The sequence below is a fragment of the Tyto alba genome, unplaced genomic scaffold (genome assembly GCF_018691265.1).
Source record: "Tyto alba isolate M040663 unplaced genomic scaffold, T.alba_DEE_v4.0 Super-Scaffold_13, whole genome shotgun sequence".
Classification (NCBI taxonomy): domain Eukaryota; kingdom Metazoa; phylum Chordata; class Aves; order Strigiformes; family Tytonidae; genus Tyto; species Tyto alba.
The window spans coordinates 39,212,659-39,284,747 of record NW_024881275.1 but is presented as its reverse complement, the minus strand read 5'-3'; the positions used below and the strand labels follow the sequence as shown (position 1 = coordinate 39,284,747).

Here is a 72,089-nt window from a genome sequence, read left to right as displayed (position 1 = left end):
TGTTTTGTTTTGATTTTTATATTGATTTCAACAAGTTTCATCTTTCAATGGATACCAAGCTGAATGTTTTACATTGTCTTCCTGACACCAAGATTTAACATTTGGTGCTTTGGAGCAACAGATATGTTTAAGTACATTTATGGAGAATTTTGCTAAGCTTTTCTTGCTAAGTGAGGCTGTATTACTCTTTTATGTTATTGCTTACAGATATCTAACTGTTGCATACTTTTTACTGAGTAAACATTGTGGATTTTCATATAGGTATATAGTTTAAAGAATGCATATGCCATTTTAGTATAATGATCCCTTATACTGCTTTTGAAAATGCCAGCTAGAATACCTGATATGATTTCTGTCTAAAGCATCTATCTCTAACATAATGACACACTAATAGAAATATATATGTGGAGGGCAAAAAACCAGGCAGTTACTTTGACAACAGAAAGTCTGAGAGTCATCTCACATGTCTTTTCTATATCCAATACTGAAGTCTAAAGTCTATTCAGAAAGTGGAAATCTTAAAGACTACTGCTACAGGCCAAATGGGACACTGGTATAGTGATTACATGGTTTATAAATATGTGCTTCAGAAACAGATGATTTCAAAATACAGTGATGTCAGCTGTCTTCCTGATAGTCCTTCCATATGTCTCTCATGGTCAAGGACTCCTGCCATGCAACTGTTTGGCTCTCATTATTTTCATTTTTTTTCTGGCTACACATCATGAAATCAATTCCAAGCAACAAAATAAAATATTTTTGAAGGCAGAAAACAGTCATGAGTTTTATGTACTTACTACAATTCTTCTATTTATGAGAATACATATTGCAATGACAAATAAATGCAGAGTCCAGAGGGGAGTGCTGAGAATCAAGGCTCCAAGATTCTGGGCCTTATCTAACACTAAACTTGCAAAAACACTAAACCAGTTGTTTTTCACTCTCTTCGTCTTTTAAAAGGAAGTAATACTAAGTGACTTCATAGGAATGCTGCAACATTTGGATACCTGATACTCTAAAGAGTTGTAGGATTCTTAGAACTTGCAAAATGTTCTTATATCTTTTAAGATTAAAAATTCCATTTTTCTTTAAGAACGTATGTCTCTGTAGTAGACTAATTAGGTCCATATGGGAAAAGCCTGTGCAAGAGGCAGTGAAGATAATGGCATAAATCAAGGGTAATGTTAAGGAACCTTACAAATGATTCAAAAATTGTTAACACATGTGATCTTTTGCTGTCGGATGTTTTCTGTGGTGTGTTTCCACTTAGCACTCATATTGTTTACTGTACTTAGGCATATGCAGTTCTGTTGACATGCATTTCCTGAGAAGCCTGACGTTGAAAGCAGAGCTTTGTCTAGCTTAGAGATTGTTGCATCAGCAAATGCTCTGCTCACCTCGGTGCAGTGTATTGCACTAGAAAATTGCTCAGGAATACATCAACGTAATTATTCAAGAACAACTGTCTCTAACTTATTTGCAGCTGGAAACATCACATCACATAATCTAATTTTGATTCCCTTATACCAGTGTTCTTCAACATTTTTAACTGATAGATCACCTAACCTTTTGAAAATATACATATACAACTGCATACTTTTACTGTCAAGCAGCAGGCAAGAGAGCTGAGCACTGCTGTATGTCTTGTATGTAAATAAAAATTTATTACCATATAACGTTGTTTTTCTCAAAATTAGAAACAATTAAGTGCAGAATACTGAAAAAAGAATGTGACACTTGGGCTGGGATGCCCGAAGATACCCACAGTGATCATGAATTAACTCCCAACTTTCCTTCAGGGCACTTGCTATTTCTCTGATTGCAATATTTTTATCAATTATCTTCTCCTGCTTTATGACTAACTTGTGATGCATGGACTTGTGATGGGCTAAATAACACTGCAGATGTACTAATGAGCTCCCACCAAGAGAAAGAAAATACAGTTACCATCTAGAATTAGGTGGGAGTGGGGAGAGGGATTTAAGCCTGCTGGAACGAGGAGGGCAAGAAAGACAATTACAAATGACACACAGATGCTTAGAGGCCCATGCTGGCATTCCCATACAGTCAATGAGATGTTCAGATAACCACACTTAAAGTTATGCCTCTATAGTTTTCAGGACATGTTGGCTTACACTTCCAGCAAGTGGAAAAATCAGAATCTCCAGAGGAAGTCCTGAGGGTGTAGCCCTTAAACCATATTGGTTTGTACAAAATACTGAGTTCAGTTCTCTGGATCCTCAGGGGCCTTCAAGGCAAGCCAGGTCTACTGTGATATAAAATATACATGTACCATGCTAGCAGAGAGAACACAAGATTGAAATCTCTACAGGAAAAGGGAATCCTTTGCAAACATGTTTTGTGCACCAAATGGGGCATAAGACTCCCTGCTTGTATTCATAAAAGCTGCTACTTCACTTGGAAAAGGAAATAAACAACAAGCCTTTTTAATTGTTCCCTCTTTGCTCAAGAAGGAAAGCAACCATAAGTGCTGCCGCTTTGGCAACAGAGTACTTTATTTGTTTGAAAAGGATTTGTCTTGTCCCACTCGGTGGGTTATGAGGGAGGGTGGGGGGGTGAATCTTTTGCACTCCCCAAGGGCCTTCGAACTGGGGAACAATCCAGTACCAGGGGACAATCTGGTCTCTTCTTGGCAGAGTTGCAAGGTGGGGTCGAGTCATGACGACAATGACTCAGAGGAACAATTTAGCTGTTACCTTTATTATCTGACAGTTTTAGTGAGTGAAAGGAGACCATTTGGCAATGATCAATCTTTGGCAAAGACACTATTGTCCTAACAACCCACTGCAATTTGTACAAAACTTACATACCTGAATATATGCAAGAAGAAGGAGAGACAGAGAGAAAGAGAAAGCGGAAAAAGAAAAGATAAGAAGGGGGAATAGGAAGAGGGGAATCACCACCCTTTGGATCCCACATTGTCGTAGAGTAGCAAGCTTGATCTCTACGTGGTGGGTCGGCAAAAACACAGGCAGGGGTGTCGTCTTCATATAGTCTTTTTTAACACCTGCGTAATAGGGTGTTCCAGAAGGTTCTCATTTTCTTTGGCTTGCCCTAGTGCAGCTGGGCAAGTTCTGTCTCTGGGCTGCAACAGGGGGGAGAGAGAAACAGCCCACCGCCCCACCTCCACAGAGCTCACCCTGCTTCTCCCCCCGCCACAGGGCTCCCACTCGAGTTGTTTGAAACATCCTCTTTACGAATAGTTTTTGACAGGGTTACACATACAATTGTCTGGTTTTGTTTGCTCCCTTCCATTTCTTGCCATGAGAGGCTGTGAAGAGGAATACTTCTAACTGGACCCTCGAAACAGCAGTTTTAGTCCTGGGAAAAAGCATTACCATTATTCATCTGCTTCTTGAAAAGGAAGCAACACAGCAGAGCTGATGATGTTGCAGTATTTATTATATGACTATATGTGAACTACAAGTAGGAAAGGGGAACATGCTGTGCAAAATGTCTGCTTTTCCTTTCTCTCCTGTCATATCTGTGGAAAATTGTTGAGAACTCCAACCCTGTGTGGAAGGAAAAAAGACTTCTAAACTGACTCTAAAATACAAATATTCTTTAGCAGTTCTAGGACTGCTTTGCTCTTTTAATCTTCTGAAACTCTGAAGGTGAAGTCCAAGGCTGCATATTCAAAATAAACAAAACAATGTAAACAAACCAAGAAGGAGAACCAAATAATCACCCAAGGGGAAATTCTGAAATATGATGCAGGTGTAAACACAGCTGCAAGGGAAATAACTGATTCTGATAAAGCTTAACATGCTCTGTACTGGAGGCACGTGTTCTTAACTTCTAAGTTACTAGAAGGAAGTTATAATAGGCTGTGTTGGGTTTCTGTGGCATGTTTTTTGGTAGCAGGGGAGGGGTCTACAGCTGTGGCCCCCTGTGAGAAGCTTCTTGAAATCTCCCCTGACTCCAAGTCAGACCCACCTCTGGCCAAGGACAAGCCAATTAGCAATGGTGGCTGTGCCTCTGCAATAACATATTTAAGAACGGGAACCTGAGAGAGGGTTGGGACTTGTGAGAAGTTGTGAGAAGGACAAACACTGAGGTCAGTGAAAGGAAGTAGGGGTGGTGCGCTGGAGCAGAGACCCCGTGTGTCCCATGGTGAGACATCAGGGCTGCCAACCCTGCCATCCATGGAGGTCCACGGTAGATCAGAGGCCAACCTGAAGCCTGTGGAGGAGCTGTCACCAGGACAGGCGTCTGAACTTAAAGTAAGCCAGGACTCTGAGGGGAGAAACAGCTCCCACTGCTGTGGTTTGGTGCTGGGAGGACTGCAACACATGGGGGTGACCCACACCACATCAGCTCAGGAACAGCTGCATCCTGTGGGGAGGACTCATGCCAGAGAAGGTTCATGGAGGACTGTCTGCAGTGAGAGGGGAGCCACATGGAGCAGGGGAGGAATGTGGAGCATTCATCCCCCCTCCCAAGAAGGAAGGAGCAACGAGCTGACTGCAACCCCCATCCTCTGCCCGCTGTGCTACTGGTGGAGGAGGTAGAGAGATGGGGAGTAGAGCTGAGCCCAGGAAGAAGGGAGGGGTGGGGGAAGGTGTTTTAGGATGTGGTAATGCTTCTGACTGTCCCACCTTGTCTGTTAAGTGTTGTTTTTGTTAGCGTTAGAATTAAAGTGATGTTTTCTTCTCTTCCCCTAACAAGTCTGTCTTTTGTCCAGGCCTGTAATGGTTGAGTACCCCTGAGCCATTGCGCTTCATTTTCTCCTTCCCATTCCTGGCAGGGGCAGAGGGTGAGTGAATGGCTGTGTGGTGCACGACATAGGCTATACCACCAGAACTCACAATTTCTCTCTACCTGTAACTTATATGGATATATTTATGAAGTATGTTGTGAGTTTACACATTCATTTTAATTAATTAGGTTTGCTCTTTAAATGCTACTTTGTTAAGCACTACCTACTAGTGATAGTTTTTGTCTGGCAAATTTTTTGAGAGGCCTTTTTTTCAAACTGAAAGGAGGTATCCAAAATAATGAGCAATTTATAGAATGGTATTAACATTCTAGTAAGAAAGCTGAAGATACACTATTGCAAGGTATTTATATGATTATGCACCAGAAATTGAAAACTGGAGCTAGTTATTTTCTGAACGGGCTACCCCCATGGGAAATCTGAGTCAAAGGGTGAGCAGTGGTAGCAGCTATGACCATCTCTGTTGCAGGAAACTAACAAACACTACTCTACAATGCCTGGCAATATATGAATCCGCCATTCAAAAGTGAAGTGTTGTGAATGCTCCAACCTCTAGGTCCTTTCACACAGATTAAATTACTGTTATAGCTCATATTCTATTATTTTAGTGAAAGTAGAAAAAAGTGAAAACCAAATTCTTAGGGATATAGACAAGTTAATACAATAAGGATGGCTTTTCTACTACCCTGGTGGTAAGCCTGAGGCCAAGCTACGGCTCAATAAACTTTTGCTCCACACCAGAGAAGCAGAGAAACAGTGGCTCCAGCAACATATATATTTAACTGGATAAGCTGAAATTCCAATAGAGAAAGCAGCTATATACATTGGGATTTTTGATATTCACATTTTCCGTTTCTTGAGAAAATCCAGGTTTAATTACGTATGTTCTGCCGCCTTGGACTTTTTCTTTGCTTCAGACTGACTCTTTTATATTCTTCAGTTCATCTATCAAATTATACAAGCTGCTGCAAACTGCTGAATTGCAGCTATTTGTGGTTGAATGATTGTTGTACTGTAAAGTGTAAGTAGTGGCCACAACAGTTAAGGCTGAGTTTTGATTTCAACCCTTTGCATGCAGCCAGTAAATGAATCTGGGGCTCAGCTTAAATGAAGTAGTCTCTGTGTTGATAAAGGCCAAACACCATCTTCCTTTTCTCTGTTTAAATCTGAACTTTTGCATTTCAGTTTCTAGTGCTGGCACCGGTAACCAGTTCTGTCCAACAAGGATTCTTCATCATTTTAACCTGTTTTTTTTTTTTTTTTTTTCTACTGCTAAATTCCATAGAGAACACAGGAGAAATGCATGTATAGTAGAGAAAATTTTCAAACACAGAACAACAATAATTAAGTGTCCCTTATTTGTCAGAACCTGGATCTCACTTGATGAAGCCATACTTTGATAACGTGGTAATTTCAAAACAGTGTTTATTTTCCTTTGATTATCATCTGGTCCCAATATGTAAACACATGCAAAGGCCTAGCACAGTGACAGACATGTGAGTGCCTTGGAAATATGGCATCAATATCAACTTTGCTGCATGCCTGAAGCATTGTTGAACATGTTATTTTCTTACAGAGTAACTGAAGACACAAGAACCTAGTGAAACTTTCTTCTGACTCATTTCCCATCAGAAATCAGCTAAATGAGTTTCTGGACCTCTAAATGGTGGTCCAGTTTTTTTAAGCACTGCTGTGATCCAGCAAGATTTCCCATGTTGCCTATGTATGCATTCTCCTTGATGCTAACTGCCCTCTTCAGATTGAAAGCATATACCATTTTGACTTACGAATAGGTGTCCTGGTTCTCTAAATCCTCCTAATGGATCACTCCAAGACCATAATAATGGGCTTACTTTCAATATTATCCCACAGACTTGGCAGACTGTATATTATGGTCTGAATAATACATTCCTTAATAATGGGAATATTCAGCTAAATCCTGTGTCTTATGCTTAATGAAATACGTGACTATGTAGAAAGTAATGACTATTTTAATTAAATCAATAAAAAGGATGGTTAGGATTCTAGGCCTTTAAAGACAGGCTGTGGATTTTTAACTGTATATGCCTAAAATTAGGTTTTATCTACCACCAATACCCTTGTCTCAGTGGGTCCTGAGCATGGGTGGTACTCACTGGAGTTTAATATGATGGAAGGCACTGACTTGCCTTTTCTGCTGGTGATATCAAAGGAAGCCGCAGTTGCCCAACACAGTTGATAATCTGGCCATTCACTTTAAGGTGACCACTTTTAGATAATCATACTAGAATTTTGGCTTGCATGTTTGCTAATGCATGTCTTATTACACAGTGCATAAGCAGCCCTTATTACACAAGCCCTCTGTCTTGCCAAACATATCAGTATCATAATTTCTGATATTCTTAAATCCCTGTAATTTTCAAGTAGGAATGTAGATATATACTGTATGATTTTTGTAAATCAGTTAAGCAGTAGAATTTCCTGCTACAGGGTTCCCTTAGATGAAAATTACCCCAAAGCTGTTAGAAGTAATTTCAAAGAGACATAACAAGGAATTGTCAGTTTTAAGGGAGAGTGCTAAAGGCCTTGAAACTCCTACAGTGACTGAGGAAAACAATTGTCTTAATTTGTTCTTTTGACACATCACTGAATATACATATTTTACATGCCTTCTGAAGTAACTGGTGTAAGAGATGGTCAGGTGCTGGACCTCATTATCCTTAAAAAATAAGTAAATAAATTTAAATAATAACTAAATTAAAAATGTAAAGGATAAAATAACTGGGTACAGTTTTAACAGGTCTCATTTGTCTCTTATTGACTTCCCATGATACCAGTATTCCCAACTGGAGTGTAATTTGTGACTAAATTAAAAAGGAGGCATTTTTCATTACCATATTTATATTTTGAGGTAAAAAAAGGCTAGGCTGGGCAGGAAACAGAATTTTCTATTTAAAAGAGACATATCAACAAATAGAGCACCCCAGTCTGACAGATACATGTTGAATGTCATATGCATTACTGTAATGCATATGTATGTAAAGATATATGTCATTCCACTGTCTGTGGTTTTTGTGAAGTCTATTCACAATTGCTTTATTTCCTCTAGAATATGAGTTTGTGGAGATATGTCTGCATGGAAAAGGTAAGACAATAAAACATGAAATGGTCACTTTTCCACAGTACAGTGTATTTTCACTCAGATATACAAAGCATTCCTGAATTCTGTGGCTCTCTCTGATCCCAGCTATAAGGTTCTCTACTCTTCTTGCACTGGTGGAGTTTGCAGTCCTGAGGGATATGGGTCAGGCAAAGAGTAAAGTTAGGATCCAGAATTTTAGGAAATCATACTTCCAGCTCTTCAAGGATTTAGTCAATAGGTCTCCCTGGGAAACTGACCTCAGGGACAAGAGAGCAGAACAGAACTGGCAGGTCTTTAAGGATGCTTTCTATAGTGCGCAAGAGCTCTCGATCTGCAGGTGTAAGGAACCAGGAAAGGCAGGCAAGAGACCAGCATGGCTGACTCGAGACCTGCTGGTCAAACTAAAGGGTAAGAAGGAAAACCACAGGCAGTGGAAGAAGGGACAGCTATCCTGGGAAGAGTATAGGGAAGATGCCTGCTTGTGCAGGGATGGAGTCAGGAAGGCCAAGGCACAGATGGAGTTGAACTTGGCAAGGGATGCAAACAATAAGAAGAAAGGCTTCTACAGGTATGTCAGCCAGAAAAGAAAGGTCAGAGAAAGCTTAACCCTCTGTTGAACACAACTGGCAAACTGGTAATGACAGACAAGGAGAAGGCTGAAGTACTCAACAACTCTTGCCTCAGTGTTCACTGGCAACCTCTCTTCCCACACCTTTTGAGTGGATGGACCTCAAGGCAGGGACTGGGAGACCAAAGTCCCTCTCACTGTAAGAGAAGATGATGTTTGTGACCACCTGAGGAACCTGAGCATACATAAGACTATGGGACCTGACAAGATGCATCCCAGAGTCCTGAGGGAATTGGCTGATGTAGTTGCCAAGCTACTCTCCATGATATTTGAAAAGTCATGGCAGTCAGATTAAGACCCTAGTGACTGGAAGAAGGGAAACATTGCACTAATTTTTAAAAAGGAGGAGCCTGGGAACTATCGACAAGTCACCTCTGTGTCTGGGAAGATCATGGAACAGATCTTTCTAGAAGTTATGCTAAGGCACATGGAGGACAGGGAGGTGATTCAAGACAGCCAGCATGGCTTCACTGAGGGCAAGACCTGCCTGACTGACCTAGTGGCCTCCTATGATGGAGTGACTACACCAGTGGACAAGAGAAGAGCTACAGGTGTCATCTATCTGGACTTCTGCATGGCCTCTGACATGGTCCCCCACAACATCTTTCTCCCTAAATTGGTGAGATATGGATTTGATGGGTGGACTGTTCAGTGGATGAGAAATTGGTTGGATGGTTGCATCCAGAGGGTAGCAGTCAATGGCTCAATGTCCAGATGAAGATCACTAACAAAAGGTGTCCTACAGGAGTCTGTACTGGGAGCCGTACTGTTTAATATCTTCATCAGTGACACAGACAGCAGGATTGAGTGCAATCTCAGCAAGTTTGCAGATGACACCAAGCTGTGTGGTGCAGTTAACACACCTGAGAGATGGATTGCCATACAGAGGGACCTTGACTAACTCAAGAAGTGGTCCCATGTGAAGCTCATGAGGTCCAACAAGGCCAAGTGCAAGATCCTGCACCTGGATCAGCACAATCCCTGTGATCAACACAGTCTGGGGGATGAAGGGATTAAGAGTAGCCCTCAGAAGGACTTGGGGATACTGGTGGATGAAAAGCTGGACATGACCCTGCAATCTGCACTTGCAGCCCAGAAAGCCAACCATGTCCTGGGCTGCATCAAGAGAAGTGTGGCCAGCAGGTCAAGGGAGGTGATTTTGCCCCTCTACTCTGCTCTTGTGAGACTCCACATAGAGTACTGTGTCCAGCTCTGGAGTCCTCAGCACAGCAAAGACATGGACCTGCTGGGGCAGGTCCAGAGGAGGGCCACAAAAATGATCAAAGGAATGGAACACCTCTCCTGTGAGGAAAGGCCGAGAGAGTTGTTGTTCAGCCTGGAGAAGAGAAGGCTCCATGGTGACCTTATTGCAGCCTTTCAGTACTTAAAGAGGGCTTATAAGAAAGACGGAGACAAACTTTTCAACAGGGCCTGTTGTAACAGGACAAGGGATGATGGTTTTAAACTAAAAAGGCTAGATTCAGACTAGAGATAAGGAAAACAATTTTTACGATGAGGGTGGTTAAACACTGGAACAGGTTGCCCAGAGAGGTTATAGATGCTCCATCCCTGGAAACATTCAAGGTCAGGTTACACAGGGCTCTAAGCACCCTGATGTAGTTGAAAATGTCCCTGGTCATTGCAGGGAGGATTGGAATAGATGACCTTTAAAGGTCCCTTCCAACCCAAACTGTTGTGCGATTCTTGCATTTTGAATGAGTTACAGAGATTACTTTAGTAGCTCTGTCAAGTTGATGTCCAGACAATTATGTGTCTCTAATCAGCGTTAAATGGAGCTATTGTGCATCCTAGATTTTGCAATACAGAGCTGCTATGTTGAGCAACTGCTTTATAATTGATACAGAAATTGCAATGGGCAATACCACAGAGGAAAATGCTAATGCTCAGCTGACTTTTTCCTCGTCCTTTCCCCTGCTATAAGGTAATTACACATCAAGCAGTAGAGAAAAACATTCAAGCCAACTAGTTATTACAATTCATCAGGAATACGATTCTTGAAGATATCTGAATGCTAATCTTTTAACAGTTTTTAAAAGGACATTTACCTAAGTTTGCTTAAATTAGCTATAATATTTTCATGTACTTAACAGTAAAGCACCTTGTAAAGAAGTACCCCAGGACTGCTTTGAGCAGAAAACCTAAATTGACATGTATCCTTGGATGTATTCCTATGAAAAACAAATGTAAAATGTACATAGCATCTTCTTTAGTTCACAGTGAATGACACTTTGTTCCTGAATGATAACATCATCTTTGCATATAATATACTTGACAGCTATTAATAGAAATTATGGAAACCCCATCTTCCTTATTGCACAGATAAATCTGAAGCAAATTCATTACAAATGTTTTGAATACTCATGCATATCAATCACTTTTATGGCTGTACACAAATTAAAGACAAATCGAATTGAAATTTGCTTACAGAACTGCTGGTAAAAAGTAAAAAATTACCCATATCCTGCAGCTATGGATCACAGAACTACATAAAATTTCCTCTTAAGCGTGTTAGCCTGAACAGTAGCAAGTTACCACTCATAGGGTTTTACAGAACACAGGCAGCTGTAAGTGATCTCATGGACTAATGTTTCAATTTTTGTCAGTAATTTTTGCTGTATGGTTTTAGGTATTACACAGCTCACCCATAACAATTGTCTGTACTGCTTCCTGTAATACCTAATTTTGACCTTTGTTACCCGTATGGTTTAAACAACATGTATATCTTTCTCTGACACAACCAATATGTCCTTCCTGTGATATCCTCCCCCAAAGTCATATCAGTGTGATACCACTGCCCAGAGAGCTAGTAGACTCTCTGTCCTTGAAGACACACAGAAGCCCCCTGGACAGGGTCCTGTGCGATCTGCTCTACAATGAACATGCTTGAGTGGGGATGTTGGACATGGTGACCTCCAGAGGCCCCTTCTAACCTCAACCATTCTGTTATCTCAGGGGTTTTCCCTTCCTGAGACAAGGGGCGGGTTTTTCTCCCCAGAGAGAAGCTGAGTCAGGGTGCTTTGTTAGCATCAAGGAGCTCACCAGGACTCCCTCCCTGCATTGCTAGGCTGCCCATTACCAAGTGCCTGGGGCACAAGCCTCTCACCACAGGACCCAACAAACCTGAAGTAAGGCACACCTCCTTCCCCCAGTTTTTCTTCCACTGACCTCCTTGCTTGCATAGGTGCCTTGCTCACAACTCCCAACCCTCCTCCCAGGTTCGCCTTCTTAAATAGTTATCAGAGAGGCATGGCCATCATCACTAACTGGCTCAGCCTTGGCCAGAGACAGGTCTGATATAGAGCGGATGGAGCTTCGAGAAGCTTCTTACAGGGGCTACAAGTGTAGCTTCTTACCCTGCTATTAAGCCCTTCTGTCACAGATACACAAACCCAGCACAGGATTCTTTGGAGCTCCTCTGTCTTCTTAGACCATCTTCTGGAGGTGCTCTATGCTAACCTGGTGGTATGTTGTGGTCTTAGGGCTTGTGCACTATAGCTTGTCCCCCAGGACACCTCGCCAGAGCCTGCACCAGGTGGCTTGAGCACTGGGGAGGTGCCAAGGAGGTCCTGGTGGATCTTCCCTCCTGCTCTCCCTCCCTCCCTCCCTGCAGCCCACGTCCACGGGGGCGCAGAGGCAAGGGCACATCTCGTCCCCACGTCTCTCTGCCCTGCCCCAGCTCCTGCCGAGCCCCAGCTGGAGCCTCTCCCCGCCAGAGCCACCCGCGCTCCGCCTGCCCAGGGCCCTTTGCCCAAGCCTGCCTTCCCCCCGTGCCTGGGCAGGAGGTTTCCCCGGCACCTCTCCGTCCGGCGCGGGCAGCCTGCCTGGGGGAGCCCACGCGGGAAGGCAGGGGTGCAGGGCAGCCCCTGGGGCTGGCTGGCCGGCTGGCCCACGGGGCTGCGGCTGCTGCTTTCCAGCTGGCAAGGAGAGCCCTCGGGAGGCCCTTGCCTCCCTCTCCCACAGCCTTCTGGGGCTTGCTTGGCTTTTGCCCTCCTAGCACCAGATGAGGTCCAGCACTTTGCACGTCTCTCTTGAAAAGACAATGGAGTCAGGTGTTGAGGAAGACACAGGGAAGATATCTCCAAGTGATGGACTGTGATGTCCCCAAGTGATGGATTGTGACCAGGCGTCCCTTGGTGCTTATAACCAGGAGCCAAGTCTCACCCAGATGGGCTGTGCCCTCACTCTGGCTGAGCGAGGTCACAAAGTTGGAGTGTTGAGTAAGGCCTTTGGTGCTGGTATTGTGCTTGGAGAGCTGTCCCTTGCAGATCTCTGTGTCCGACCCCAGAGCCATTGAAGGATTTTTCCCAGCCCTGATAGGTTTAGGCAACTGAGGCACCCAGGACATGCGTGCGCAGCAGCAGAGGTGAGCTGGGCAGGGACACCTCACCCTCAGCAGCTAGAAGGGTTTCATCCTGAGGGACCTGGGCATTTCTTCCACCCCTGCTTCGGCTAACCACTGACCGTGGCCTCTCTTCCTCTTCTTGCACAAAATTGGCTGCTGCAGCACTGGTGAGAGGGAACAGCTCTACATCCACAGCTCCCCAATCCCACCGCAGAGAGCGGTGAGCATGGCCACGGAGCTGGAGGACCACTGTCCCATCTGCCCGGACAGCTGGGAGGAGGCCAGCTACGTGATGCCATGCCTCCACCAGTTCTGCTACCCATGCATCCTGTGGTGGGCTGACAGCAAGCCCGAGTGCCCCCTCTGCATGAGGAGGATTACCTCCATCCTGCACTCGGTGCTGGCAGACGATGACTACATGGAGCATGCTGTCACACCATCCATGACATCATCAGTTGTCATCCGCCAGGCTGGAGCTGTGTCCAGTCACCGAGCTGCCCACAACCTCCATCACCCTGGAACACCCCAACCATGGGCTGAGGAAGGGGTGCCCAGGCCTCCTGTGGGTGGCTTCCAGTCTGAGGAATGGGCGAACCCTTTCCAGGACCACCTCTCCCTCCTTGAGACACTGCTGCCCTGGGTCCAACCATGGCTGAGGCAGATCTTTAGGAAAAAGCAGGTGAAGGCAGCCATGGTGGAGGACACCATCATGGCCATCCTGACCAACCACGGGATGGATGAAGAGCTGCTGGTCTGAACGCTGGGGGTCTCCCTCCAAAACCACACAGTGACATTCATGCAACAGCTCATCCATGTTGCTGTGTGACCGTGCAGCCGGGAGGCCCGTTGTCTCCTGAGCCACCAGGATGGTCTCCTGGCCTTGGCCTCGCCCCCTCTGGCAGCCCTGGAAGATCCAGTGTGGAGCTGCTCCCCAGCACCTCATTGGCTGCTGTTGGTGGGGGCCCCAGCAGTCACCCCTCTGCTCCTGCTGCCATCCCCATGGAGCAAGAAGAGCCCCAGGAAGAGCCAGGGGAGGCAGTGCCCAGGCCCTCCACTTCCAGCTCGGGCAGCGAACGCTACCCTGAGGGGCCATGGTGACCCCAAAGAGGAGAACAAGCAGCTCTGAGGCCTCTCCAGCCAACAAGAGGCCAGCACCACATCAGTGACCCTGAAGGGTGATGGCTAAGGCAGCAGAATGCTCCCAGTGCCCCATCTGCCTGGGAGACAGTGAGGATGTGGCCTACGTGGCTGTCTGACCCGACCGATCCTACTTTACCAGCATTGAGGACTGGGCCAGAAGGAGAGCTAGGTGTCTGCTCTGCAGACAATATTTTGACCTGCTTCTGCACTCAGTGCAAGAGCACGATGACTACAAGAAGTACGTTATCCCCTAGTCCAACTGCCTCCGGAGGGACATGGTCAGAGAGAGGGTCCAGAGCAGCATGACAACTTGCACAGGTCGGCCACTGATGACAACCCTCCCACCGGCAGAAAGGGGCCTGTGGGAGCCACGGAGTGCAGCATCAGAGCACAGCACTGGGGCCCTCCTCCCAGAAAGCTCCAGCACCCAGCGCTTCTGGGGAGCAAACCCCGCTGAGAACAGTGGAGCACCCGCCTGGCCCTGCAGCTGCAGCCTCCAAGCACATCAGCAGAACAGTGCGGTGAGCTCAGCTTTTTGCCTGCTGTTGCATCCAATAAACATTAAGATGCTTTCCAGGGGCTGTTTTTTTCCCCAAAGAGTTACCCACTGTAGGGAATGCTTTCCAATACTGTCTCAGCAGTGCAGGAAAGCCAGAGGAGACTTTATTGGGGTGTATGATGAGTTTTTTTAATGTACGTTTAAGATCTTTGATTAACTTGTTGCTTTGCTACAACCAGAGCAGCAGCATTTGTTGGTTTGCTGCAAGAGAGGCTCTCCCAGCCTCTCACTTCCAAGCGCCAGCGCAGGGCTGTCCAAGCCCTTTGAGCAGCCGCCAGGCTGCAGGTCCCAATGACCTGTGCATCTCCCACCTGGCATGGATGCAGGCCATGCTGACAGGCCCATCCCTGATGGGTCCTCCTTGAAGAGGGTCCCAATACGGAGAGTGGCCCGAGTAACGACATTCACACCGATGTGGCTACATGTCATCTCCCTTTATTGCCTGAATCGCTTGGTTATATACTTTGCAAAGCAAGCACCCGCTGTTCACGCGCCCCATACCCCTTGATTGTTGGTCATAAGCAACTTATCATGCACCCAAAGGGAAACTGTGATAGGCAAGCATCTTGCGGTTTGCTGCATACTTGTGCTTAGCTTAGCCAAGATACATAGCTGAGAAAATTCCTCATTAACAGATACAGTTCCTCACAACACAGCCCTTCAAGGTCATTTTCATAACACAGGTGTTGTTAGCAGTCTGATCTCAGGCCTGGATTGTCCAAACCTTGCAACAAAATATCGTGGCCATTCTCTGTCAGAAATTCTACTACACCTCCTGCTGGTGCCTCTGCACCCAGACTCTCTGGTCGCTCCCCAGTCACACCAGTCTTAGACTTTCCCTCTCACTCCTCTACAACAGCAGCCTGACTCCTCCAGTCAAGACACCTCGTGGCTGTACCTGGCAGGCAGGCAGGGCTTACTCTGCTCTTCTGGGGACGCACTGGCTGGGTAGCAATACCCATCCCAGAGAAATGAGGCCCTCTTGCCGATGCACACGCCTTGGCTTGATCTCTATCAGGGCAGCAAAGTTCTGGCCTCCAAGCCTCCCAGGTTTCCAGGGACAGCCCAGAAGCAGGCTGCCATGAAAGCACAGCAAAGTTTGGCCACTGGTGGAAGCACTGGAGGAAGTGATGTATGAATGAAGAAGCATTAACCAGATGGTTTCTCAAGAAAACATTAACTAGATAACTCCCTCGCGAATGAATGAGAGAAAAACAGGATGAGCGCACCATTGTCCTTGAGATAAGGAAGGAACTACTGAGCCACCAAGATAAAGGAGCTGCAAGTTAGCAACAAACCACATCCCACAAGGCCTGAAGGATGAGATGTGCGTTAACTACAGAACTGAGTCTGCGCGAAAGCAAGGGTCAACTAGCAAACACAGTGAAGAAGACTACGAGCCTTCATCAGAAGACCCCTGTCCACGACCACCAAGATACATTGCGCAGGTGCGATGGGGAGGGACTTGGGGCGGGGGATATGTTAATGATTTCTCGGAATTAATTGTAATATTTCCTCCCTATTCCTGGAATTATAATGCATATGTATTAAGACTGATGAATATGTAACTTTGGCATCATAAAAGGGGGCCGCTTTTGGCTCCAGGGCACGCACGCTGTGGAGGAGTGATCCCCCATGTGTCCAGTGCTGAATAAACATACCTACTGTATAACCTCACTGGTTGTAAAGTCGACTTTCCACACGGCAGAAGGAGTGTTTAGGAGCAGTGCCTGAAGAGCCTGTGTTGAAGGGGAAGCCCGGGCAGCTTCTTTCCAAAAAGGTGCCACTGGCAACCCCACAGTCAATAGTTTTGGCCAGTCACACCCACACCAGAAGTCACAAACACATGTGGAGTCACCACATAGCTCTCAGCAAAAATGTTTCCGTTGATCTAAAAAAGAATGGATCTGAAAACTCCAAACCTCCTTGCTGATGCTGCCTTGAGCAAGAGGTTGCACGGGGGACTTCCTGGCATGCTTTCCAACCTGGATTTTCCTACAGGCCCACCTTTTTTCACCTCTTGTTCCATGCCACTTACTTCTGTGCTGGGCAGGGACAGGAGGGCATGAGGGCAGGGGCTGCCCATGGTGATGGAGGATGGCTGCTTTCTACTGCAGCTGGACATCCGGACAGGGAAGCCAGCAGGCCACAGCACCCTCCTGTCCTTTCCCTCCTCTGCAAGTAAGCTGCACATGTTCCAACAGTCTACAGGACAGGTAAGGCAGCACCAACCCCTACCGCACGGTGGCCTTTGAGGGAGCTGGAAGCTACCTAAAGCCATGGGCAAAGGGAGTTTTGTGCCCTTTTTCACAGGGTACCCTGGGGCTGAGCTGCTGGCACTAGCCCTAGTGAGGTACTGCCCATGCCAGAGTGGGTAGAATGCTGGTGGTGGCCCCAGCACTGGTGTCTTGTGGCCATCAGGGAGGCATGTAATGGACAGCTTTGGTATGAGGCTGGGAGAGCCCTGGGCAGGGAGGCAAGGGGCATCAGAGGGTGGCTGCTTCAGTTGGTGCTTCTCCTGTCTTTGACAGCTGCAGCCCCTAGACAGAGACATGAGCAGACCTTGGCATGCTTCTGTCCTCTTCTTCCTCTTCCACTCGGCCAAGAAGCCTTGCAACTTTCTACAAGAATATTGACCTAACCATAATAAAACACCTTATCTTGTGCCTCTTACACCTTATCTGGTATCCTGTGGTAGACAGTGTCATGGCAGCTGGAAGGTTCCCAGGTCTGTGGATACAAGCAGCTCTGCAGCATCCACATTTTCTGTGAAATTTATCAGAATGAAAACAATTTATAAATAACAAATTTTCTGACTCAGTAACCTATTTTCCTGAATTCTCCTGAAGGCTAGTAAAGCTATGCTGCTGCAACCAATAAAGTAAAATAGCATGTGGCTATGCGATTCTTCATTCAGAAAGGACACAAACTACTATGCAAACAGTTTATACATTTAAGACTATTAGAGGCATGTACATATACATTATTTCACTCTGTAAGTGCTCCTGAGTCATGGTAAGAGCTGGTAAATTTTTGGAAACATAACCAGATTTTGATCAAATGATGATACTAAAATCCTTAATTGTGCAATAACTGTACTAATGCATGATCTAAAAAATAACTACGAAAGATCAAAATCCCAACATATTACACTATATGAGGGCCAAGTATTTTTTAATTAATGCTCAGCTTCAATCACAGAGAGCCAGTAAAAATGGCAGGTATAAGTAAAACCTGAACTTATTCATGGGTCAAGCAAATGTATCAACACAAAAGTCTCATCAAAGCTAAATTATAGTGTAATGTGGACATGCAATTGAAAGACATTGGGCAAGCAACAGGTAAATTAACATAACATACCTTGGGATTGGCTGATCTACAATGATCTCCTCTGTAACTCAGCTTCCACTTGTTAATGCCTCCTTTGAACAATGGGGGAAAAAAAAACCATATTAAGAAGTTCAACAAGCATGTTTGGAAATGTATTAATAAACTCAATTATTTCACTTAAAGAATTTGGAAGAAAACAAATTGCTGTTGTATATATATTATACTTGTTGTCATTGTTTCATACAGTAAATGACAGTAGTTCTGACAGCTTCCCACTTAGAAATTTCTTTTGTTGAAAAAAAGAATTTTAAATATTGAGAATCAGTGAGCCGAAAGTGAAGTTAAAAACACTTGTGTTATTTTTCTTTTTTTCTTCATCTCATATTCTACTCACCTGTTGTACCTGTAGATTTTACTTGTAGTCTAATGATTATCTGTAGGTTCAATGTATTGTCAGAAATCCAATCTCAAAATCTGAACTAAAGTAAAATTTATACTATGGCTAGGGGAGATATTAAATCACTTTTGAAAACAAAGTTTTGATAAGTTTTAGGTAATTTTTTAAAAGCTGCTTATTGATTTCCCAGTACCTCTTACTGGAAGTCAGAACATTTGATATTATCACTTGACTACTTTTAATTCCCCTGTGACCCCATCCTTGTGCATAACTCTTTTTTTTTTTTTTTTTTTTTCCCCTCCAGAGATTTTAGAAGCTAAATTCTGCTTGTTATACTTTATATTAAAAATCATAGATTTATGTGATTTAGTGCTAATCAAATTCAATTAACTTCATTAGAATGGGAATGACGGTTGACATTTCCATCTTCATTCTTATAGTGTAAAATGCAGAGGCATTACTATAATTATTAATTAAATTGATGGAGAAATGAAAGTGTGCTAAGCATAACAACAAATATGGTACCAGAATATTAATATGTTTCAAATAATTACAAACGAGGCAATGTCGAAAAAGAATTTTGCCTATTGATCTCAATTTGGTCTCACTGTATTTGTGTGTATGTGTTCTTCCTTTCAGTTCTTACTACATCCGATTAATTATAATTTGAGAAACCTCTTTTAAAACTGAGCAGTAACAAGGATCTAAGAAGATACTTATTACTTACATTCAATGTAATTCTTTAGTATTTGCTTCCAGGAGAATTTGAACCCAGTTATAGGGCACCTCTGAGCTAACCAGTCTTCCTCCATAAAAATTAATAAACAAAGAAAATCTCTGTTCCAAATGGTTCATAGACTGTGGCACCAAAGATGTTACTAATTCTAAATCAAGATGATTTACGCCAGAGTTTTCTTCTGTAACAGCTATAAGGTAGCATATAAAATGGTACTGCAGTAATACTAGGGACAAAGAAGAAAAAAACAAACAAAAATGTAAGATTTACAGCCACTGAAATCTGTGAACAGCTTGTGCTGAACATAAGAATGGTCAAAAAAATTCACTGATGAGCTGAAGACCTAAAGAGAATATATTCTAACTGCATAAAATTATGTAGGTAACTTAAACAAAATACAAAGCAAACAAATGCTTGTCTTCAAAACATATTAGAAAACACTCTTCCTTTGAAACTATAACCCCATCTAGTGGGACTCCTTTTTAATAGCTCGTAAGATTTGATCTCTTCCTTCCTCTGACTTGGAGTACTTTTTGTTACTAAAGATCAGCAAACAAAAGCCGGAGATTCACAGGTTTTGCCTACACCAGGTTTCTGCCTAAAGCATACTATCTTTGCTACCATTCTGATTAGTAACGAAGGATTGATGCATGCAGGGAACCATCCACTGTATAATCTGGATAAAGTCTGAAAAAGCTTAGAGTAACACTGTGGGAAAAAAGATAAGTATCCAATTTTATGAGATGTAAGAGGTTATAGGTAGAAAAGTACAACGTAGAAATAATGTTGGTCAATTGTCCTCGGAGAAGCCTGACTGCATGGATTTCCTTCAAAGTTGTCTGTGGTCAAAGGAAATCAATAAATTACAAGTGGGCCCAAGAGCATAAAAGAAAGTAATCTTACTATGGTGAATGTTGGGGACTAGGCTATAATGAATTTGAGCAAAGCAGTAATGAATTCCGGTAGTGTACACAACTAAATGGCAGCATGAGCACATTCCACTGGTTCTATTCCTCTTGCCTTTAATAAAACAAAGAAATTGAAGAGGAAAGATGGCTCATGAGTTCTAAACTCTTCTCACCAGGAGCTGTGATGTATGGAGTAAGGAGGAGGTGGAGGGTGTTTCTCGTCCATCATACCTATAGATCACATTATTGTAACACATAGCTCAGACGGAAGGCAGAAAATATGGCAAATGTCTGCCCTGCAGAATCAGCTAGCCCACCACTCGCACACACTATTGCTTCATTTATAGGAGCCTTCAAGCCATTTTTACTGACAGCTCACTGAGTAAGAGGATCTTCATCAGCACCCTGCCAAGACAGAGCACTTGCACAAACTGCAGGGATCGCTTCCTCAAGCTCTGCCTAGCTGGGCCCAACCAAGGACATCACCTTCTGTGTTCAAATGATTCTGTAATCTTAGGTATTTCTTTGATCAGTAACAATGTTATCAGTGGTGACAAAAATTATCATTAATTTTCTAGAGTATGCACCAAATAACACACATGTGGCAGTTATACTTCTGTCAGACCAGATGCTGGATACATGCGAAGTTGGTCAGACAGCACTATTGTGGTTTCTGTTTCAAAGACTCTGAGTCTGTAAGATTGCCAAAACTTCAGCCTTAAAATAAAAGAGCAGATATGCAGAGCTGCACCAAACTTCCACCTGTCCTGGCTGTGAGACATTAGTGTATGCTTACAGAAAGGGTGGAAAATATGAGCAACAGCAGAGGATCTTCCAACCAACTCACCCAGCTTCGTAAAGCTTGGGGACTTTGTATTGCTTAATAGCCCTCAATGGAATTTTTATTTCACAGATTTGCGTAATTGCCTATTAAACCACTTGTACTTTTGAACCAAAATATCCTGTGGAAATGAGTTCCATGATTTAATGACAATTTGCCTGGGAAAACACTCGCTTCTGTTTGTTTTAAACTTGTTAGTTGATTATGCCATTTAGAGACTCCTCTTCCTGAATTATAAGAGAATATCAAGGAATGAGAACATAATTTCTCCCTACCAGTCAGGACTTTATAACTGCTGTTGTCTTGTTCCCTTTCCTCAGCTATCTCTCATACACTGAAGTCATTCCATGAGTCTGCTCATCCTGGTCTCCATGTTCTACTTTTTTTGTTTGGTTTGGTTTTGTTTTGTTGTTTTTTTTTTTTTTTTTTTTTTGTTTTGTTAATTACTTTATTTTTGACAGAGGGATAAGAACAGCATAGATCCTTCAGGGATTCACAATGTGTTGACACAGTATTTTCAACTTTTTTCTTGCGTAGATATTTTGTAATATTTTCAGAATTTCTGTTTTCTTTTTTAACCATTTCTGAGCCTTCAGAAGAGTTTCCAGTATCTTTCCTCAGTAGAAACAGCTAATTCAGAGATCTATAAACACAATGATTAATTAGAACTATTTTTCCCCTTGATGACCTATCTTTATGCATCAACACTTTCAGCTGACGTTTTAGCATTTGCTCGATTTTGTTATATTCTTTTACAAATATTTATTGTTTTGATCATGCTGAATAGCATTCTGTAATAAGCTTTATATCTTCATTATTAATCCCCACTCCAGATAGCTTAAACATATTACTTAGGAATATTTGAAAAACTATAGAGCACAGAATTGAAAGGAACTGTACTAGCAACATCTATTTGTAAACTGAGTATTTATTCCTTCTTTTTGTTTCCAGTTATTTGGTTAACAAGCTCTTAATAAACACTATATACCTAGCTCAGCAAGTGAACAAAACCCTTCCAACTTCAAATTCTGTATGGGACAAGGACATAATGACATAAAATTACCAGTAGCTATCTATTGAGCCTGAATCATCAGCCATAAAAGCTGACAGAAGACTTTCTATTGATTTGTGTAAGAATTGGATTAAATACCTAAGTGGTATATGTAAACATTTTAATGCTGATCTTTTCAAAATACAACAATGATTTATTTCAAGCAGTACTTTTTACATGAACCTGATGTCGTAGCCAGAAACCTGTCTACTGACAAAAGCTAATACATTAGGCTTATAAACTCATACCTTTCTAACTGAAGAAGCACTGTGAAGCCTGTTAATTAAAGAAACCTCCCAAACACCTAAAATGCTAAGGGATGAAGTGTCTTGGTTTTCAAGTCAACAGAGAAATGGTCAAGTCTTCAAAGGAGCAAAATTATTACTGTACTTCATAGTGGTGACTACTTTTGAAGAAATTAAAGGTTTTGTAGGAGCTTCTAGGCTACCAGAATGAAAAAAGTGGAAAGCAAGCATGAAATTCTGCACACAATTACCTTGGGCTGGCTAGGAAAAGCAATTTTAAATAATATGTAATACTAATCCCCATATAATAAGAAAAATAATCTTGCATATCTATTTAGTTCGCAGTATCCAACATTTCTCTTAAAATGCAGATTTCTACTTTAAACAAAACAGAGCTTCAGAAAAAGTTCATGTAGAGAAATGCTTTCAAGTTAACAGGCACTACTTTTCTAAAAGAGAATGCTTGTTAAATTGCTGTGCAATGTACCATAGAAGTTTCACAATGTGCCACATTTAGCAAATACGTAGCTTGTTATACACTGACAAAATAGATACACAGCATATAGAAAACGGCATTTTAGGTTAAACAGTTATTATTCTAGCAAAGCTCTCATCTTGTGAACAGCCTGGTACTGAGCACAAAGCACCTGAGATATCAGGGAAAACAATGGCTCGACCCCAGTAACGTATCAAACACAGAGGGCAGTGTCTGCAGGATGAAAGCCTCGCGGCGCTGGCCACCTGCAGGCGTCCTGAGCTCTCTGGTGAGCAGCTTATTCTGGATGGGCGAGTGGCCTGCTGTATTGATTCTTCACGGTCTGTTAGTAGCCCATCACCTTTACTGCACTACAGTACCTCAGACGGCTCGGTTTGCGCCCGTGCAGCGAACTGGGAGTAGTCAGCTCTGCTTACGATAACCGGCTGGCCTCGCAGTGCTTCAGTGAGGGCAAAGCGAGCTTGCAGGTCCACCTGCCGGCTGAGGGCCGGGGGGCCCGGCACGGCAGAGCGGAGCCGCACAAGCCGCGAGTCTGGTAGAGATTCACAGTCTCAGAGGGAAGCTGGGAGCCGTCCTCGGCCGCGCTCCCGCGGGGCCGCGGCCTCTCAGCCGTTAACGGCCCAGCCGCGGGTGCCTCCGCGCAAAGCCACCGGAGAGGCTGGCACGCGGCCTCCCGGCGCCTCGCAGCAGCTCCGCGGGGCCGAGCGGTGACGTGTGCCCGGCGGCGGCGGCTGAGCCCCGCCTCGCCCAGGCGGCGCGGCGGGGGAGGCGGCTGCGGGCGTGGGGCGCTACCCCAAGCCCGGTCCGCAGCCGCTGCTCCTCCGGCCCGGCCTCGCCGGCAGGATGGTGGGAGCGAGATGAGCCCCGAATCGAAGCCGCCACCAGCCCCGGCCCGCGGGGGGGAAGAGGAGGAAGAAGAGGAGAAGGCGGTGGCGGCGCCGTCGCCGTGGAGGGGGGGCGGCTGCATCATGCTGGTGAAGAGGGTCGGCCTGAAGGCGGGCGGCGGCGGCGCGGTGAGTGGGGAGCTGCGCTTGGCTCGGCGGCGAGTGGTGGCGCGCGGGCCCCGCCGGCGCAGGGGGCACCGCCGCCGTGGGGGCCGGGCCGGGCCGGGCCGGGCCGGGCCGGAGGATTCCGTGGCGCCCGGCGCCCGCTCCGCCCCGTCTCTCATCCCTGGAGCTTTCTGGAAGTTGGGGTGCGGCGGGGTGCCGGTCCCCCTCGGGCTGGGAGCTGGCGGCACCTGGGGCCGGCTCGGCTCTGGCCGTCCCGGCTCTGCCCGTCCCGCCGGCCGCGCGGCCCCGTCTCTGCCTCCGGGGCATTCCTTACTCGTTCATCCCGGGCAGAGGCGACGCCTGCAAGCAGGTGGTTGTAAATAAGTTTTTGTTTCAAAATATATAAATTCGAAGTGCCCGGACGCAAACTTACTTTTCATTTGGAGTTCTAGGAGGTGCTTCTTGGTGAACCGGAACCGTAGAGTTGCAATGCTGTTTTAATAGCTCATCGCTCTTTCGTTTATTCTCGCTACGTTAAGCATTAAGACGTCTTTGTGGGAAGGAAAGGAGTGGTCCGTGCGCTCACTTGAAAGGATCGCTAGGAAAGGTGTGTTTGTAACTGCAGCTGTGGTGCATAATTACTTCCCAGCAGAAACGTCTTTTGAGTGGCTTAAGCCTTTCCGGTTGCACGTGCGTGCTCACCAGGTGCCTTAAAAACAGATCTGAGATGACACGTCCTGAGCTAGCTGCACTAGGCGGGGACGGGTGACTTGTTTCAGGCAGGGTGGTCGCGGCTGAGATGATACAACCGTCCAGTTTTATTGGTGGCGAGCTGGGGCTTAAGCTAGGAGTAGAGGAACTGAGGAGAACACACAAAGTAACTGATGATCCTGTCATTGTTTTTAAAGGGCTACAGGTACAAAGCAAGTGAAGTCTTGCCATGATAAATGTCTTTGGGCAAGTTGAAATCACATCAATTTTATTTGCAACCTGACTTACTAGCAATTCATACCTTCTTAGACTATATTCATGTTAGGGTGTTCCTGAGTAATGTATTTATTATTAGTTTACTCACAAAATTAGATATGCTGAAAGCAGTACTTATGCCAGAAGTTTTACAACATCAGGTTTGTGCCATCTGCTAGATGTGTCACCTGCCCACCCGCAGATAAGAATCTGTACTGTTGGAGAGAGGGCAGTTTAATTGTTTTATGTTAATGTGAAGCAAATGAACTTGTCATATTTTTAGATGAGCATTAATCATGTAGCATTAATGTAATATCATGGCTAGAGCTCAAGAATGTAAAAAACCATTAATAGTGAAACCATCTGGTTGATATCAGTAGGTTCTTTGTCCCTTACTCATATTTGGTGCTGGTGTTAAGGTACTTTTAGTATGTGATTAACCCAGAGAAGATGTAAAAAAATGTTCTTCTATAGAATTCTTTAGTCAAATAAGTTATTTTATGTAAGTTAATTCTGAAGTGACTGCTTTACATTTCTTGTAACCGATCACTTCTCTATTCAAGTCTTTCAGTTCTCTTTTTAGAAATGGTTATGTTTTTCAAAAAGCCGGTTGAACTCCTTCAAGAAGTGCAACTGATGTCTGCTGTATAGTATATGTACTGTTCTAGGTTTGTGTACAGCAGCTCCCATTTAGGACACCAGGTATATATGATGAAGTAGCCCAATTAGAAGTCAGAACGGGAAAGTAACTCTAGAAGTGGTCTGTTAACTCTTTAGTTGAGAAATGTAAGCTTTCAGTTTTATCAGCACAGATGATGTGGTACAAGAAATAAAGGGCGATGTCATTATATAGAAGAAACCCAGATGAATGTATTTAAATATGAAGAGAGGGTAGGAAATGGATGGTAACAGGTAGAGAAGCTTAAAAAAAATAATCAAAGAACACCGATTTCTTTCTCTACCTTTGAAGAAGAGTAAGACTCAAATGGAAATTAAATCTGTAACTGATGAAGGTGCTAACCTGTTTTTTATTAATGGATGGAATGTTTATTAAAGTTGGATTAAGGGTTAAAATAGTGATTTTTGAGTGCTTAGAAAATGCTGTTTTATCAGTTTGAAAATTTATCTTCCAAAGGACATAAATTCTTAATTTATAAAATGATCTCAGGTTTTGCTGCTTGGGTGTTTTTTCTGTCCCCTCCCTCATATTTGTGCCCTTAGGGGACTTGGTGTTCATGTAATGCACCTCCTACAAGAGAGCAAGCCATGGGGCTCTAGCCTTAACTTCTGTACATTGGTATAGCAGTAGTACAAATAACATCAGCTTCGGGTCTGCTTCACAATTCCTGACTTGACGGGCTGTTTCCTACTTTGTTACTGCAGTTCCTGCACCTCCCTGTGATTCTCATGTGGCTGTCATATTGCCAGAACTCTCTCTGCCTAGACTTTATTGAAAGAGCTTATTCAGAGTAAAATATGAGGGGCCAAATCATGGCTTTAGATGTAGTTGTGGAGATCTCTTTGATATCAGTGGGGGTGAATCCCTGGCATTTGAAAGTGGAAGCTTGCCCTTTGGACTACTGCTGAAGAAGTAAATACAGAAATGAAATTTTGATGAGCTGCTGCTTTGGTCTGTAAAGGATGCTTTAATTTTGATTTCTGTTCTGATTCTTTTGTTGTATCAGATCGGTAGGACAAAGCAGAAGAGTATGACCAAGTCTGTGAGGTTGCTCAAGGCTTTCTGCCTTTACCCCTCCAATTTGGGAGTAACAAGCTTCTGTTTTTTGATTTACCCGTAACTAACTTCACCCTGTTGAATGCATTGGCTTCACTGAATTGAAGAACTAAAATACAAGTGCTGAAACAAATGACTCTCTATGGATTGAGTTAATGGCTCAAAACAAGTCAGAACAATAGTATGTTTAAGTAAATTCCACTGAAATTAAACCAGCTTCTGTGGGCTGTATCACCCCTATTTCAGTGATCTTCAGCAATTGAAGTAAATGATGCCATGGACATTTTGTTACCAGTTGTGCAATCTTGTTCCATCTGAGTTATGAACACTGGTAGTATAAAACTTAGTGTGACATTCAGAATATTCATACGATGTGTTTAATTTCTGTGCAATTTATTGTCAGTAAAATAGTGCCACACTAAGGAAGCTTTTTAGCAAAATACAGTACTGTACTGTCTAAATAAAGTGCTCTTATGGGAGAAGTCCCCAAATGGGGTATCTAAGGAGGAAACACACCTATGTACCTCTTTGAGAATCAATCATATATTAGTTTCGTGTTCTTGGACACTATAAAGTGCCTCAGCTATTGTGAAGCCAAAGACCTCTGTGTTTTTTAGAAACTTAATGAAAGCATTCTGAAGGTTAAAATTGTACACCTTGGAAATTTGTCCATATTTATCATTAAACTGTTTTACACAGCAAAGCACAACTTGTATATATCCAAAGAATGACAGGTTTTTACCCTTACTGCTAACATCTTTCTTTTTAATACTTCACAAAAAATGCAGCATGGTAGAGCTGAGGCAGCATGATTAAATGTTATGAAACTTTACTGAAACAGCTTTCAGTCCAGTAAGCTGGTTTCTTAAATTTCTTGCTTGTAGGTTTTAAATTGAATTGCTAGTAGTAAGCACATTGTTCAAATTGCCATTTTGGGTATCTGGTCCTTTGTGGAGCACTATTTTCTCCCACACAAAAACTATTTTTCCTGTTAAATCGGAATAATTAGAGATGAACAGTATTGCCTTCTCAGAGTTGCCAATATAATTCTGAATGTTCCCACCATGTTAAATTAACACTGAGTCTGAACTCTGAACCGTTACCACGAGTGATTAGCTGCTGTCTTTAAGAACCAGTCACTCTTGCTTATATTCATGCTGAGAGGTCACTTTTGCTGTTCTGAGTTTGCTGTTACTTATCCTCCAGGTTCTATCAATCTGGAAGGTTTTGTGTCCAGAGAGAAGTATGCTAGGCTAGAGCAATAGAAACTTAATTATATAAATAAGACCTGTTACTTTAGTAATGACATTCCAAACTTAACCACTGGGCAATGAGCTTCATCTGTCCGATGGAGAAGCATGTGAATTAACTAAGCAGTCTGTGCTTTTTAGAGTAATTTCTCAGCGCCGTACATCTTTCTATGTTTCAGGAAGAAAACTTCAGCAATGGGTAAATCAGCTTGCAATTTGGTGTAGTGTAATATGCTGGTTGTGTGTTATTTCTGTAGGAAGTAGTTTAACTAAACAATGCAGTACTGTCTAAAGCTGAGCTTTCAAAATTTGGCAGGGTGTGTGGCGATTGTTCTCTTGGATGCCCTTCCTACCCTTGATGGCCTCAGCCTCAAAGGCTGAACCAGAAATGATGCTGTCATGGTTTATGCTCCTCATGAGATTCCTGCTTTGTAAGCCTGTCCAGTCTAAACGTAAACAGTATCGTATTCCCAGCAGAAAAAATGATGTGCCAAGATATTTTAGACCCTGGGAGTAAACGATATGAAGTGCTATGCCATTTATGCATGCTGCCTTGGGTCCTGCTTTACTTGTTTTACTGTATTTTAGTATATGGCAGCAGTGACAATCGTTTTATCTTCACATGCTTCATGTCATTCCCAGTTCAATAAATCCCAGTTGTATCTTTCTGCAGATGTTTTGACTGCAGCCTGGAGGAACTTACTTCAGCATTCCTCCACACCTTTGGCACTGTTCTTTGTCCTTCTGTGGGCCTCTTTCACTTGTGCTTCTGTAAAATAGACTGTTCAACAGTGTGTATTGCTTGAAGCTTCCGAACAAGCAGTCATGAGATAAGAGGGAGGATCCTTACGTAGATCTACTAAAAATGGTTGGAACACCAGAAGCAGAGGGTTAGCAAGGCAGGCACATCATGTGTTTTTGCAGTAATATAATGATAATCATAATCTTAACAGGGTGTATCTTTGCATACACTTTTGGAAAGCACTGCTGAATGTTAAACGATTGTTCATGGAGCTGTTTTCTCCAGAATCAAATTCCTAAGTAGTAGTCATCCTATATGTTGAATGAAAATTGTTTTTTCATGTTTGCTTTGGTTAAATTTATCTACGTTAATTGTAATGTGAAATTTAATTTGTTTTACTGATTCCGTCAACTTCTCATGCTCTTTACCATTGCCCTCTAACTTTTCTAATGTGAATTCTGTTTTGTCATTAGTGAACTTTCACTTTGGTTTCACCCTGTTTTCAGCTTAATTATGAATGTGTTGAACTACATAGGCCCTAGGACAGAGCACTGGGACTCATCTGGTAACTTCCCTCTGCTGTGAAAATGGATTGTTGATTGTTGGTTTGTGTGTGTTTGTTAGGTTTTTGTTTTTTTTTTTTTTTTTTGTTATTAAACTTTTTAATTCCTGTGAAGAGTTTGCACCCTTTTCTGCTTTAAGAGCTGTTGGTGAGAGTCTTTGAGTATGTTTACTTGAATTTTCAGAAGACTTATGTGATCTCCTTTATACATGTTCTTTTGAGAGCTCCAGGAATTTCTTTAGGGCACAGTTTCTCTTTACAAAATCTGTATAGGCTTTTATGTTTTGAACCAGTTGTGGTTCTGATACTCTAGACCCGTGAAATAAGGTTTAGCCTAGCTGTTTCTTGGGAGACCACATCACAATCTTACTGTCCAGATACAGATCTGGTGAAGGTATTTCTTTCACAACTGAAATACAAGTTTGGACAATTTATAAGCTGAATTAGTTGTGATTTATATTCCAGCTCACAAGGCACATCTAAAATGCTTAAAGTCTGTGCTGGACTGGAAAGTACTTTCACTTGTGTTCGGTGTATTTTTGCACTGTATACGAGTTACATGTCTTAGACTGGGGTCTGTAGACAACCACTTGGTGATAGCTTCATGTGACAGAGGCAGCTAAGATCTTCAGGGTGCTTTTTGCACTTGAGTGAATTCTTGACAGTTCCAGCAAATGGAGTGTTCGTGGAGAACAGTTGGAATTAAGGTGGTTCCTAAATACTTCTGTATGAAAATAAAAGACAACAGAAGGTAAACATGCAGTATGCCTAGAGAGGTACCTGGGTAATATGTGTGGAGAAAAGAGGTTCCATAACATAGTGAGGTATATTGGTAGCATAATATTTGTGGTAGAATAAGCTTAAAATGATTAAATAATGATGTAGTGAACCATACCTGGAAAATTTTGCATTTGAAATTGTTGAATTTGGGGAGAAAATAAGAAAATAGCAGTGAAGATAAATACATAAAGGGAATCAAGGTCTGAGTGATTGATGCATGAAAGCATGTTTCTCAAAATGTTTTACTGATTGTTAGTTCAGTTCATTGTTTTCTTGAAATCATGAGAGTTTAAATAGTGGACTGCAGTGCAGGTGATTGTGTAAAAAAGTGTACTTGTAGCAGTTAATTTTTGTAGGGGGAGAATGTTTCTGCAGCTACTTTTTAAAAAAGGAAAGAAAACTCTTCATACTAAGGAACTCGAATGTTGGTTTACGTGCTATAGGTGGACAGCGAGTACTGTTTGTAAAGTCGTCTCTGTACTAGGAGTAGAACAAGCAACTGTGAGGCTCTCCTGAGAGTTCCTACTGCTTGGTGGGAAAAAATTTCCCAGAGGAGGGTGGGAGAGTAGAAAGGCAAGTTCCTGTGAGTTCAGCTTGAGTTTGGTTGTTATCTATCTGAGAGATAAGAGGATTATTCGACTGGAAAGGTACTTCAGGGAGATCTCTTCCTCTTCAGGGCAGGATCAGCAGTGAGGCCTGAGCAGGTTGCTTAGGGCTTTTGGAGTTGGATACTGAAACCCATCAAGGACACAGAATGAGTGTCCAGCTTGGTGGGTGATGGGCTTTGCTGCTTCGTCCTCTTGGGAGGAGAAAAGCATGCTGTATTTATCCAATTGAGTCTTTTTCTTAATCTTCCTAGCAGCACTATGTGGCCCTCATCAAAATGTGAAAAGTTTGAAAAGGTGCTCTGAAGGACTTAAGGATTTGAACAGTGAAAAGTGGTTCTGTTTTGAAATAAGCACATTTCGTAAGAGAAACAGTTAAACATGTTTGTAATTGGATGTTAGGGTGCTCTTGCAGCTATGAGAACTATTTTAATTGTTAAATTACAGATTTGAATTAACAGATAAATAATTACCTAAAAGTTGCATGAATAAATGAATACTGTCAATTCTATCTTTGCTCTGAACATCTGGCAGTAGCTCTAAAATTGCATTTTGCTGTGAAGTATTTTAGGGTGAGTTGTACTAGCTGTCCTCCAAAATGTCTAAGATAAGGTATTCTTACAGATATTATATTGCATTTTTTTTTCCCTTTTCTGTGAGCACTTCCTTGCCAGATGGATTTATGATTTTGACATCTTCTCATGGGTTTATTAATGTTCAACAGCTGTGTTCTGCTTTTAAAAAAAAAGTTTGTGTTGCATCCCAATAGTTCTCCCTGTTGCCTACAAATTAACTTTTAGGTTTATTCTGTCTTCAATAAAGGCAGAAATAAAAATGTTTTTTAGAATTAGGTAAGGGCGAAAAGAAGCACAGAAGGAGCAGAAGTGTAAAACTGGAAAAATAGCAGACATTTTGTTAGAACTTGTAGGACTTAAGATTTTATAATTGTGGCCTTAAACTTTTATTGTTAAGCATATGAGATTATGTAATGTTTTGCTCATTACTGATTATGCAAGTATAGTAGCTTGACCAGCAGCTGCATCTGAAAGCAATCGTAAAGTTCATACGTAGTTTCCCAGCCCCCACAGTGGGCTGTCATGTGAAGATCATCTATGTGGATAGAAAATAAGCCCATAACAGATTTTAAGACTTTCCTCAGGGCACTTGATTTTCAACATTAACACTTTAAAATTTGGGGGCAGGGGATGATGAAAGCAACTTGTGTGTTGATCATATCTGTTCTATTTCTGAAATTCTATTTAAATCTTTTTAATCATAAAAAATTTGGTAGGTAGTCCCCATATTGTCTAGTTCAGGAAGCCTAAAGCTCTTTGTGCTTCAAGTTTATAACCACTTTTTGCATTTCTGTCTCACGTTAATTTTTTAATGTAAACTGCACACAGTGGTGGTCTGTATACAATATGAAGTATTTTCTCAATATATAAATGAGCTATACCCATTACTAATGGGGTGTCTTAAGCTTCATCTTATAAGCAAGCGTGAAGTGTTTTTACAAAGCTCTTTGATTTCAAAATGAGTAAAGAGATACTGTTGCTTTCTTATCAGTGGTCCAGGCTGTGTACATGATCAATCATAAGCTGTATTCCTTTCTTGAAAATAACTTGAAACGTGATTAAAAATTTAAAGCTCTTGTGATAAAAACTTTCAGGATCCACAGAAAAGATGTGCATCCAGAAGTAACTATCTGCATCGGTCCATTTGACAATGTGGGTGAATTTTCCTGTTTGCATGATTTTAGTTTACTGATACAGCCATTTGCACACGTATGCAATTACTCTGAAAGAATTAATCTAGACATTTATGAGTCTGTAAAGAAAGCTGAAAATCATCAACTACAGTCTATGTGGATCATAGATTGGTAGCTATTAGTATATCTGATGTGGAATGTTTGACTTCATTTTGACAGATGCATGTTCCTTTCAGAATTTAATTCTACTTTTCCACATTATGTCTTAAATCCAAAAGGCTATAGGGATTTCAGGTTTTTTAGTAGTTCAGTACAACCATCTGCAAGATGCATGATAATGCCACAAATAATTTGCAGACTATTTTGATCTCCAAGAAATATTAATTTAGGCTAAGTACAGAAAAAATACTTTTCTTTCACAGAAGTTTTAAAATGACTTCTGAGGAGAAAGACATGCATGTCTTTTTGAATATGTATGTACATCATCTTTCTGGTAAACCGTGTAAATCTCAGATGAAATTTACATGTAATAAAACCATTATTAAAACACCCAAACAAACACTCCAGAACTTCATTTTTAGTGGCATTAGAACTGTTTGCTGAACGCAAACCAGAGGTTTTTCATCCAGCAGCATGTTTAGTAATATAAAGGTATTGGGGAGGTAAAGTGGAGGCAGGAGGGGAGTCCCTTACGCTCTAATGTAAAATTTGCTTTTTCCAGAGGGAAACCACTGTGGAAGGGATCTTCAGACTCCAGTGTAATCTGTGTTAAGTGCTAGTCCGACTGACATACATCTTGGCAGAAAACTATTCTTGAAATTGTTATCCTCTTACGTTATGTGGAAGTACTTGCAGGCTTCTTAGATGAGGAAGATCTTTTTTTTTTTTTTTCTCTAATCTCTGGAGTCTTTGCTATTTAGAGATTAAAATTTATATGGTAGTCTGTGGAGAAATGCTAATAATACTTGAAAGTTACCAGCCTCCCAGAGATAATCTTTGATCTACGATACTACCATATTATTTCTCAGGAGAAAGAGAACTGTTTTCTTTAAATCCTCAAGATTTGAAGCAAACTGCAATGTAGAAAATATTTTGAATCTTACTAGCTAGAAAAAACACTCTCTGGGTTACTTCTCATTTGCTGCTACAGATTTTGATAAACTCTGATAGATTACAAAATTATTAGAGATCTGGGCACTTAGACTGTCCAGCCAGTAGGGATTTCTTTAGAAACCTTTACTATAGGCAGCTAGCTTAAATTAATATTTAATAACAAGTGTTTTCTAAACCTATAATTACTACCAATCTAGATCAGGGGTACTGAGCAGGAGAGAAGCATCAAATCTGTCTCTGTTCTACCTTCGTCATAGACTGTCTGGACTTTTTTGGGGGGTTTAGTGGGAAACCCTGAGTTTCATGTTCTGCCTACTCTTCACCTGCTGAAATGACACAAACTGTTCGATACATGTCACTAGACGATGTCTCTTAACTGAATCCTGTGTTACTAGTATGCAATGTGCAAGAGAAGTGTCCTTTTATGTTTGGGTAAACTTCAGGTATGTATGGGAGTACCAGATGAGAACGCTCTACTGCTCCTTTCTAAGAATTGCCAGTCCTGTGGGAGTCATCTTTGGATTGGCTGGAAACATTGAAAACAATCTTCTACAAGAGAAGAGGTAGTGGAAAGGGAAAGAGTAATGTTAGAATCCCAAAACTTTGTAAAACAGTTACTGTGGCAAGAGGCACACAGAAATGAAAGAAAAGCAGCAGTTCTGGTTAAATCTGCTTTACCCAAGGATTCTGCCTGGTTCGTCTAAATAAAAAGATGCCAGCTCTCTCATCTGGGATCCAGTCCTTGGGTCTTCAATAGCAGCAGTTTCACAGCATCATGAGCACTTCCATCATTTGCTAATTCTTCCTGGGATTACTTGTTGACCAGTAGAATAGCTCCTGGGTCTCCAGTCTATGGGTGCACACAACCATGAAATCAGCAGTCAACAGAAAGCAATTGTACAAATAACATAAGCTGCCCCTTCCTTTCTCATACATTCAAATATAAAAATTGGTGCTCTTCTGATTATGTATGTTGTCATAGTTTTGTCGTAATGGTGATACGAGCTTCATAAAGTAGATCTGTCATTGTCACTAGTGAAGGTAGCTGGGAGAGTTACACGGTTTGTCACACTGCTGCGGAAGGGTTGTCAGTAGTGCTCAAGAGGAGCAAGCCTAAGGGTGTGCTGGAGGTGAGAGCAATACAGGGCAACATGAGGAATGAGGAAAATAGTTCTTCTCAGTCAGCAAGAGTTTGAGGGAACAAAATTTTTCAAGTTCCCTGGAGATCTTTAGTTGTTTTGTAATGATTTTTTCCCCACCCTTGTTTGGCTTATTATTGTTCCCTAGGGCTTGGCAGTAGGTCATCCTGAAAGATGGTTATGCTCAAAATATGTCTGTAAGAGATCTTTGCACATGTAATGAACTGAATGTGTACAACCACTGCATGTGTTTTTCTTTCTTAGCAACAAGGTATTGGTCGGCCAAGTGTATACCATGCAGTGGTGGTCATATTTCTAGAATTCTTTGCCTGGGGGCTCTTGACGACTCCAATGCTAACGGTAAGTATCACTGATCAGCAGTTCTCTTGGCAGTAATGACAAAAGTTAATTTGCTAATTCCTGGGGATTGGGGTTTTAATTTGTTTTACACTTCTGCTTACCTCATTAACTGAGTTCCAGGAGTCTTAACATTCAACACTATGCAATAGTAGTATACTGCAGCTGAGATCTGGACTGCTGAAAGACCAAAAGAGTGAAAAATAAATAAACCATAACGCTCTACTACTACTTAGCTTTTATTTGCCTTTTTAGAGTAACATCAGTTTAGTGTATCGATGAAAGTCTCTCAGGGAATTTTGGCTTTTTTTAACGCTTCATAGTTCAGTTCATCTCCCAGTCATAACAATTGAATAAACTGTGTCTCACAGTAAATGTTGTATGCAATTGTGGGCTGGCTGTTCTACCCCCATGTGGCTTAAAGTAAAGTGTGAAGGCTTTCATGTAAAAAATGGATTTTATAAATATGTAATCTGTTCTGGAATGCTGTTATGTTCCAGATTCATAGATAATTTGAGTATTTGATAATAGAATATGAAGCTTTTAATCTGAAGATATGGGTCTTATTCACTGAAATCAGGCCTGCCTAAGAGGAATCATCAAAAGTGTGTTTTTTCTTCAGATAGTACCTGAGAGCTCTTTGAATACATGATGAACAAGGTTTTGTGGGATTGATAATTTACCCTCCCCAAATTCCAAATAAAATAATCTACATAACTCTTGAAAGGTGTTTGTTTAGCCTTCCTAAAGACAATCACCGATCTTTTTAATGTAGTGCAATAAAAATGTCCATATAAACAGTCAACAGGTTTCCATAAAGTAAATGTATTATTAAATGACCATCCTGTCATGCTTTCTTGACAGTGTCAAAATATGGGGAAGCGTACTAGGTGATCTTTCTTGTTTATTTTTTTTCCTTTTTTCCTTAACCAAAATTCAAGTTGCCCAACCTTGACAGTTCTCATTTAAAAGGATAATGTGCAAATAGCGATTCTTACAGAGTCTTCAAAAAAAAAACCCCACTTTAAGAAAACTACATGTTAGGTGTGTTCTTCAGTAGTTCCTCTGTAGTGTACACCAATTGAAATAGTTCTTTATGATTTTTTACTTAGACACATGCAGCTGAAATGTTAATTACTGTAATTAGCATTTATCATTGTACTGTGTCTAATAGGAGTGTTACAAAATGCTTCTAATGTAAAGCTAAATTCTTTAACTGAAGTATGTGAATTCAGTACAATCATGGTCTTGAATGTCTTGTATTTTGAATATTGTGTTCTTACGTGGTCTTGAATACTTAGGAGGCTGTTGAATTGGACTGAAAATTTAAAGCACTGAGTTACATACCTATAATGGTGTAACTTACCCTACATAGGTGTGAATGACGTGTCTGTTCTTGGGGGTGTTAATCTTTATTTGTAATCGACTTTGCATACACTGAAAGGCTGCTGTTTGTTTTAAATCATCCCAGATCTGGTTTGATACCTTGCACCCTTCTGTCTTGTAACATACTTGTGATAACTTACCTTGGCCTGCTGATCAGCCAGCAGTACTAGAAGTCATGTAGAGATTTCTTACGAGTTTTTGAACTGCTAGCTGCCCACTTTTGCACAAGCAGGTTTATCTGCTAAAAAGGGCAGAAATGAAAATGTCTGGCCTGTTGATCTCAAAGCTCATGATCACTCAAATTTTCTGTGGTTGTGTTGTGATTACCCAGGTTATTGTCAACATTCAGTCAGATTAAAATGTGTTGTTTATTATCAAAATAAATTGTATGTGTTCTATGATAGCTGAGATTATTTAATTTTTTAGATTGTCTTTTCACTTCTTTTGACATCAGTCCGCAAAGCTATAGTATTTTTTACATGACACCACACTTAGAGAAGAAAAGGTTTGGTCTTTGTAAAGTGCACAAAGGCTATTTTGCTCACAGATGGCCCAAAACTTATGCTCATTACTCGACCAGTATTAGTAAATCGCCATAAGCAATATTAGCCACTTAATGGTATATTCTGTCTTAAATATAATCTTTTTTTGAATATGGAAATAGTTATATCGGTAGAACTTGAAGAAGGCAGTTGCATCTTCTAACTTGTAAACTTGCATTTCTCTTGTCTATAAAGTAACAGAAATTAATCTCAAAAGATTGAACCAGTATCAGCAGTGGTTGCCTCCCAGGAACGTACTGGAAAACACTTTACAGAGAGATAATTAGATTTGTCTTTGTGAGCTTCATGCTTGGTGTTTTTTTTTGTTTTTGTTTTTTTTTTTTTTTTTGTTTGGTGTTTTTTTTTTTTTTTTTTTTTTTTTTTGACTTGGAAGACATCTGCTCTTAGATCTCTGATTTGACCTCTTGTTCTTTTTTCTCCATTTAGGTCTTAAAATCAGTGGTCAAACAGGTGTAAAATTGTTTTAAATACCTAAACAGAAGATGAAACCAGAAGCAAAAAGGGTTGTAAATAAGTAGAGTTTCTGACCAGTAGTTAACATGGGAACAATTGCCTTTATTAAACACATGATTTGAGAATCTCAGTCATCCTTGAAAATTATGCTGATACGTTTCAGTGACTCTAAAGTATCATGTTTCTTCAGGCTAGTGGCTTTCTCAATATGCATATAAATAATTTTTGTAGTTGTTGGCACTTACAGATAAAAACAGCAAATTAATTTGAAGTATGTGTGCATACATGCTTTGATCATTGCAGTAATTTTTTAAACTGACACAGTAGCACCTGAGAGGCATATTTATGGTAAACCTATTTAGTATAGATTAACATGCTTGCCCTTGAATTAAGACTACTGGTAAAGCACCTTAATGAATTCATAGCTGTACTTAAAGGATACATGAAACACTCAGAAATATTGCTAGTATTTATAAGCATCTACTTGTTCATCATAAGTGTTTTCTAAGTGTATGACTACTGAATATCTGCAATTGTTCAGAAACAGTTTGCACAGTGCCTTTTTGGGCAGTTGTGAATATAGTGCTGTGTTTTTCTTGACAGTAAGTTAGCTGAATCTCATTTTCACTCCTAATGAGAACAATGATTGAATCAACCTTTTGAAGGAATTATCTACCTCAAAAATTTTGTGATTTGTACCACCTGGAGTTGCTTTTTTCTTAGGCTGATCCCCTTTCTGAGCAAAGTACCCTAAACTCAACCGTCTGCGGTACAGTGTGGTCTGTGCCAGCAAAGGAATTTATTTCAATAAATTGATATTAAACCTTGTCAATATTGTCTTATGAAGACAAATAAAAGTATAATTCTGGGATATTTTTTTCACAAGTCCCAGTAGAGCTATCCTCTTTTACAAATCAAATTAAAACTTTGAATCAGCGTTTTCCTGTCTTAAGTCAACTTTCTCCTGCCTCTCCTTCAAATAATGCATTTTTTTTCCCATCAGGTCTTACATGAAACATTTTCCCATCATACATTTTTAATGAATGGTCTTATTCAAGGTGTTAAGGTAAGATTTTTTTGAAATCTCTGACCTAAGTATTCTGTGTGTTCCTTTTCTGTAATCTGTCTCTCATGCATTCTCTGGGAAAACATGCAAAACACTGAGAATATAGTTAGTTCTTAAACCATTTTTCCATTGTAGTAGTTGTGTTCTTGGGCTCATCTCAAGTTTTACTGCTAAATAGTAGCATCTTGAAACAAGTGAAATATTTCTCAGAAGTTTAACTTCCTCTCATTTGAGTAGGTAGCAGTTGTAGATGTAGTAATCTTAAAAATGATCTTTCTGAAAATGGAGCTAGACTTTTAATGTCTACTTCCTAGTGCTAGATGATCTATGTCAAAAGCAGATTAATGCAGCTGTGATGATAGCATTGAGATAAAAAATCAAGCACTTAAACACTCTGATTTTGTTCAAGATGTGATAGAAAAGATAATTTTCAGCAAGGTGATTTTTTTTTTTTGTTTTTTTCCTGGCCTTTTTTGTAATCCATTTTTGAACATTCTATGATGGTCACGATATTCAGGGAAGTTTATAGCTTGCTTACAGCACTGCATTCAGACAGTGGTCATGCTGGATTGTTGCCACAGAAAAAGTTTGCAAAATTTCTCTGGCATAACTAAAACCTGAAAACCTGTTTGCTAACTGTATTACTGAGAGGCTTCAAAGCACTTAGTGTAACTTATGTCTAACTCAATTTATAGTACCCAGAAATCATTTATTTTTTGTAACAAATCTAAAAAGTTGTTTATAGCTGTAAGAATGTGACCTCTTTAGGATGGACTTGCCGTATTGACATCTTTCATGCTGGATTTGCAGAACACCATACACTGTAGAAGTTGGGATGTCTCAGACTGAAAAAGGAAGTTAACTTCGCATTGTTCTTGTAAAAAAACCACCATTTTCTTCCTCTTGGTGTTTTCTTTTAACTCTGTTAATACATAGTGCAGTGTAGCTATGAGTATTACTTAAAAGTAGTGAATGGAGAGTTGCCTGTGTATTTTCTACAGACCGTATCTGTAGAAAAGCACATTAAAAAAGTCATATCATGGTCTACATGTCCATATTGCTCTAATAGGTGTAATAAACAGGGAAGCATAGACCAGACCAAGCTTGCACTTTAGTGTCTAACCTGTGAAAGGTGCTGATTATTGTAATTCTTCTCTGTAATACAGAGCAGATTTGAGGCCTAGACTCTATGAAATACTGAAAAATCTAGTATTTGATCCTTAGTCAATTTTTTCCATAACAACTGTACCTGAAAGTCGTGACTTTTGCCACTGGAATATCATTATGGTGTTCCACTGTCTGAAGTTGTCAAGCTTGCTCAAATGGTCCTCATAGTTCTTTCAGTGTACAAATATCCTGTACATGAAAATATGTAGTATAAAGCAATAAGTGTTCTGTTTAATTTGTTTCAGAGAACAGTTACCTAAAACTCTCCTTTAGGACAGTCCAAATTAGAGGGAAATTTGGGTTTGGCATCTAGTACAAAGTCTTGTGATAAAGTCAAAGATGTTCTTTGTTAAAGTAGACTGTATATTTTGGAGATTTTTAAGAAGCTTTTGCAGTCTGTGGTACTTATATATTGAATCAAATTGATCATGAAAAAAGTATGCCTTTTTTTTTTTTTAGTGCTATCAGGTTTAAAAGCTTTGAAACATAAAATGTCTGAATCGCAGAAAATTAGACTGTAGAAGAAATTGTGTACAATTTCAGTTATCTGAAGTTTTGTGTTTAATTTAAAATCAAATTACAATTTTAGTCCTTTTCTATATTGTGGTTAAAGTGGAACTTGGAAATGTAAATATAGACATATTAATTGTTTTTATTCTGTCGCAGGGTTTTTTGTCTTTTCTCAGTGCTCCGCTAATAGGTGCTCTATCAGATGCGTGGGGAAGAAGATCATTTCTCCTTCTTACTGTTTTCTTCACCTGTGCCCCAATTCCATTAATGAGAATAAGTCCATGGTAAGTGGTAAAGACTGCAGTAGTGAGCTTGTCACTACAGCAGAAATTGAATTACAGGAGTAGTTTGGGGAAGTGGGAGAGGGACAGTAAGATGAGAGGAAAGCCACTTTCCTTTAAAGATGTGATTTCATTATTCTGGAGCTTTTCTGTTTAATAGGTGTTAAAACTGTGTATCTTAAAAGCAGAAATTACCGAGTATTATTTATTTACTGTATTCACACAAGTGTAACAGTAATTGAAATGGTTTGATAGCCCTGTCTAACTCAGTTTTAAGCTCAGCTGTTATTTTTTTTTTTTTCCCCAGAGGACTGACATTGCTGTAATAAATGTTTTTAAAGCGGGATGAACCTTAGAGTTTACTGACCACTGAAAAGTATAATTTCTGCAAATGAGATCTTTTAACTCTTTGATCAGGCAACTTTGAAGGCTTAACTGAGTAGAATTGACTTAGTTTCAGTTTCATTTACTTTTGTTATGAAATTTAGGAAGATTACAGAACTACTTTGTGTACACTGAGTGCATTCAGAGTTTACCTTCTGAAGCATTATATATGATAGTGGATTCTTTGACTGCTTGAGAAACTGAGTTCTAAGATAGCTTAATTTTCATAACCTACATTTTCACACTGTTAAAACTGAAGCAAGTTTATAGGTACAATGTCCTGCAGGGGCAGCTGCTTCTTTTAGACTGATGTAAAGTAAACAGTAGAATATAAAAAAATTAAAATGTTGGTTTTAATATTTAAGAGAGACTGCACAATCAATCATTTCCAGTGAAGTTCTGTGTTAGTTCTTGAGGAACACTTCTCGTGGCTTAAATACGGACTTGCTTGATTAGCAAGAGAAGAGCAAGAGATCTTAGCTTAAACTTTCTAATTGTTGCTTTTAAATCATTAGGTGGTACTTCGCTATGATATCCGTATCTGGAATATTTTCTGTTACCTTTTCTGTAATATTTGCATACGTAGCTGATGTAACACAAGAACATGAAAGAATAACAGCCTATGGACTGGTAAGATACGCTAAACTTGAAAAAAAGGTCAGATTACAACCTTTGTATTGAATTTCTGTTTTGATGCAAGATTGTTTCCTGATTAATGCAATGATGTTGATAAGGGAATGAACATCAAGTCACTGTGATAGAGTTTGTGAAATCTAATTGATGCTTTTTACTGCTGCATAGACTATTCAGTGCTCATAGGAATAGAGTAAGAATTGGACCTTACCTGCATGGAGGGCACGTGTAACAAAATGTGTTTTAGCTTTCGCAGGCAGAACAAGAAATATTATTAAAGGCAATGCAGGTTATTTAAAACTTCATCTGGCAATATCTTTTCATGATCTATAAATTGCACTTTTAGCATATGTAATTTCTTGTTAATACAGAATGACTTTTTCTGTAGTTAAAACAGGCAGGAAGGGCAAAAATGCATAAAGCAGTATTTTTAGTAACTTAGTCATGACCTTTCTGAATTAACAAGAGAAGAGGAAAATAGTTCAGTTAGTATAAACTAGCCTTTCCAGTAATAATTCCTGCTTAGTTTTCTTTCCTGAGTATCTATATTGGTTTAGGTTTTGGAGGCCCATTGGTAGATCCTGTTAGACTTCGAACATAATTTATCCCTTCATCCTTTGTGCATCTGTTTTCACTGTACAAGTATTCATGGACTTGATTTTTGGTTAACTGTACTGTACTTTGAGCTGTTAAGCTTTCCCTTTATTTCTAGCCTTAGGAATGAATGATTACTCAGATGTTGATTTAACAGTTAAGAAAATAAAGGACTTGGTTCTCTCAAACCAAACCTTGTATGTATTGTTTTATCGGAGCACAAAACAGGTTTAAAAGTTCTAAAATTCTCACTTTATTTCTCCTGCCCATAAGGAGGACCATAAGTATATTTGGAACATAAATTTGCTTGCCTTCAAACAGTTTTTAGTTAAGAGAAACACCTTGATCTAAAATTCTGTTAAGTGGTAGACAGAAGTGCAGTTATTTTGATAAGGTCTGCATCTCTTCCCATAATCAGTTTGTTACACCTTTTCCTGGGGATTCTTTTTTCTAGCTTGTTATAAAACTAAATTTCTAGTTTGTCTTCTTGTTCTATAAAATAGTTATGCAGTGTTTTTATTTTGGGGACTAGGAAAAGAGTAATAATTAAAAAATTAAAACAAACTAGCTTTATTCTAACCTTTTCTGATTATTTTATAGTAAAATTTAACTACAGCACTAGATTTTTCATCCTGTTCTGCTCTTTGTGATATAGTAAGGCAGGCATTTAAATGTGCTGACAACTTTTTCAGTGAAATGTAAACAGATTGGAAAACAAAAAATTTTTGCCTTTGAGCCAGACTTACTTTTCTGCAAATCCTGTCATATGGTGGGTTTTGGAGGAGGTTGGAGAAACTTTATTTGGTCCCATACTTAGTGTCGTGATTTTTTTTTTTTTTAATTTTTATTTTTTTCTTAAATTTTGACTGATTTTTTTTTTTTTTTTTTTTTTTTTAAACCACATTTCTGGGGACGGATGGTTATGTTGAGCAAGTTACTTAATTTTTCTGCAATGGCAAAGTAACCTTTTTGACAAGTTTGTAAACTGTTGTGCATAGGTATCTGCCACCTTTGCAGCAAGTTTGGTAACTAGTCCTGCCATTGGAGCATACCTGTCTGCCAGCTATGGAGATAACCTTGTTGTACTAGTGGCCACACTGGTGGCAGTTGTGGACATCTGCTTCATCCTGCTAGCTGTACCAGAATCTCTACCAGAAAAAATGAGACCAGCTTCATGGGGAGCTTCTATATCATGGGAGCAAGCAGACCCTTTTGCAGTAAGATGCACTTCAATAAGGAATTAATAAATAATGGCTGATTAATTAATATTAATAATTAATTGAATTTTGTAATCGTGAGAAATCTTTAGTCTTATTGGTAGCTTGACTGTTCAGTGTATCTTAATCTCTGTTCTCTGCTTTTGCAAAAAAAGATCTAGCTACATTTAAAAACCAAAACCAAACCAAACTTCGTAGATTCAATGATTCTTGAATTGGAAAAAATGTTTGGTGTGAAATCCAAAGAGAAAATGCTTTACTTTTCTAACTTACTGTATTATATTGGAAGAGAAATGCTCTTGCATTTGTAAGAGAAATTAATTCTGACACTGCTGCGGAACCTAAAACATTGATACTGTAAGACTTTTTCATATTCATTTTATTCTTTGTACTTTCGGTTGGCAATAGCTCTCCCAACTCTTGCGTTCCACTTTTGATAATGTAGGATATCTTTTTAATAGAGAATGGATTTATAAAGCCTGATTTCTCTACAGTCATATATGGGAAGGGTTAAAACATACCATGCAGTTTTTCTAGGAATTTGTTCATTTATTAACATGCAGCTAATCTGTGTTGTGTTGCACCTTGATATCTTATGAAAGAGTGATTGTTCTGCATGAGATACATGCTGCTGGGAAGTGGTTGTGACTGTTGAGATATGAGTGATGGCAGTTAAAAAACTTGTTTTCCACAATTTATTTGTTGTTCAAAGTGATTCACATTATGGGTGAACAAGTATAAGAAACGTACGAGGAAAAATACACAGTTTGGGAAGAGAAACAGTTGTAATGAGGCTATATTATTTTCTAGCATCTTTCAGAACAGTTTATTATGGAGATCAATTAGAACATACTGTGCATTTCCCTAAGTAGTATATGATGCTGTTTTCAGTGAATACTTGTAATTTGGCACTCAACAGTAGCTTCAGAAATCAAACAGAAACTTTGCAGAAGAAACAGATACCACAAACCTTATCTAACAGGGGGTTGTTCCTAATTTAATGTTCAGCTTAACGTGTAACTTTTTTGACTTGTATGTGTAGGTAAAAATGCATTTTTAAAAAGTGAATCCACCTTCTGCTTGCTTTATGCTTTCATGAGACTTCATATAAATGTTCCAATACTTGTTTTCTTTTTTTGTTTCACAGTCTCTGAAGAAGGTTAGAAAAGATTCTACGGTTCTCCTGATCTGCATTACAGTGTTTCTCTCCTATCTGCCTGAGGCTGGCCAGTATTCTAGCTTTTTTCTGTACTTGCGACAGGTAAATGTCTTGACATCTTTTTAGAGATACTTAAACACGTATTCCCTAAGACCTGTTTCTTGTTGAAGACTTTGCTCAGAAAGCTTCTTTCTGGCAAAATACAGCTTTAAAAAAGAAAGGTAAGGTACTTTGCTAAGCCAAGAACAAAATAACACTTGTCTCTCGATGCATAAACTTTGCTGTAGTTTAAGCATGTGTTTATAAAGTTAAGCAGACCTTTATTCCCATTCAGTGCAGCAGCTTGTATGCCTTGAAGTGGGATCTTGCCTGTGGAATGGCTGTTGTGACTGTGGGAGGTGATAAATAACTTGAGTTTTCAGATACATGAGTGCCCCTGTTTCCTTTTTTTTAAGGCAGGTTTTTTTTCTTGTGAGGATGTCTTGGCAAGCAGTAGAGTTAAGGATTATTCTCAAAAGTGGACACTTCCTGTATGGACTTAGATTGTAAGCTGGAACCAGTATTTGCTTTGACAAAGATATTTCTTTGCTAATGATTGTCCTGGATTGTGTTTGGCATTTGTTTTATACATTTTCTGCTTCTCTTCAGATTATAGGTTTTGGATCTGCTAGCATTGCGGCATTTATAGCTGTGGTAGGCATTCTGTCTATAGTAGCTCAGGTAAGCTTTATTCTTTTTACTGTTTTATTAAACAGTACAAACTGAATGACAAGGCACACTTTTCTAACTCCTAGGCTTGTCTATAAACTTCTTAGATGCTCTAAAACGCCAGTGTATCTTGCATTCACTAAAGGTTATATTCATACATAGTTTGCATAAATGTCTTGCTTTAAATCTGCATTCCTTAGAAATACTGAACCTGGTCATCAGAAAATGAAACTGAAATTGCTAAGATTGGATCAGTCAACTTACTGAACTCTGGCTTTAAATGATTAAAATCACGTAGGAAATCGGTTACTTAATGCGAGGCCTTGTGAAAGGGAAACGTATTACTTATTTTAAGCAAAAGTCATGGTACTTGCACCTATTTAATTGGCTTATGCTATCAAACTTGCATACAAACAGTGCAGGTAGTGACACTGGCTGAACAGGGTTAATTAGGCTCAGCATGGAGGCTGAGGAACTGTGAAGCCTTGCTGCATTGCTTTCATACCTTTTAATTGGCAACACTGAGCAGGTTTTTGGACAGGCCCTTTACACCTTTCAGAAATCAAACAGTTTTTATGATGTGATCTTTGATATCTTTATGTGTACAGTTTGTCTTCCTGTTACCACAACAGGAAGAGGAATGACAGGTACAATGTGCTGTAACTTTGTTGCCATCCTTACCAGAGTGGAGGTCTTACCATTTTGATGTAAACAACACATTCCTCAGTGTTTGCCAGTTTTACTGGTGTCAGTTGTGTCCTTCATTATCAAATCAAGGCATTGTTTTAGTCTTAGCTCTGTGGTTTGTTCAGATGCTGTTATGTGCACTCACATTTGCCAATCATACTTTATTCAGACCAGTATTATTGCTAAAATCTCTAAAATGGCTGCTCTTCTGGTTCACAATTTTCAGTTTTAAAATGAGGAAACTCTACGCTGATTTTTGAACTCTCTGAAGAATGCAGCTTATTGAAATAATTTTTGTTTCATAAGTACTGATTGGTGTTGGTAGAAACAAGAAAACTAGTGTAAGATACACATGGGAGGGGAATTGTGCTCTGCTCTGCAGCCCTTCTGGTTCCTTTTCTTTGGGTTTTCACTGATGCATTGCAGAGTTTCTCATGTTAAAGAAAAACATGTGCTCTGTTAACTGAGTTAAGTTGTCCATATGGACTTTGCCTTACTAGGTGTAGTCTGCTTCTTGCCATGAAGGTATTGCTGTTATATATAAATTGGGACCTCCTTGCCCTTCAGCAGTAATGCTTCTAACATATGGGACACAGTGGTCTTCCTTTAGGATTAGTTTCCATGTGGAAATAAAGAGATCCTATCAGTGGTGTTAAGAGTCAGTGGAAAATGTAATTAAAGATGTCTTAGGAATTGACCTTGGCCAAATTTCAGTACATGTGGTGAAGCTGGAAAAGCAGCAGGATTTAGTTGTTGGTTTTAATTGTATATTTGGATAGTAATTCACCTGACCTAGAGAGGTGACTGTTTTTCTGAGCTAACGGGCTTTTTTTCTCTAGTATTTGTAGATAGTGGTAAATTCAACCCATATCCAGCCTGTACTATCTTAACTTGGTAGCAGCATTTATTGTGGAACTCTCTGGTCTGAAATGAAACAGTGTTGTCGAGGTGGAAATGAAAGCCTGTTTACAGTAGGAACAGACACTGAGATGTAATGTCCATAGAGAAGGCAATACATATATATATTTGTTGATGTCCTGAAGTAGAAACCCTTTAATAGTTAAGAATGCCTGCACATCAGATGTTGATGTGACTAGTCCGTGTTTTGGACTTAATTACAGGGGAAGAGCGAGCACAAATAGTGTGAATTTTCTCAGCATTTAGAAGGTCTTTTGAATTAATTTGTGTAGAAGAAATTACTTTAGCAGTCTGACTTTTTAAAATAACTTTTGGATGAACCAATTTCTCTTGCAGACTGTGTTTCTTAGTATCTTGATGAGATCTATAGGGAACAAAAATACTGTTCTCCTTGGCCTTGGCTTTCAGATCCTTCAGTTGGCGTGGTATGGTTTTGGATCTCAGTCTTGGTAAGCATGTGTTTTCATATGTACATACCTGTTAAGGAACTGATAATATTTTTCCAATAAATTCTACCATTTAGTTCTGTCCTCATGAGTATTTACATGTTCTGTGAATTAAGCATTCTTGTTTGCATTATACTACCTAAGTTTGTTCTGTATTTTGCACATGTAGGAATGAGAGAATTTTTTCCAGATATATAGTGGAAGTTGCATACTAACAGCTCTCTTGAAAAAGGAGTTTGCACCACATTGGTTGACTGAGTTTTATGTCTACAAATGTGTTTAAAATTATTTCTTAAACTCACAATCTAATAAGTAGTATGTTCTCTCCAGTAATTCTACTAGATCCAATCTATCAATCAGTTACTGGACGTCTACCTTTTTCTTTTTTTTTTAACATGTCATTATCTTGCTATAACTATATTCAACCTTGGAAACTATCTAGAGCTTTTTTTGTTGGAAAGCTGTAAGCAAAGTGAATTAGAACTGTAAGGTAGAACAGCTTTTTTTTTTTTTTTTTTTTTTAACAAACGTTGTCCCATTCTCAGTGATGAATGCTTGTTCTTTATCAGAGCACTTCCCAGTGGGTTATACAAGTTAGACATCTTCCTCACTGGGACACCTCGTGAAATTCTTCCTTTGTACAGCCTTTGGAGGGGGAAAGCCCTTCACTCACTCCCCTCCCCTCTTTTCCTTTGCTGTAATAGCTACTTTAGGACTAGCTAGTGTTCCAGCAAGCTCACGGTAATTTGTGAGAGGGGAGCCAGAAGAAGGCCCTGACCAGATAATTTGCAGTCTAGGTATTTTAGTGAAGGTAGTTTTGAAAGGGCATTAAGCCTTAAATGCAGGTACATTTGTGGCCCTTGTTGGGAGGCTGCGGAGAAATTATATGGGCAGTCTCATTTTTAATTAAAATTGTGTTTAACGCAGGATGATGTGGGCAGCAGGAGCTGTAGCAGCAATGTCAAGCATTACATTCCCAGCAATCAGTGCTCTGGTTTCACGAAATGCAGAGTCAGATCAACAAGGTGAGTATTGAATGAATTTCTGTTTAAGTGTCAGAATCCTTTCTTGGATGACTCTTCTGTCTAGAAAGCAGAACACTTATCTAGGTGTACTTCTCAGGTATGGTGATGAATAATGAGTTTCTTATAGTAGTAGTTGTGGAAGTCTGCCAATCTGTGTAGAGTGGAAGGAGGTACACAAATTTATCAGATTTGCATTGCAAAATACATAGTTTCTGTCTGACCAGCTATTTTTCTTCTGGCTTCTTGTAAAAGTGCTACAAAAGCAACAAAAAAAGAAGTGGTAACTTTCATATTTCTTCCTTCCTCTTTTAGTAAAAGTAATATTCTCTAAGTAGATAGTGAGGATTAATGTAACAATATAATCTTTTTAATTGAGTCTAAACCCCACATTTCACCAGATCAGAATAAACCCATACAAGAAGCTCTATTCTGTGTGGAAAAGTTGGCCCTATTTGCTATAATACTTCAAATTTTCAAGGAATAGAAATGGAAGTTTAGGTAAATAGTTGATCTGAGAAGAGAAAAAAATTGATTTTGCTGTGAAGAGGATTGAGCAATCAGAAGCAACTCTTTGTTTAAAATGAAGTAAGGGAAGGAGTCATCACAAAGTATGACACTTGGATACAGCAACTGAGTTTAGTGTTCTGTTTAAAAAAATCCTGTATATATAAATCATACATATCAGTCTTGCTCTGACATTGTACAACTTAAAGTTAGGTAAATGCAGGTGATATGGGGAGGTATAAAGGAGGTGCAGTTCTAGGAGGCAGATTTCTATTGAATTTGAAAAATGCAAAATACAGTATTTTACATGGCTTTTTTTTACCATTCCCCTCTCCCGATTTTTATTTCTAATAGAGACATTAAAAGAGTTTTAAAACACTTGTTTTCTATTTATGTCATGAATTGAATAGTTTAATTAAGTTGACAGAAGTCTTTGATCTTTTATTTTACATAAAGGAAACTACTGTTTCAGTTTAGGCATACAATAGTTTCTAGAGTGAAGTTCTGCCATCTAGTGGCACGAAGACTTTAAGTGTACATGTCAACCTATGGGGAAAAAACTTGGGACAACTTTTTGGCATATTTTCTTTCCCTCCATTTTACATGTTACTCCCTTAAGAAGGAAAGGGATACGCTGACTACTAATATTGTAAAAACAGTGTTCTGTAAAATATTAATCTGTTAAGTTTGTAAAAAAACTTTTTACACTGTTGTCACAATGACTTAGTGAAGTTGAAACAGAAATACACCCATAGAATTTTGATTAATCAAGCTTTAAAAATAATCTAATTCAAACTACAGAAAATCTAATATTGTGAACTTAATGCAGTACTACTGAATTTACTGCCTTGGTACTTGGTACTTAAATAAATCCTGGTTTTAGACTGGTGAGGGCAATAAATCTGTTACAGTTTGTGCATGTTTTGGCAATACCAACACTTACCCCGTAGACTTAAACATAGATGTATTACTCTAAATTTCACTTGAAAAGAAATTGAGAAGGTACCACTTTTAACCTCTGCTTTCTTTATTGTAGGCTTTGGCTGAGGTTGAGAGAACTCTAATACAGAAAATTGGACTTGCACATAAATGTAGTCACACATACTCAAAACGCAATTCAAATATTGCTTCCACTAGCATGCAAGTACAGAGACATAACTGTGGTCATACAGAGGATTAATTTAATCCAGCAAAGTTATCTTCAATATGTTTCTTATGATCTTAGAATAATTGAGATGTGCTATTTTAGAACAGCCATCAGAATGCACTTAAAGCTGTTGGCTCTGAGTGCTTGTTGTGGTTTGAGCCCAGAGGGCGACTGAGCACCACACAGCTGTTCACTCACCCCTTCCCTGTCAGGAATGGGAAGGAGAAAATAAAGTAAAAGGCTCCAGAATTGACATAAGGACAGGAAGGGGTGGCTCCCTCATTATGGTCACAGGCAAAAGACAGACTTATTAGGGGAAAGAAAAGAACATCAATTTAATTCAAACACTAACAAGAACAACACTTAACAGACAGCGTGGGACAGTGAGAAGCATCACCACATTCAATATCAGCTCTCCTCCCACCCCCTTTCTTCCTGGGCTCAGCTCTGCTCTCCATATCTCTACCTCCTCCCCCAGCAGCGCAGGGGGCAGGGGATGGGGGTACAGTCAGCTCACCTCTCCTTCCTTCTTGGGAGGTGGAGTGATCGCTGCACACTCTTCCCCTGCTCCATGTGGCTCCTCTCTCACTGGAGACAGTCATCCATGAACCTTCTCCAGTATGAGTCTTCCCCATCGGGTGTACCTGTTCCTGAGCTTATCCAGTGTGGGTCACCCCCACATGTTGCAGTCTTCCCAGCGTTGAACCACAACAGTGGGGGCTGCTTCTCCCCTCAGGGTCGTAGCTTCCTTTAAGCATAGCTGCCTGTCCTGCTGTGGGCTCCTCCACAGGGTTCAGGTTGGCCTCTGATCCACCATGGACTTCCATGTGTGGCAGGAGGGATGGCCCTGCTGTCTCACCATGGGATACAGGGGTCTCTGCTCTGGTGCACCTGCTCCCTTCCTCCTCCTTTCTTCCACTGACCTGGGTGTTTGTCGTTTTCATAATTCTTTCTCACAAGTCCCAACCCCCTCACATGTTCCCCTTCTTAAATACATTATTGCAGAGGTGCAGCAATGATTGCTAATTGGCTCGGCCTTGGCCAGAGGTGGGTCCGACTTGGAGCCAGGGGAGCTTTGAGAAACTTCTCACAGGGGCCACCACTGTAGACCTCTTCCCTGCTGCTACCAAAAACCATGCCACAGGAACCCAGCACGGTGCTTAACTCTTGGTTAAAAAAAAAAAATAAAAATTTGTACTTTTTTTTTTTTTCTCTTCTCCATTAGGTGTTGTCCAAGGAATAATAACTGGAATAAGAGGTCTGTGTAATGGCCTGGGACCAGCACTATATGGCTTTATTTTCTTTCTGTTTCATGTGGAGCTCAGTGAATTGCCACCTGATCAGACTTCTGGGAAAAAAGCAATGCAAGATCCCAGTGATGAGGTGGGCTTAAAATTTGGTGTGAAATTTGCAGTGCAGAACTCACAAGGGTAAAAATCTGTCATTTTTAGTTTATTTAAAGTTTTGATATCTAATTCTTCAAATACTTAATGCTCACTTGTTAGCTTTATTAACTATTAAGATAACTCATAATTTAAATTTGATAGTAAATATTTAGATTTAAAGTAGTAGCAGCTTTGATTTCAGTATTCTAATAGAACCAGTTAACTTCTTTTGATGTAAATGTACTCAAAGCACAGCTGTAATCCTGAATTACAGTGAAACATGAAATTTTGACAACACAGGTCATTTTTGGTAACTCAGTAAATTGCAACAAGTTTATCTTTCTACCTCACAGCAACAAGCTTCATTCTTGTATACAGTAATTGGGTATACAGTTGAGATACATACCTTTTTTTTTCAATGGCAGTGACAATGCTGTTCATCACCTTTCCTCAACTTTATGAAGCCTGAGTGTGAGGGAAGTCAAGCCCATACATCATTTCTTTGGAACTCTTCTATTCCTTCCATATTTGTTTCAGGTCTACATTTTTGTCTGCTTTATTCTTTCCTGCTTGTCTTTCAGAATATCAAATAAATGCTTACCAGAGTTTGGAGAGTCTTATAGACCCCTTTTTTTTTTTTTTTTTTCTGCTTGAGTGCTCTGATCTTTTCAGTTACAATTTCATTGCTTTTTCAAAATACCAAGAACGGACTTTCCAGAGAGATGATCATCTCTGAGCTTGTCATTAAGATGATTGAGACAGACAGCAAATTAGCTGAATATGTAAATAACTGGTAGCTGTTACTGTGGAAACAACTATTTGTTGTTCATCTCCCAGTCTGTGCATCTTTCCAGTTATTAGCTGTAACCAGTGCTTGAACATACTGCTCACTGCAGTGCCTATGCTGGAGTGCTTTAAGCAAATGGAGTGGACTTTAAGGGAGCAAAGGCAATCTTTTTCTTGTACAGAAAGGAAAATGTAGTAAAATACGCAAAAACTTTTATAGTTGTGATTTCAGGTTTTCAAGAGATTTGTCATGCTTCTACTAGTTAAAATTTTACTCTTGGACTCTGTATTTTAAAGCATCAAATCACATAACCTTTTTTGCGGGCATGGAGTGTGTTGGCTTTTTGACCTTGTACACACATTTCTGTATGTACAATGTAATTCAGTATGTTCTGTTACTTTAAGAATATCCATGTGGGTTTTTTTTTTTTGTTTTTTTTTTTTTTTTTCTTTTTTGTTGAAGTAGCCCAGGTGTATTAGAGTGGAACAACAGACTCTTCCAATAAGTTATAAATGAGTCAAAACTTCTGTTGTGTAATTTTCTACAGCTTATAGTAGAAGAAATTCCTGCACTGAAGCCTAATGTATGAGCTTCCTTATAAAATAATGATTTTTCTAATCTGTAAGTGTAAATTAAACTGTCATTTCAGACATCCTTGTTTTCTTGAAAACCTACTTAATACATAAGTAGGCATTTTTTTAGTTAGCAGCACAGCAAAATCACTAAGTATTTGCATAACTAAGACTGCTTTTTATTCCAGTTTCAGTAGGACAGCTCTTCTGTTTGATTATGTATCTACTCATAAGCTTTGTTAAATGTCTATAATTATATCTCTCCCTGTTAATAGTTACCAGATACCTAACATGTAAAACTATAATTCAGGAAAATAACAGTACAAGTATTTTTTCTACTAATTCTTATGTTCAAGTCTCATATATCAGTGGGAAAGATCTCCACAATTTAAATATTATATAGCTTCAAAAATTGATCTAAGCAAAAAGAGTGACAGTGAAAACCAGGGAATGCACCAAGATTAGACAATGAAATTACAACACTAGTACTAGTATCTCTGCAAGGGTTTGCAAGGCCCACATGCGAGCTGTCTCTTGATTTTGTTCAGTGTTTTAAATGATAACCAGGAGTTGCTTTACAGGTATACGTAGTTTGAAAAATGTTTTCTTGATTTTATTAAGTGCTAATAAATGTTCACTAAGACCACTTAAACTTGTTACTAAAATACAAGTACCTTGTTATAAAAAGTTAGTAAATGTTTGTGGAACTGCAGTTACCTGATATAATGTGTTTTAGTCTGTGACAAGCATTGTTGATTTCTTTTCTTCCTTTGACGCTTAAGCTTGTGTTCTGCACCTGCATGTCAAAAGCTATGAGTCTATAGGAACTCAGCTGAGAATGCACTGCTGTTGTGCTGAGTCTTGTTCAAACCCAGTGTGCTGTTAAGGTGGATTAAAAACAGTTCTTCCTCCTTTGTTCCACTACTGTAGTACTGAGTGTTACTGCAACTGCAGAAAATAGATTTGTTATCAGAAATAGATCATTTATATAGGTATTGTTAAAATTATTAATGTGGAGAATACTTTTTTTGTGTAACTTTTGATATATATTACTTTGAGAGGAAGCTGTGTTGTTCCATTTAAAAAAACCCCCACATTTCATTTTAACTTAACTAGTGAAAGCTGATCACTGTCATAATTTAGTATTATACCTTTCAGATGCAAAGTATTCTGTGGTCACTGATGGACAGAATTGTTAGGTATAATGGTTTTATAAACCTTCATATTCAAACAGTAGTGACAGGAAAGTCTGGATGCAAATTTCAGTTATTTATTATGTACAGTAAATGGAGGAGAATATATCCTAGTGGTCATTTCTGATGTTTTTTTAAACAGCTTGAACTTCATTTTTTTTCTTTTTTTTAGATTTGCCTTTAATCATTCAGTTTTGTTACTCTAGAGGACTTAATAGGATTTTACTGAGTATCACTTTTTTATTCTTGTGGAAGTAGGAGATTTGCAGTGTTGCACTTGTGGTTCTGTTCTGTCGAAGAAAAGATTGGATGCACATATTCAAGAAAGGTTGTGTATCTGCTCTGCAGATAAAAGTTAAGCCTATCTGTCTTAATTCCCATTTAATTAACTGTTTTCAAAACTGGAGAGACTAATGAGGAGAGTGAGGTATCATCATTGTAATTACCCACATGGAGCCTTTACAGCAAACAATGCAGTCATAGGCTCTGACTAGAAAGTAATAACACTTGGCAGTGCAATGAACAATAACTGCTTTTCAAAGGTTCTTACGCCCTTCAGTGAAACTGCAATAGTGGAATATTCAAAAGCTGCTTAGATAAATCAGCTGTTATACTACAAAGAAAGATACTAATTTATGGAAGTTTATTACATTCCTTCAGTACTTGTGGGCTTAGCATCACTTGAAGATTTAAGTAATATTGTTAATGTAAATTCTGCTAATATGATTATATACTTTATATTTAGAGGCTATCAGATGAAAAATTAGGCCTCTACTTGTAAGAAGAGTTGAAGCAAGGGAAATAAGCCTGTTATGGCATGCTTAATGGCAGCTACTTTCCCACTTCCTATTAGAATAACTTCCTGTATTTCACTTGGTAGAAAAAAAAAATAAAATGGATTGACAAGTTTCATATTCTGATTTTTATTTAGTTTTAGTTGGCAAAAATACAGAAAAATTATTGAAGATTAAAAAAAAAATGAAATGTCTGGATTGCTGAAGCTTTCTTTTGTAGAGTTTTGTCATTAAACTTAGCTGGTTTAAAATTAGTCTTATAACCCCTTCTGGTGTTTGTTTTTTACTGTGGTTATGAAATGTGGGTAAGCTGTATTTTAAAATTTAAAATACACTGCTTAGAAGCAAGAGAGAATAACTCCAACTGCCAAGTTATCATACATGCCAACAACCTGTTTCTGCAGTGAGAATGGTGTGTACTGCATAGCCTGCTGTTACTTTCCTCAGTCATGTATTAGTTTTTGGGGGTATTTGTCTTATTTGGCTAACCTGATTATAAACTATGTCAGCCATGGAAGCAAGTGGAAAAAGTGAATTTAAGTTAAAGATTTACTGAGCATTTGTACTTCTGGATGTTGAAACTTTATCCTATTAATATTCAGAGGAGTCTTGCTGATTTAACAGTGATGTTGCCTAAAGAAAAAAATATCAGAGTAGCATCAGTCAATGTCTGTTTCACCTGCTAGGCAATCCTATTGTCAGTTGATGGTTTTGTGATTTGTTTCTTTTTTCTTAGATCAGTGTGCAGATGAAGTGAGGAATTCTTAGGGATTGTGGATGCAGAAAATTCACGTTGCAGTGGACATAACTTGTTTGCATAAACTTTATAGTCACTGTAAACGCATCTCCTGTTATCTTCTGCCTTAATGATACAGTGGTTAATGCAGAAGTCAGTGTCTAAAACTTCATGAATTCTTTGATACGCTTGTTTCCCCACAGAGAGCAATCATTCCTGGTCCACCCTTCCTGGTTGGAGCATGCATTGTTCTTCTGGCTTTTCTAGTCGCCTTATTTATTCCTGAGCACAGCAAAGCCAGCAGTGCCAGAAAACACAGCAACAGCATCAGCAGTACTCTGAGTAACAACCTAGACCGAAGCAGTGAAGAGGACATTGAACCACTGCTGCAAGATAGCAGTGTATGAAGGCTACCTTCTGAGGAGAATATGGTACAAATTCATGCACGGAATTGTGGCTCTGGAGGCTTAGTGGGTTGTATGGGGTATCGGGCCTCTGAAAGGAAGGCAGCTGTGTACAAGGGAAGGCCACATGCTATATGGTACTTGAGGTTGATACCACATTTGCTGGAGGGTTTCTTTAGCATGGCAGGTCACAACTAGGTGTGATTCTACCCAGTACTTGACTGCAGATGCTGTGTCAAATCCTGGTATTGGGTAGAAACCTGAATATCAAACATAATGGAATTTTTTTAAAGTTTGAATGTTCACTTCCCAAAGTTGTATCCAAAATAATCAGGTTTGAGGCAGAGTGGTTTCTGCCACCACTGTTAGAGGTTGTTTTGTGTTTCTTATGCCTTTTGTCTGCATGTAGGCCTCATGATGTGAGAGAGGGACTGATCTGTGTAGTTCTGGTATCTGAAATAGTAGTTACCAATAAAAGTAACTAAATTTCCTGAAGACACATTCTCAAATATTATTTAGCAATGAGACATCCAGTAGTTAGCAGAAAGCAATGATGAAACTGAGATGACTTCTGAGTGTGTATGATCACACGTGACAGTCATTACCTGTAAATGAAAGTCATATTGAGGTCTTAAACCCACATTCCAGAACAGTCAGTTCTGAGCAGTTAAAGCAAATCCAGATGGCACCTGAGAGCGCTGGTCGCAGTAATGCTTTGCTAATAAAGAACAGAACTTTAATTGTAAAATGAGCAATGTCAGAAATATGGACACTCTGTGACTTCTGAGGTAGGAAAAACAGTGGGTGCCAGAGTAGTTTACATCAAGAAATATGTATATTTATTGCATTTTGTCACTTTATCTGCCATATAAAATAATCTTTTTTATTAATTCTTTTCACTCCTGCCTTAACAGCTGCTTACTGTTCAGTTATTAATCATATTTAGCCTTCATATCACTGTCTTACTTGCTGAATCTCATGGATACATTCATATCAAATTTCCTTTCTAAAAGATGCTTTAAAGGACTTATGAATGGCTACAAATGTGCTAATTTTTAGAGACATTTTATGAAAAATACACAGATTTATATGTATTTTGCTGCAGTGTAAATGGACCATTAAACCCAACTTTAATGAAGTACTCCTATGAATGTTTTATATGTATGCAATATATGTAGATATTTGTAAGGAGTTTTAATTTTTCCAGAAGGGGTGCAGTGTAAATCATGTATTTATAAATATAATGAGGGTACTGACAGATATACAGTTTTTTAAAAGGATTGTGTATTGACTGAACAAATTAAAAAAATATATATTTTGAAACTTGTTCCACACTGAGCAAAGATAACAAACCTTTTGTACAATGCAGTTTGGTTTTTAAGTTAATAAGCTTCCTAATGCATAATAAATCTACATCTTAAGCTTTTTAGGTTTCATGTGTAAGTGTGTGTTCTTCCAGGTTCACTGTTGTGCCTTCCCTGCTTCAGAACAGAAGTGGTTTAATCCTAATGCTGGATTGCAGTAGCTGAATTCTTGGTGTACTGTTCTTTTGTGTCTGTGTCATTGAGAATGGTGAAAAGCATGCTTTGCTCAGAAGTCCCTTTGGTGTCTGACATGGTGTCTACTGGAGTGGAGAAGTGGAAAGAGTGGAAGGGAGTTGGTTTGAAAAAACAAACAAAAAAAAAAAAAAAAAACAAAAAACAAACCAAAAAAAACACTCCACCAAAACCAAAAAAAGGTACTGTTAATCTGAACAGTACTACAGAATGAAGATGCTTTTTCTAATGAGGCTTAGATGTTTCTTTTACTTTGCATTACTTAATATTCAAGCCTGGGCTTTTATCTTGGAAATTTTATTTTTGCTGCAGGACAGACTCCAGTCAGGTAGGTTTTACACGATCCCAGTGTGGAATGCCTTAAGCTTGATATGGAACTTAAAAGATTGCATGGTATGTTAGTGTTAAAAGTAGCAGGTGTCAAATTTATTACTGCTAATATTATTCCAGAAATGAGTCAAGTTATAATTTTAAAAATACAGTTTCAGAATCACAGAATAGTTGAGGTTGGAAAGGACCTTTAAAGATCATGGGGCAGGGACACAGTCCACTAGATCAGGTTGCTCAAAGCCACAATCCAACACTTCTAGGGATGGGACATCCACAACTTCTCTGGGCAACTTGTTCCAGTGTCCAAACACTCTCATCATCAAAAATTTCTTCCTCGTGTCTAATCTAAACCTTTTCACTATAAATCTGTTGCCCCTTGACCTGTCACTACAGGCCCTGGTAAAACAGCTTTCTCTGTGTTTCTTACAAGCTTCATTTATATACTGAAGGGGGTCTCCCGAGAGCCTTCTCCAGGCTGAACAACACCAACTCTTTCAGCCTTTCTTCGTAGGAGACGTGTTCAGACCTCTGACCATTTTCATGGCCCTCCTCTGGACCTGCTCTAATGTGTCCATGTCTGTCTTGTGCTGGGGAACCCAGAGCTAGATGCAAAAATACATTATGAGCGTGTACCCATACTGTACATATAAATTACATGCATGTACTTCTGTACTAGTAAAGTACATTATAAAAAATAAAAAAGTGAAAGAAGGTGACATTAAACAATTTTAAAGTATTTTTAGTGTTACAAAGTACCTTTTTGCTCTTGCTAGAAAATAGTAAGTGATGCTGTGAAATACGATTCATTATTTTTGATTGGTTTAACACTGTGGTACAGAAATTCAAAGGTCTGGTTTCAGGTTCAATTTATTTTGGTACTTGGTTTTAGTGGCTGTCATTGCTGGAAAAGACAGCTCACAAAGATACATAGATCCAAATGGAGGAAGTGTGTTGTTGCCTGTGTTTACTAAATCCTGATGCTCATTTTTCAATCCCAACCACCAATTATGCAAAGGTGTTTGTTAAAATTCAGCTAGTAAGTTTCCATCTTTCCCAATGTCAATCGGTTGTTCTTGCAAGCTAACTGGAAGGTCTTGATTTTTTGTGGTTTTTAACAAATTTATTGAAAACCCACTAAAACTCTTTATTTGGAAGATTTTTAAAGAGATTAGAAAATTGTTTCCAAGTTGAGGTGTACAAGTATGAGAGTTTTTCTAGGTGACACTTCTGCACTACTTTCCATAACAAAATCACATGTTGATGATGGAAATGTTTCCAAATTTGTGTTTTCAAAGTGCTCTCTTCATACAACAAATTTCCTTAAAAAAGCAGTTATTTTCTCAATCATTGTTGAAATGTCACCTTTACCTTGGAGAGACAGATTAAATGTTTTTATTTTTCTGAAGTATCAGCCTAGATAGCATAGTACTGACAGGCCCTTTTCATCACAGAAGAGGTCAGCAGATTTGGAACACTCACTTGTCTTTCTATGAAAAATGTGTACTCATCCTTAAGTTTGACAACTCTTTTAAGCATTTTGCCATGAGATGACCAGTGAACCTGTGGTACAAAAGACTTTCATGGTCACTCCACATTTTTTCCAAAGTATTTTAAAGGTTCTAGTATTGAAAAGTCTTGTTTTATAAAATGCACCACATTGATGGCATCATGTAGCACTCTTGAGATTCTGGCAGCAACTTACTTGCTGTGCTGGCTTGCTCATGAGTGAATGAATTTCACTATTGCTGTAATCTTATCCCAGGATCCTTTTTTTATTCCAGTCAAATCAGCCACTCCATCAGTGGTTACACTTACACAGTTTTCCCATAAAACAATTTTTATTAAAGAAACTGTTTGCTGTTGACAATATGTTTTCCCCAATACCTCTTTTCTTTAGTGACTGACCAAAAAAGTTGTTCTGCATCTATTTAATCATTTTAAAAATCTAGCAAATACCATAAACTGTGACAGGTTAGGAACACCTGTATTTTCATCCAGCTGTGTAAGAAACCTCTCATACCCCATAACTTCTAATACTTGTTTCTTCAAGCCTTCAGCAATGCTTTCTATGAAATTTTGTAAAGCGCTTGATTGATGTAAAGTACTTGATTGGTTATTGCATGACTTTAAACATTGCTGAAAAAAGTTATAAAGATTTGTCTTCATATCCTGGATGGTTATTTCATAAATTGCCTGCTAACGCTGATGGCTTCATACTATGATTAGCGAACACCTAAAGGCACAGTATACACTTGAACAGAGGTTCACTGTTAGCAATAGTGGATGTAAATTCATATTTCAAATATTTGTCTTGATAGTTTTGAATTCCTTTGGCCAACTTTTTGTCAAATCTGATTAGATTGTAATTGATACTACCGTGTGATGTGGTTGATGAAGGGCGCTTAGCAGGAGCAGGAGTTTGTTTGTGCTTGTATTATTAGTGTTACCTTCAGTTTGCAGTAATATTTTCAGGAATCTTTTTAAGCCTGTTGGCCATTTTGTGAGAGTTAGTTTTGTTACAACTAGATAATATAATCCGTAGATCCACTTAATTGGGCACATGTCAACTGCAGTATGTCACAATACACTGAAGGCAAACGAATTAGTGAGGGTGCACCTGTCAGCCCCCCTCTGTGTTGTGAAGCACCCACTCTTCCCCCAGGATACTTTATGCACTGTCTGATGTGCGACCACCTGACATACAGACCAAATGAGGATGCCAGTGTCAAGACATATTAAATATTAGTAAAGCTTGATTTATTTCTTACATTTTTAGATAAAAAATAAACAGAAGTTCTAATATTTTCTTCATGCACCTCTGGGGTGCAGGATACTTGCATGTCTCTAGAGTGTTCATCCCCCAGTTGGGAGATCACTGCTGCTGAGCATTTTTTATTCTAGTGTAAGAACGTGCAATAACAGTAAGACAGTGCCTCACTTCCTCAGGGAGGTTACAGCTGTGCTTCATTTAGGGCAGCTGCTGGTCTTCACTTGTGCCGAGCTGTGCTTGGCCAATCCAGAGAAACACAGAGAAACAAAGTTCTAGTTGTTCAGGTGCAATGTATCTTCTCTTTCCAGGAGAAATCCGACATAGTCTTGCCCCGACAAAAGTAGAGAGGGGGAAGAGAGATGAAAGTTCTGTAAAGCTGTGCTTAGGGTACATGTTTCCTTTTCCTCTGTGCAGAGATTTTGTGCTGCTGTGTACATGCATTTGTCAAAAATACGTTACTGAAGTTTGATTATAACATACTGGGATATTATAATAAACCATTGTTCTAGTATGTTAACAAGTGTGTTAACCAACCTGTTATATATACTGGCATCAGAATGTCTTTTAAGCAGAGGAGAATTTGATTTAAAAAGTTCAAAAATACCGCCTGCTCACACTTTCATGTTGATGTGGTCCAAAAGCCTTCACTTGTAGCATCTTCCAAGCTTAATTGGCTAAACTCAAACACTTCCTAGTCAATCTGAAAATGTCTGAGAAGCAGGATGAGAAGACAAGCAGAATTGCCTCTTTTTTTATATATATAATTGAGGAAAATGAGCATGATTTCTAGTCTTGTTTATCAGCATGCTGTCTCATGTGTTGTGTTTAGGGATCCTTGGTGTGGAGGAGATTCATCTACAAGTAGAGAGAAAGGCTTGAATCCCATGTGTTTAAAAGAACTAGATTAAACCAGTTTTTTATTTTCTAGACAATTTCTTTTGAATAAAGGTTGCAGAAAAGAAGGTACTATTCTCTCCTTGCCTCGAAAGAAGAAGTCTTGCTCCATTCTGTAAAAGAACACTTTGCAAGAAGATGATGGAAGATACTGGGGAAGATTCAAGATATGCTCCCAGGCTTAGCATTGATACTCACTGGCCCTTGCACCTTGTCTGTTCTGTGTTGGTATGAAGGTGCCTTCTCTTATGCATTGCAAATTCAGCATCAGCAACTTAAAGCAAGAGTGATAAAATCCTTCCTTAATATGAAAGTAATTGCTGGATCAGTTGCTGTATCCCTGAGAAGTATAGAGCTGGGCAATGTAAATGCAATGGACTGAATTATAGTTCTAACAATTTTGAAGTCAGAGTATTTTTTATAACCCTTGGTTTTGTTGGCAGGAAACAATGGCCACCTCTGATTGCATACCCAAATGAGAATTTAGGCTTATGGATTTCAGGAAGTTGCTGGTATCTGAAGCATCCCTTAATTGCTGCCTTATGTATCCCTTAATACTTATATATCAATATAATTGTGTAAAAAACAGAATGTAAAGGGAACTGTGCTGCTAGCTCTGCTCCATCTGAACGAAGGCAAAAATCTGCTCAGAAGGACCTTATTCAGTGATGATACAATGAAAACTGACAGCGAATAACAGGCAAGCAACATCAGTCATGTCAAATGACTTCTACACATGTGAGAAGTGTTGATGTTCTTGAAAACTTTGCTGTGGTTGCATTGTTTTGTCCGGAAAATCTGTTTTACATGCAGACTTTGTCTTACAGGTAACTATATTTTCTTTCCCCTCTCCTCCTCCCAGTTTTGCTAAAGAGTATTTTGAAGCATATTTTTATACTTTGCAGCAAAATACCACAGTCTTTTCTGAAAGTGATGAGTTCTCTTTTGTTAGAGATACTTAATCATATATGGAGGTGTCTGCTGTATGATATGTAGGTACCACTTTTGACAACTTGATACCTTTTCTCACTGCAGTGATTCAGACATCCCTGTGAAAAATAATGAGGGAAAAAAAATTACAAAATTGTTCTAGTAACAGACAGAAATGTTAAGCACTGAAGAAAAAATTAAACATACAGGTCTAAGCACACTTCCATGTTGCTTAAAACTCCAAAGCAGTTTTTTTCTTGCTGTCTTACTTTTTTTATGCTTACATAATAACTGAAATGTATTTGGTAATCATCAGGTGCATCTGTAACTGGCTTATAGGTAGCTGCAACACCAAGCTTCTGCAGACTTGGTCGGCTAGCCCTCCAACCTGTACACTTTGTGCTTATGCCTAAATGCATTTGGAGTTTTAATTCAATGCAGCTAGTGACTCCAGAAAGTTTTAAACATGCATTTAAGTGCTAGTAGAATACTTTAAATACAATATTTAAAGAAGTGTACAAAAGGTGTACAAAAGATTTTTGATAACACAGAAATAAAACTGAACAGGAAGATTGAAGTATATAAATATTCACTAGACTACGCCACCTAAAGCCAATTGCATTCTGCAGATCCCTGTCAGGCGTACATTTTGTCCTGAGAGAGGCTGAAGGCCTCTGTGCAATCCTCATAGGAAAAAGCTGTTGACAGAGCTGCTAATTCGTGATCTTAACTGAATGGTTAAGGATTTAATATGCTCAAATAACGGGTTTCCATTTTTCCTCTAAGATGCAAAGTTTTTCTGCCAGTGAGTTAGCTTTCATTTTTCAAACATGAAGGCATATTTGGGCAAATACCTTGGGAAATATGAAGCACTGAAAACTCCTAATAATTATGGAACCAAGTAATCTTAAATAAATTCAGATTTTAAAATTTTTAATACAAATCACATGAAAACAGGAGATGTGGCAAGATCAAGAGAAGAGTTTAATTTTTAGTGTTTCAGAATAGTTCTGAAATTATTTATATATATGAAATACGTCAGCAGGACCACAGCTGCCCTTCCTGAAGGTAAAAGAAAAGAAAAATGTGATAAAGGTCAGACTGTCAGACAGCATATTGTGTACAAAACACTTTCCTAGGGTAGAGCCTCACCAAGAGTGGGCTGGTGCCACCTTGACATTACAGCATCTGTCAAAAGGAGAAACAACTCGTGACTATAGGCAATAACTGAAGGTAGTAAAACCAACACATTCACCCTATTTCTCCCACCTCTAGGAGGGAAAAAACGTCAAGCTACTATGTAGCAATAATATTAATAAGTTCTGCACAGGTGCCTCAAGCAGCTGGTTGAGGTCTTGGTCTTTTATTTTATTAGGAAATACACAAAGGTAAAAGCTTATCTCTAAGTTTGTGGAAGGAGCCTGGGGCAAATATCTTGGAATTTATTTGCTTTTATTCAGTGTTGAATGTGGTTATATTTGGAAAGGGACTATAAAAATGAAACAGGAATGACTCTGTGTGTGCCTTTCAAGGTAATTTTTTTAAATTTTATTTTTAAATAGGATGTTAATGTTTATTTTTCCTTAATTGGAAAGAATCCAAACTCAGCTGGAGATTTTCAACTTGTGCTGTTATATTTCTAACACAATTAGCAGAAATTCTGACCCACTTAAGGTGTAGGGTAAATGTAATAAAAGTGCATTTGAGATAGCATGGGGTTACTGTAGAGAGCGAAGGAAAGAAAGCAGTTTGACTTCCTTAACCAACTGAGTTTTCAAACCCTATAAAAATCTCATGAAATAAGCTTTATCTGGAAGTTAATACAATAAAGATTAGTACTGGTTGAAAGTAGGTTTTGTTAAAATAATTCAGTTAAGAAGTGCTTTACTTGTAGTAAAACCTAGCTTTGAAATGTTTTTAGTAACCCATTGATTAATGACTTTGGTCAAGGTTATATCTGAAATACATCTAGATTTTTAAAAATTAATCCTATGAATCAAAAACTAGTAAGAAACCTTGCACATCAAACTTGATCTCTGAAATCTGAAATACTTAGCCTTCAAAGAGCAGAATTCTACCCCATCTCACAGACCCATTTTCCTGTGTGTTGTAGTTTGAGCCTGGTCGGCAGCCAACCACCACACAACCACTCTCTCTTGCTTCTCTTCCAGCAATAAGAAGGGACAGAGATCCAGGCTTGGGGTCCGAGATAGGACTGGGATGGGGAAAAATCCCCCTTTATGATCACGAGCAAAAGGCAGACTCGTTAGGGGAAGAAAAAAAGAACAAACATTTTTTACAGACACTAACAACACTTAACAGAGTAGGACAGTGAGAAGCATTGCCACATCTTGAAAACACCTTCCCCCCACCCCTCCCTTCTTCCCAGGCTCAGCTCTGCTCCCGATATCTCTACCTCCTCCCCCAGCAGCACAGGGGCAGGGAATGGGGGGTGCAGTCAGTGCTGCCGCTGCTTCTGTCTTCAGTGGGGGGAGCTTCTGGAACTTGTTCTCCCTGCTCCATCATAGGTCCCCCTCTCACAGGAGACAATCCTCCACAAACTTACTCCGACATGAGTTCTTCTCACAGGCCACAGCGTTCCCCACACTGCTCCATTGTGGGTCACCAACTTTCTACAGCTGGAGTCCCTCCCATGGCTGCAGCCCTTCCCGAGCTGCTCTGGTGTGGGACACCCCCGCATGCTGCAATCCTCCCAGCGCTGAATTACAGCAGTGGGGCTGCCTTTTCCCACAAGACCCCGGACTTCTTTGGGAACAGCACCTTGATAACCAGGTGAAAAACACAGGCCGTAAATCAGTGTCTGCTCCACTGTAGATCTCCATGGGTGGCAGGGGGGGCCGCCCTGCCGTCTCACCACAGGATACAGGGGGGTCTCTGCTCTGGCACACCTCCCCCCTCCTTTCTTCCTCCGTTCCTCCACTGACCTTGGTGTTCATGCAGCTGCTCCAACTTCTCCTCACAAGTCCCACTGCTCGTCACCGCGTCCTTTCTTAAATACGTTACTGCAGAGGCACAGCTGATTGGCTCAATTTTCCAAACAGAAGTGGAGCTGACTTGGAGCTGGGGGAGCTTCAAGAAGCTTCTCACAGGGGGCCACCCCTACAGCCCCCTCCTCTGTTACCAAAAAAAACCCCACCACTCAATCAAGGACACCATGATACTCTGGGGATAAGTTGTTCCCGTATTCATTCATCCCCTCAAAGGAAAAGTTACAGCTTCAGGTACCTTGTTCTTTAAAGCTGGGGGAGCCCAACTGCTGCAGTCTCAGGTGTCCATTTTGTAGCCAATTCCAGCAGGATACATTTCCTTAACTCCAGTGCTGTAAAAATGTCTTTTGTTTGTTTGTTCATGCTCCACTATTTTTTCCCTCTGAGATGACAATTCTATTCTGACCATGCAACTTTTGAGAATATTTCTAATAGTTGGTACATGATGGTGTTTAGCAGCAAATAACCATCCTTAAATTGGAGTGTTCAGATGCTTGTTGTCAGAGGAATGCTAGTTTAATGCTTTCCTGTGTCCTTTTTGTTCTGCATAACAAAGATCTAAAAGCCTAAGGAAAGGGTGACACAGCAGTGCTATTTAGAGCATTGTATGTGCTGGTCACTTAAGCCTTGACTACATCATTCCTTTACTAGACAAGGTTCAGATGATTAATCCCATTGACAGGAAGGACTGGAAGTGCCTGACACTTCTAGTTGCAGTTATCTAGAAAGGCTAGTGTTGGTAGTAAAAATACGAGGAAATCTTGACTTTTGTTGTCACAGTGTTAGCCTTCACATCATGGTCTCAAGAGTACTTTAAGGCAGAGATGCCTTTGTAAAAAGATTGTACCACTTTATTCCTAAGTAGAATTAGTCATAGGACAAAATCTTAGCTGAGGAAGTAGTACATCCACCCACAAAACCCCTCATGTTGTCTGAGTTAGAAAGTATCTTAAGGCACTGAGCTTCAAATGCTTGGATAAAACGTCACACATGCTTGGATGTTGGTCTGAGAATTTCTTGTCAGCTCTTTTAGAAAATGCAGTGCCTGCATTATGGCAAAAAGCTTCAACTCAAAAAATCATCCCTCAGTTCAAAGGACCACAGCAAGATTTACCAACTGGATGCAAACTTTGTTTCTAATGCTACATAAGACAACTCCCAGTAAAGGACAGGATAAGTGAAGAGTCCTTTTTGTGTTGATCTCTTTGAAAGTGCAAGTTATTAAATCTGAGATCAGTTTTATTAATGCATTCTGTGGATGGTCTAAAAATCCTCACCAACTCTTGCACAATGAAGTATAGTCTGTTATTCATATCTCACAAAAGTTTTAGTAATCTTGAAATCTTGACTAGTTGTCTTCTGTCTATGTCTGAACAGATTAGTCTGGATTTCACTAAAATGAAAAAAACATATTCTTTTAAAAAATAATCACCCTCTGTGAGTAGAAATGTATATGCCAAAGCAGATGAAGAAAGTAGAACACGTTCCTATTTTATAATTAAATGTGGCAAATAGCAGGATACCTTTGGTGAGAGTCAGTTGTGTTAAATGGACTTGTGATTAAAAGTAGTCAGACACAGGAGGAGCTGTGCCTCTGTGGTGTTAGATGGCTAAATTACTGAAAAACAAATGGAAGTAAACTAAGATAATTAATCTAAAGAGTGTATAGAGATTTGTACCAAAAAATATTAAAATTGATATGACTGAAGTGTGAACAGAAGAGTGTCTTAAAGCCTTAGGGCCAGCCAAACAAGGGTATGGTATGTGTTAATTGCTACAGAACATTGTATATAGTTTCATTCATATGAATTGATAGGAAGAAGTAAAAACCTGAAACATTAATGCTGTCAAGGTTAGAGGTCTGGAGCCATAAGATACCCATATAGGAAAACAAAGGAACCACAAGTCTTGGGCATGTTGCTTGAGGTCACAAGAACAATGGGTGAGAAAAGTTACAGAGGTGAAAGACCCCAAGCAGCGTCCATACTGAAGGACTGTAAAAAGCACATTCCCCAGCCTGTCAGTCACAGACAACCAAAAAGACATCAAGATATGCAAGAGCTGAGTAGGCAGTGTTGTTTGTCCTCCAGGTTGTGATCCTGGAGGCCCAAGTGATCCTGGCCAGACTGCTTAATCAGATGCATTGGTGCTTGTTAATACACAGCTGCATGCACAGTGTATCTGAGACCATGTTGTTAAATGAAATCACCTTCCTCTTTTGTAACATCCTGCATTGAATTTTGCCAGACTAACTTCCCACAAATATAGGAATGAGTTAAAAGCCCTGCCATGACAGACAGCATTTTAGTAGAGTGGGTGGTGGCTGGAGAGTGCTTTGCTCTCTATCTGCAAAAGCAAGTGGTGTCACCAAGCAGGAACACTGTCAGAGGATAATTTCTTTGGTGAAAATGCTAGTTCTGAAACAGTTTGGTTTTAGTGTCTTTCCATTATCTCAGGCAGATGAGCTAACTGTGCAAATGCATTACAGAAAATTTAGGAAGAATGTTACTCTCTGTTCAGAAATGAAGCCTACATCAAGGAAAGCTCTGAATAAAAACAACAAACAAACGAACAAACAAAAAAAAACAAACCCAAAACAAAACTTAAGCCAAATATATGTGTATCGATGCTACTTGTTGTTGGAAGGAGGAAAACAAGTCTCTGATCAGGTATTGGATTGTGTGGGGCAGAGGGCAAAAACTGAAAGTCAAGATCAACGAGCCTTTGGCACTCAAAAGCTTTTATGCTGTAGAGAGTGAAGGCTATGGAGGGGATAATATAAAACATTGTAAAAATTGGCCAGTGCTGGCCCAGCACAGTGTGATCCAAGAGGTGACAAACGTGCTAGTCTTTGTAAAGTCACGAACAACGCTGGAAGTGTGACTGTCAGCCTGAAAGCATTCCTCTGCAAGCAGCTTGTAGCTGTCCAAGTTAGTAATTACCAAATTAGTTAGAAAAGTGTTACCACCGTCTTTTAGAAAGCAAATAAAAACATAAACAACCTGTAATTGAAAATGGCATAAGAAATCATGAGGCATACAACTAGATCATAGCAAGACTGAGGCCACCTTTTCTGACCCAGGAATGAAGCTGGAGCTACGGACCATCATTGGACTGGAGGAGAACATATGTGGGGCACTGATGCAAATGCCTGAAAACGTAACTTAAAAATAGGCATTTTCCAGCAGCTGGATATGTTCACAAATATTTAAGGAGACTCTGAGAACTTGAATGAGATGAGCTCCATGGTGCACTGTGATGGTTAGCAAAATCTAAGTCATCCCTGGGATCCTGCAGGGATGGCAATGGCCCATCTAGAATTATTAACTTCACTGCTTGACAGCAAATCTTCTTGTGCCTTGGGAGGTTTACAGATGCACTTCACAGTACCTGACACTGCTGAGGTTAATTAAATAATCTGCTAATGAACAACGTTTGTGTGTGTGTGTTTGAAGATCTACATTTGGTTAGGGGTGACTAAACAATGTAACAGGAGTATGGCTTTGTGTTGCTTATTCAATACAATTTGCTATATCTACATCAGAAGATTATTTGGCACAATACAAGGGGATCAGTAGTTGAAGGCTGGTCCTGGACTTCTATCTCAGTTTACAGTGGTGGTTCAGGGGATTTACTCTAAATTACATCTAGATTGGTCCCTTGGGCCAAAAGTCTCTATCACACGTGGTGTGGAGATAGCTAAAGGCAAAGGTTTAAGGGCTGTCTGGATATTCTTGTGACAGAGAGACCTGTTACAAAGCCCAGGGAATCTGTTCAGTGTACAGGAAAACTACTCTTTGTAAAGAGACTGCTAAGTAGAGACAATAAGGGGAGGTGCTTCAAAACTGCTCTGAACCAGTTAGCTACTGCTAATTCAGCCTGAAGGGAGAAAATTTTCCTTTGCCTACCCTAAATGCTCTTGCACAGTAAAAGGTGAAATCCATCTCCTCTCCCCTTTTTAAAGACACCCCCTAAATTAGGGTTTACATCAAAAGTAGTGGATAATTTTAAAGAATTTTGAGTTTAGGACAGATATTCTGTCCTTAGTAGTAGCTCTGTGACTTTATTGACAGATCTGTTCCTCTAGGGATGCTCATCATATGAATTTTAACAGCAGCATGATTTTCCAGACAACTGTGGACTTGGCCCTCAGACTCAGTATCTCAGTTTGCACCTTGTACTTATCCCAGCTATCAGAATCATTTGCAAAGATGCCTGCTACGCTTGTATTTATCCATGCTGAGTAGTCTTGCTGAAGTCAGAATAAAATTAAATGGATATGTAAATCTTTGCAGAATGATGTCCCGAGGCTGGAAGGACCTTAAACAGATTGTTTATTAGGATATGTTTGCCCAGTCCTTTACAGACAAAACCAAACTGATCCTGCTTGTGCTCCCTGAGAGTATGAGCTTGGTGTGTTCCCACTCTGAGCCAGCCGGGCCTCATAACCACAGCTAGCTCAGAAATGAAGCCTGTGCAAAAAAATCTGGCTGCAAGGTGAGATGAATTAACACAGGTTTGTCTCAAGGTGATGGTAGCTCCCAATCCCAGTTGATCTGAGTGTGCACAGAGCAACTTTAACACTGCTTGCAAAGTGTTTCATAGATAAACCCCGCTAGCATACCAAGACAGTATTAATCCCAACAATGCCTTAATAGGAGCTGTTTGGTGATAACTATTTATAGCATCATAAGCTTGCCTTCAAAATTTTACATTAGTTTTAATTTCTTATATAATTTCCTACAAATTCAAATTTTCTTATGTTATTCTGAAGGATATGTCTGCTTCCGAAATGTATATTCTGCTCTATAACCTTTAGATCCTAACATGCAAATCCTGATTGAATTTTTTACAAAGGTAGCATAGCCAGTGAAGCTATCTATAGAAAGAGAGTAAAGTCTATATGTTTTTTCAGGACATGACATTTACCTTAGGATCCATTCTTTCCACTCCTTTACTCTGTCTTACCATGTGTTTCACATTACTTGGTGTGCATGTTCCTTTATACCCTGCTTCACAGAACAGCCTGTCTGAAGCTAGGCCATAGAACACAGAGAGAATTTAGAAAGGTGCATCATTAATATTATAACTGTAATTATTATAAATGCATGTTGTATTATAAATGTATACTCCTGCGTTTTCCTTGCCCCTTCAGTATCCATTTCATGTTTGTTTTGCTGATGTCTGCCTTTGTAAGAGTTTATTTTTAATTAATATATAGTGTTTAGAAGCAACAATCATAATAAAAAAAATCATATTATTATCGAGGTGTCAGAATACATAGCTCAGAGACGTCACAGTGAGTACAATTAAATAACATTAATTAAACTATAATGCAGTTTCCTGCACTGTGGGGATCAGTGCTGTTATGATCTTAAAATACCCATGTGCTTCTGAATTGTAAAACTAAACATAAATGCAGGACTAAGATATTCATGAACTAAATGTTACCTTCATGCAGATTTTTAGGTTCTGATAGCTAAGCAACTGAAATATGTTTGCGATTTATTTATCGTCTTCTTAAACCACAACTATGAAAGTTTTTATTACTTTTCAAAAATATTAAAACTGTGCTAGAATTGAGTTATTGTGCTCTGCAGTCAAGTGACCGCTAGCTGGCAATGTTATACAGCTCTTCCTGTTGCAGATTCATTGCATAATATATCATGGTTTGACTCAAGACCTTTAATTTTAAAAATAGAAAAAGAAATTGGATTTCAGTGGGGCTGGGCACTTCTGAATATTTCACCGCTAAGGCTCCAGTGTACATTAGCAAGAAAATAGGAAGGACAGTGGACAGAAATAGTTTCTGAAGTAATACCCTTTGCTTACAGGATTTCTTTTGTTTCTCCAGTTCTGTGTGTTTAGTTTTAACGTTGATTGTAAATGCCTTTTACTTACCTCAAACCATCCAATGTGCTGAAAATGAAGCTTGTATAATAATTTCAACAGCCAACAGCCTGGTCTATACTAGCAGCTCTTTGAAATTCCAGTGTACGTGTCCTTCATCGAACTAATTTCAAGTATCTTTCTCTCACCTTCAGATATCTGTTTTCCTTCCTGCCTATCCACTACTTTTTGCTTCCTGTGGCATCATTTCATGTCTTCTTCAACCTCTAATCAAGGAAGACAAACAATAGGAGCTACTCCAAAGTTCAGGACAATGAGGATTGGTACCAATGGCAGCACAAAGCCCATTTCTATCCTTATGCACCAGATACTCCAACTGCCATTATTGACTGTACCGTTTTATTGCTACCAGGTCTCTTAGAAGTAGGTGGAGACTCACACTTCTGTGAAAAAGTCAGTGGTCAGAGTCGATTATTTCTTAATATGAAGCAAAATGTAAGAGAATGAAACAGAGACAAATGAGTTTAAAACATTTCTTGCCGTATTTTGTACTGTAAAGTTGTAAGTTTTATTCTAGAAAAGTCAAGTGTGAGGAACAAAAAGGTGGAATAAACCCCTGCTTTTAATTCTAAAGGGATTCTGGGAAAGAAATCATGCTCATGACGGAAAATGTTTTATCTACAGTAATTACATGAAGTGTTTTGAGATTGTTATATCTGTAAGATTTTTGGAAACAGGTTGATTCCCATTTGTTCACTTAGTGAATAGGCTTGTGTACATTCAGTTCTCAGTGTTCACTTTTATTTCTCTAGTCAATGCTTTAATTTGGTCCCTTCAGAAATAAGCAGGAGAATAACATGACCCTGGTGGAGAAAAAACTGTTACAAGAAAAAGAAAAAAATGTGACTAAATCATTTAAACAGAGGCATGTAGGAGAAATATGCAGTGAGGAGGGATATCCTGGAGTCATCTTCAGCATGGAATAAATTTGGTATAGAGAGACAATCATATTCTTTGTTGGTCCAAGGTAGTGGCCAAGCACCCTGTGAATGTGATGGAAAATCTGGGCTGTAGTGGCTGAAGCCAGACTAAAGAACTACTCTACACATGAAGAATCCTCTGCTTTGAGAAAATTGCTGTCTTTGGAGTGAATGGATATGTGAACAGCACAACTGTAGCTTAGATGTAACATGCTTTTATCTAAAAATAGAGAGTGGCTTCCAGGCAGCTGTTTGCCTAGTGGAATTTGGTTATGATTAGGATGCTAGCAAAAAGGTGGAGCTTTTGGTATGTAATTACCTACTTCTATATCTCTTAGCTTTTTGCACTATTGATATGTCAGCTAGTCTTTAATATGAAAGCTCTTTTGATCATGTACCCTGCTTTGCTGTTCTTTTATCTGAAACATGCTTTCCCTCTTGTGAGAAACTGTTCACTTTGGAAAGGTTAATGAAATGTTTACTTCAGGAAACTGTTAAGTCAGTAGACGTCTTTTTGTGCTAGATAAATTTTCAGACAGCACTCACTGGTAAA

At 39.5% G+C, this 72,089-nt stretch overlaps 1 protein-coding gene and 1 long non-coding RNA gene across 5 annotated transcripts; one reads left to right on the top strand and one right to left on the bottom strand.

The window, feature by feature from the left end:
- Positions 1 to 15,223: 15,223 nt before the first annotated feature.
- Positions 15,224 to 24,192, bottom strand: LOC116961547. Its single transcript, XR_004407037.2, has 3 exons — positions 23,976 to 24,192; positions 17,910 to 17,971; positions 15,224 to 17,315 (listed from the first exon to the last, which is right to left on the bottom strand). It is a non-coding gene; the product is annotated as an uncharacterized LOC116961547 (long non-coding RNA).
- LOC104365006 (hippocampus abundant transcript-like protein 1) lies at positions 20,441 to 56,647 on the top strand. 4 transcript variants are annotated; one of them, XM_032992906.2, is made up of 12 exons: positions 20,442 to 23,566; positions 34,407 to 34,502; positions 37,905 to 37,967; positions 39,801 to 39,928; positions 40,825 to 40,966; positions 42,535 to 42,753; positions 43,901 to 44,014; positions 44,561 to 44,632; positions 46,562 to 46,674; positions 47,599 to 47,696; positions 50,573 to 50,730; positions 55,018 to 56,647. In XM_032992906.2, exons 1-12 carry the CDS (start codon positions 23,411 to 23,413, stop codon positions 55,219 to 55,221), a joined length of 1,563 nt encoding a protein of 520 aa, XP_032848797.2. In that variant the 5' UTR covers positions 20,442 to 23,410; the 3' UTR covers positions 55,222 to 56,647. The 4 variants fall into 4 exon arrangements, with proteins under 4 accessions (XP_032848799.2, XP_032848797.2, XP_032848798.2 ...); XM_032992907.2 differs by having other exon boundaries at positions 20,445 to 23,566; positions 40,825 to 40,939; XM_032992908.2 differs by lacking the exon at positions 34,407 to 34,502 and having other exon boundaries at positions 20,441 to 23,566.
- The last annotated feature ends 15,442 nt before the right edge of the window (positions 56,648 to 72,089 follow it).

Excerpts from the sequence above, each read along its gene's own strand:
- LOC104365006 (XM_032992906.2), top strand. The coding sequence starts at position 23,411 with ATGAGCCCCGAATCGAAGCCGCCACCAGCCCCGGCCCGCGGGGGGGAA. Across the intron at positions 40,967-42,534 it reads ACGCTAAACTTGAAAAAAAG|GTATCTGCCACCTTTGCAGC; the intron begins GTCAGATTACAA and ends TGTTGTGCATAG. Across the intron at positions 46,675-47,598 it reads GGTTTTGGATCTCAGTCTTG|GATGATGTGGGCAGCAGGAG; the intron begins GTAAGCATGTGT and ends TGTTTAACGCAG.